Below are 70,349 nucleotides of genomic sequence, written 5' to 3' on the forward strand. Positions count from 1 at the left end.
CAAAAACAAGCAGAGTTTGTCGGACAAGATGGTACAGTAAAGCTTCAGAATCCACACCAAGCCTCGGTGGACCAGGAAATGGATGATAAGCCCTCTCGGGACCCCAAAATTGACGTGGACGTTAAAGAAACGTCAGCTTTGGTAAACTGGAGAGGCCTTGCAGTCCCACCAAAGAAGAGGAAATCATTCCTCTCCACTTGTCCTGAATGGTTCCACTCGGGCTGCGAAAATGAAAAAAGTAAAGCTAGGGCTGTTAAAAAATGGAAATAATCAACAGCCAGTCAAACTTGGCAAAGGACAACACTGTCATGAACATCAGTGCCTTTGATGCCTTCTGTCTCAGTATTTGCTGCACTTTGTGTGACTGTCTCTCTGCTCAAAACACGTTGAATAGATCAGAGGAGAATAAATTATTCCAGCTGGTGAAATCCTTCGTTTCAAAGTGGAAAAGTTCAAGGGGGCCGAATACTTTTGCAAGCCACTGTATGTAACCATAGCATCTGAAAACACCAGCATATAAGCTGTGCTCTACACAAAGGAATGATGGCAAGAATTCACGAAAGAAAGTCCTTTTTTATTTTGTGAGCTAGATGATGGAAATAGTTGTTATTTTTTCAGTTATTGTATTAAACTTAGGAGGCTCAGACAGTTCTATGCATTTATCTTTTCTAACAGGAAACATGCCGACATTGTTCTGATAGTTTGCATTTTGTTACCAGCAAATGAACATTTTTCTCCAACAGGAAGTATGCTTTATCTCAACTGCTATATAGTTTTATTTTTACTTTGTGAATCATGAAAAATTATTAAAATTATTAATAATTTTAAAATGATAGCGGCACAAAGGAAAAATGTTTGCAGCACAAATGTTTGACATTATTTTGTTTGACTCGTGTAATGTGGCTTGTTGACCTTTTGATCTTTACATTTTCATTAATATCTTCAAAACAGAAGCAGCACAAATGAAAGTTTTTGCAGCACAAACGTTTGACGCCACTTTTGTTGGATTTGAAGAAGGTGGAAATGCAGCTAAACAAGTCACTCCTGGACTGATTGGAGAGAGGACCAGAGAAAACTACAGAGTCCGACATGGCTTTTCCCCCCGACATGTTGTCATATCATTTTTGATTGGTCAAAAAACAACGACAGCATTCTGGAAAAAACATTGCGGATCATTTTTTTATAACTCTGGTTTTTCTTGGCCTGTCAAGACCATTTAAAAAACTGATTTATGGTTTGAAGTCGACACAACACTTTTAGCACAAAAACGGGGGAATTAGGGTTATCTTGGGTTGATATATCATCTTGTTGCTATGTCATCTTAAATTGGCCACGTGATTGGTTTACCATGACTACTTCATTCTGCCTGAGCCAATCAGCTGCACTTGTGCGATTGTTTTGCTCCTCCCAGCTCCCAGAAAGCTAAAGCGTCAAGTGTCTGCCTGTTGAAAAAACGTATAGCGTCAGCACCACATTGTATTCTTAATAAGTGTAACACCGTTGTAACGATAGAAATAGTACTTAGATTACAAGTTACTGAAAAAAGTACTGGGGTTAGTATCACAATGTATTGATATTTTCTTACATCCCTAGTTATGAGGAATGTATCTGTAACTTGTTAAATCTGTGCCTTGAAGAATTAAGACGTTCCTGACAATGGCAATTTTATTTATATCACACATTTTATTACATGTAAACTAAATATTCTTAACACGGAAGATAAAGACATAAAAACCTGTTTAGGTTTACAACAGCTTAAGGCAGTGAAATCAGCAAACAGAACTAAACTAAACTAAACCTAACAACACCACCAATGAAAAAAAGGTCTGGAGTCTGTTTTTAATGTATACAAAGATGTAACTGATCTCAAGTCAGCAGGTGACAGGACCACAGTAACAGAAAGCATCTTTGGACTGCAATTAAAATAGAGGCCCAAAAACTGACCCATTCTACTTTTAAATACTCTAGGAACAACAAGTAGGCCTGCAGAGCGAGAGCGAAGTGCTCTAATAGGGTGATATGGTACTACAAGGTCATTAAGATAAGATGGGGCCTGATTATTTAAGACCTTGTATGTGAGGAGCAGGATTTTGAATTCTGGATTTAACAGGAAGCCAAAACAGGAGAAATATGCTCTCTCTTTCTAGTACCTGTCAGGACTCTTGCTGCAGCATTTTGGATTAGCTGAAGGCTTTTCAGGGAGTTTTTAGTTTTCAAGCTGAGTCCTGGGATGACTTTTTAAGTAATGGTTTAACTATTTACAGCTTGAATGGCTGTGATACATAGACAATTAAGAGATCAGTGAGACATTTCTTTGATTATAGTACTATTATTACTACTACTACTACTAAATACTACTGTTTCCAAGTGGAGGAAAAATGATCATGTAATAAGGATAACATTTTTAGAATTAAAATTCAAATAAACATTAAAGGAAAAAAGGAAAAATTAAGAGAAACCTGATGTATAACAGATGAGGGTTTCCAGCAGAAATTACAGCAGCTTTCACATCAAACTTCTCAAACGTAACAGCACTGTCTGTCATGGGATTATAAGGGGCTCTGTCGACTTTCAGAAAAATCAAAGGATTGATTTTAAGTGCGCCGTATTTTCCAAACAACACGGTAATAACGACGGCCCGCTAGCATGCTCTACCAAAAATAGTGCTTTGTTGTGTATCTGACAGACGAAAGCTAAACCAGTTCCACTGAAGCTGCAGCATTTTTACAAACCAGTTCTGGTTCATCCGTTTCATTCACCAATCCGCTTTCGCTCTTCTCATTCTCCGTCGCTGCCACATGCGTACGAAAACAAATGCGTTTTAAAAGCATGCGTGTTTTACCCATATTCTATCACGATATTTCATTTTCCAATCGTTGCCCAACATTATACCGGTATCACCGAGAACGGTATGATATGGCCCAGCCCTAGTTGTGTCATTGCTCTATTATGTGTTTTATCTATTGTACAGTATCCTTGGGTGTCTTGAAAAGCACTTTATAAATAAAATATATTATCATTGTTATTATTATTATATAGCACCAAGACCATTCCTCACCCCTGCTGCACGCAGCCACGAGGAAAACACCATCCAAGAGCCACCAGACCCCCTAACCAGGTCATGACCACAACCCCCAGGTTAAGCCCTCCAGGGAAAACGTCTCTAGGGACTCTCCAGAGGCCCTACCCCCATATCAACCACAGTAGCGAAGCCAGGACCTCGGGACGGGACGACCCCCCACCCCCACTAGGTGATGGATCAAAGTAGCCCAGAGGGATTGGTGGTAGAGGCTGTATCAAGACTAATGTGATCTATTAGATGGTTTCTACATTGGTTGGAGTTAAGATTATTTATATTTTTCCAGTTCATGAGGACTGTTTTCTTGGCAACGCATAGGGCAGTAAAAACTGATGTATTTTAGAAAGTGTTCTGTATATTTTAGACAATAATTTGGGGGTTTTAAGAGTAAGAAATTGTACCACACTGATTGAGTCCGTTATTACCCTCTTAAATCCTACTACTTATTCGTGCGTCTTTCAGGATCTTACAAAGCTTCAAACAACGTGTCGACATTATCGTGACTAATTGAGGCAGCCCTAGATAGTTCAGAAGTAAACCATGTATTATCTCAACCTTTACTTCCTTTACACGTTCATGAAGGGACACAACAAAATAAAGAAGAATTCATCAACATCTAATGGAAAATTGAATACATGCACAGTATAGCAGGTTCTCTCTCAGTGCAGCCGGCTGGATGAGGTTTACTGGTCAAACCATGACAGAGAGATTCTATATTCAGGTAAGACAATCTTTAAGAAATGACAGAAAAATACAAACTGTAGGAACTACTTGTCAGTGTGGTCACATTCATCAGCAAGCAGCAGACAAGTTCAGGTTCAGTTGAGTTTACTTGTACCTGTAGGTACGTAAGCAGCTCATCCATCCTAAAATGAAAGCCCTTCAAATCAACAGACAACAGAAACAGAATGAAACACAGTGAAGGGAAAAAAGAAGAAAAATATGGAGAAAGGGCCATATATGTTTTGCTTTTTTGTTTCCCTTAATAGATAAAAGCATTCTGTTTGAAAAGTCTATTTAATGATCTGAAGCAAGTGTGGCAAACATAAAATCAGGAAGGGGGAAAATACTTTGCAGATTCCTAAATTTAACATCCAGGATTATTCACTGCAGCTCCAGAAATCAGAGCTAGCTCATCAGATCCAAGTGTGACATCAGCTGACACTCTTTACAGGAGACTCCAGCTGAACTCTGTGGAGCCTGATCTCAAGTTTTTTAAGTCTGACCCTGAAACCAGAAGAGCGTCTTTCTGTCTTTGCAGATTCATTACGATCCAGAGATTTCAGTTCTGCATGATGACGCTGATGTTTGCGCAGAGCAGATAATGAAGTGAATGCTTTTGCACATTGGTAACAGTGAAACAGTTTATTTACAGCGTGGGCTCGTTTGTGTTTGGAGTATGAAGTGAAATTCTTGAAGCTCTTGTCACACTGGTCACAGCTGAAGTTCTCTTCAATGTGTGTACGTTCATGTCTGTTACAACCAGATGAACGTGAGAAAGTTTTCTCACAGTGTCTGCACTTGTATGGTTTCTCTCCTGTGTGGACTCTTTTATGCTCTTTAAGATGATCTGCAGTGAAGAAAGATGACCCACACTGGTCACAGAGGTGGTCTTTAATCCCACTGTGACAGAGTTCATGTTTATTTAATCCACTTGGTGTGGGGAAGCCGCTCCCACATTCTTTGCAGTAGTTCATTTTGTCTCCAGTGTGTTTACGTTGATGCACTTTTAGGCTCCTTCGGTAACTGAAAGTTTTTCCACAAAGGTCACAGCGAAACTCTTTCCCACCACCACAGTGACGACACGGTTGAGAACTGGATCCATCTGTGCCGCTCTGCTTCTAAACAAAGACACAAAGACAGTGTAAGTCAGGGAATTCCTTCAACATTTTGATCCTGAACGTCGCCTGAAATAAAGAGCAGCTCTACCAGTATTTACATTTTACTGTTTACATTATAACACTCAGCTTACTGGGCAACATTAAGTCTTCATTTGTAGGTAATCTACTTAATGGGAAGATTGGTGGTTAAACCCCTGGATGCTCTACTCAGCATGCCACAAAATACTAACCCCAAGCTGCTCTCCGATGCATCTATTGGAGTGTGAATGTTAGAAATGAGAGAAGCTTTTAAAACTTTACCTTTTTCCAATATCGGGAAAGTTTCAGGAGATTTGTGTCAGATTTGACTGAATATTCTGTACATGAACTTTTCATGTCTCAAATAAGCTTTGAAATTAAACTTCATTCACATAATACTTCAAAATAACTGCAACTGTAAAAAGAAAAATACATACCTCACAGTAACTGCACTTGTAGAGTCTCTTTCTGGCGTGGATCTGTTGGTGTGATTTGAGGGAATTTGGATGTTTAAAAACTTTATCACACAGGTCACATTTATAAGGTCTCTCCTCAGTGTGGGAAAGCATGTGGCTTTGTAACTGTGCATCTGTTGTAAACAGTTTGCCACACTGATTACAGCAGTAAACATTATGTCCAGTGTGAATGCGTAGGTGAATATTTCGGTACCCTAACTGGCTGAAAGTTTTTCCACAAATGTCACAGCTGTATGCTTTAATTCCACTGTGGAGGAGTTGGTGTGTTTTTAAGCTTGAAGACTGGGTAAAAGATTTTCCACAAATGTCACAGCTGAATGCTTTAACTCCACTGTGGATGATTTTGTGTTTTTTTAAGTTTGAAGCCTGGGCAAAAGACTTTCCACACTCGTCACAGCTGTACGCTTTAACTCCACTGTGGATGAGTTGATGTTTTTTTAAGTTTCCAGATAGAGTAAAATCCTTCCCACACTCCTCACAACTGTATGTTTTCTCTTTCTTTCTTCTGTGAGGTTTGTCGTCCTCCTGAGAGCGCTGACTTCTCTCTCCATGTTGGTCCTGCAGTGACAGAGATACAAACAGAGTGTGAGCAATCTGATGCGACTTAATTTCTCAATGGTGCAACAAAAAACAAAAATCCTAGGCCGCACCGGTGACACCAGGCGTTCGATTCCTGTAATCCTACGTGTGTAAATTTGAAATTGTCGGTTAGTAGCTTGAATAAAGTGACAGATTCATTAAATCCTGAATTGTCTGTGAAGGTTCTCAGTCATCCAGGTCATCGTAGTCTAAGGAGCTTGCAAAGAAAAGCGTCTGGACTTCTTTAAGTTACTTGAAGACGTTTCACCTTCATCCGAGAAGCTTCTTCAGTTCTAAGGTCAAATGGTGGAGAGTCCCAGATATAAACCTAGTGGGAGTGTCCCCCCACAGAGGGACAAAAGGACCCCCTGATGATCCTCTAATCGCCTGAGTCAAGGTGTGAAACTGGGTGTGGGTCCCAATCAGCCAGAGTTTCGGGTAAGTTCATTGTGAAACCTGGCCCCACCTTATCATGCGAATTCCTGAGGTCAGATGGCCCAGGATGTGAGTGGACGTTAAGGCGTCTGGGGAGGGATCTCAAAACTGGATTATAGATGGCAGACAGTTGGTGTCATAAACCACCGCCTCTGTTCAAAGATGGTCGCTCACAGTGGACATAGATGCTTCTTTCACTCCTCTTTCAAACCATCTGTCCTCTCTGTCCAAAATGTGAACATTGGCATCCTCGAAAGAGTGACCTTTGACCTTTAGATGCAGATGGATGCTGAGTCTTGTCCTGTGGAGGTGGCTCTTCTGTGTTGTGCCATGCGCTTGTGAAGTGGCTGTTTGGTCTCTCCGATGTAGAGGTCTGGGCATTCCTCGCTGCACTGTACAGCAAACACCACATTGTTAAGTCTGTGTTTTGGAGTTTTGTCTTTCGGGTGAACCAGTTTCTGTCTGAGTGTGTTGCTGGGTCTGAAATGCACCGGGATGTCATGCTTGGAGAAAACCCTCCTGAGTTTTTCTGATACACCGGCTACATAGGGGATGACAATAAGCCCCAAGAAAACAACCTAAATTTTATCACCAAAAAAAGTACAGTGTGCAATGGCAACAACACTCATGGTTTAGTGTTATTAACCATGATAATAGCACTTTGTACAAAAGACAATCTATGTCGACCTGATGAGAGCAGTTGAAAATCATGAAAGAGACGATGATCTGAACACAACAGGACAGAAGTTTCCTTCCTCAGCACCTGCCTGTTATAGACGTCCACAAGCTGGAGCTGAGACCTCCCTGAAATCTGACCAGCCACTTTAACCAGGTTGCTTAGTCTGGTCTTGTTATTACCATAGATGTCAGCAAACACATTGTAGGTGTGTTATCACCACCTTCTGGTGATAGAAATATTGATCACAGGAGAAAAACTGTTTACTGTGTGATCAATTCTGAGTCCAACTGATGATGTTGTTGTTTCAATGTGTGCTGATAAAATATGATCTTTGTTTTTTTTTGTGAACGTAGCTTCTGCATGTATTGAGGAGCCCAGGATGGAAAAGATAAAGCTGCTGTTAACAACCAGCTGTGCACACAGTTTCAATAACAGTGTAACTGAGATATTTTTCTCACCTTCTGTGTTGAAGTCATGGTTTCCTCTGTAGTGGCTGAGCTGAGTCCAAATGGCTGAAACTGTTCCTCTGCTGCTCCACCAGACTCTTCTCCTCCTGTTACTCAGCTGGGACACAAAAAGTATAGATATGTATTTTATCCCTGACAAGAAGAAGCAGAGCAAATAAACATTACTACACTCAGTGACAACAATACCTATGAAGCTTCAAGGTGAAACCCCAGAAGCAACCAGGGCAACATGGCCAAAAATATTTATCACTATATATATTTGAAAATTTGCAGCAACGATATAACTGATGCGAGACAAAATACTTTACCACTCCACAACTTTATTAGTGCAAAAAATCCCATCAATTTACTTTCACCTAAACAAGCAGCTGCTTTTAATGTGCATTACAGGTGTATAAACAGTTAACAGTGCAAATGCAAATTCCTTGCTGACAGTTTAACCAACAGGCATTTCCAGAGGGCTGACGAATCCTGAGCATAACCATGTATAATATCCACAACACTTCAATAGAGTTGCAACATAAAACTGAATGGTGCCGCTGGATCATTCTCTGCTTTGAACCCCAACGAGGCAGGAGACGGTCAGGAAACCACTACATCAAGACAGCTCCTTACAAACCAGAACCAGCTTCATCCTGATCAGGTCTGCACACTGTTAGACCTCTGCCTTACCACCACATATTTTAAATACAACGAGGGTTTCTACAGACACAAACATGGATGTGCTGTGAGCTCCCCAGTGTGTCCCATTGTAGCCAAACTTTACATGGAGGAAGTGGAAAGAAAGGCTCTTGGTTCTTTAACAGAGACAGCACCGACCCACATGATAGAGTCAAACAGGGTCTCACAATGGTTTCACTCAGGATCTGCTGACACACACATTTTTCCACACATTGGCTCTTTTGATGAGATCAATGGTCAACAGTCAGTCGACAACCCTTTCAAGGTACAACCCCCACAAGGGTTTAAATGCCTGGGACTCTGCACCATTTAGTTTCAGAACTGAAAAAGGCATTTTTGGATGAGAGGTGAAACGTTTAAAAAAGCTTACAGAAGTCCAGTCACTTTCTTTCTAAGATCTTAGACTCAGAACAAAAGCTGTCCAGCTTTGTGTGTCTGTCAAAATGCTTTTTACAAATCCTGCTGGAATCAGTTACAGCTGCAGTCAAAGCAAGATGGAAATAATGAAGAAGGAAAGTTCAAATCTACTCAGACTAAATGTCTTCAGTCAGTGTGTCAGCCTCCAGTTAACAACAGTGGTGAGAAACTGCACTACTGAACCTCCACTGACTGAGTAACTGCAGTTTGGTGCTTCATTATAACTTCATGGCAGTTTCTTGATGCATTCTCAGTCATCCAGGAAAATAAATCTCCAAAAGTTGATTCTGTTCATCTGGACGTAGCGTTTTCTGGGAGAAACGTGGACAGGGAGGAACGCTGGTTTGAGCGTGGAGTCAAGGAGGCCATTTACCTGAAAAGGGAAAGACCATCTCTGAATCGAGGAGGGGGCCTAAGGGTACATCTTTCGCCATCATACAATGCTGTGATTGCAGCCATTCCCCAACTCTCTGTGAATGGTACTCATGGCCATTGATCAATGGTCATGAGAATTTGCATAATTATGATTAAGGAACTGACCTCCCAGCCCATTGTTCCTTCAGTGGGCTGGTTTCAGTCATTATGCAAATGTACTGTTTGTTTAACCTGCAGTCAGCTGAGACTGAAGACGTCACCTGATGATGACGAAACGTTTCTCCCAGAAAACGCTACGTCCAGATGAACAGAATCAACTTTTGAAGATTCATTCATGGCAGTTTGTACACAAACTGGGGAAAAGATCTGAAAAACTGAAGATGAGGGTCAGATTTGGACAGCAGCTCACCATGTTCATAAAGAACCCATTTCTCATCTCAAAGGAAGTCACACAGCACTTCAAGGAGGCAAATACCGGGCCTCTCCAGATGCAACGGGTTGATCTCCAAGCAGATGTGGCCCTGAGAGAGCAGTTTGGAAGAACAACCTGCCACTTTCTGGCTCCAAATGGTCTCTGAGACAGCTTTCCCAAATCTGAGGAAAGTAGCCCTGCACATGTTGACCACGTTTGGCTCCACATACAGCTGTGAGGCAGCTTTCTCCACAATGAACATAATAAACACTAAATATTGTCCACGGCTCACCAATGAGCACCTACACATGTGTATGGCGCTGACAGCATTCCAGCCCACATTTAAAATCCTGGTAGGACAAAAGCTCAAGTCTCTCACTGAACAACAGAAAGTGGGAAGTGAAATATAAGGGGAAAGAAAGAGAAACTGTACAATTGTTAAGAATTTTAATGTCATTTGTTGAAAAATTTATTGAGACTCTTAAAAGATGTGAAAGGTAAAGAAAAAGGGAAACTCAAACTGCTGCTACTTTTTCTGAAATTAAGCATTTTAAGATTTTTTATTTTCTCCAATTCATTTTAAACTGAAATCCTATATCTAATGTAGGTCTACTGTGTGTTTCAGTGTTCACAATCATTTAAAAAAATGTTTTTAACTTGTATTTTCATTTATTTGACAGTCTATTGTTCAGATATCGAGATATTGATTAAAAAAAATAGGCTGCTTCTGTATCACAATCATAACGCAAGTTAGACATTATGATGTCCCGGACCTCTGCTTGGGAAGATTTTCTCTAACAGGACATCCTCAAAATTTAGCTGAATGCCTCTGCTGTAGAGGTTTGGTGCATGCAGAAAAACAGCTGCAGGGACAATGAAAAGACTTTTCTGCTCCAACTTCTCCCAGCATGCTGAGCTAATGATTAGTTGGTGTTTTTCTCCAAACACTCTCTCACTCTTCTCTCAACGTGTTCACAATAAACTGTGAACAGACACCGAGGAGAGCAGCAGAAGACCTCATTCAGGAGCTAAACTCAACATGAACTGAACTCACAGTAAAGTTAGCTCGGTGCTTACCTTTAGATGAGCCCACAAACCGAGAGAAACTCCGTGATGAAGCCGGAACTCTTTCCAAACACCGGAAACAGATCAGGGAGCAGAGACCCACGTGGTTCACGCTGATCGCAGCTACGATCCAGGAGACAAGGGTGGGCAGATCGATGCAGATATCGATCAGGACGTTGGTAGTGGTTTATGATCGATGCTTTAGTTTGTTTCTCTCCTCTAAGTTCACTACTTTACTCCCGTTTCATGAAAAAGCAGCTCTCTCTGCTCGACTCCTCTCCTGCGCACACACTTTGCTCCGCCCCCTTCTTCCTGCTCTGCTGTGATTCGATGCTGTTTGGACACGTGACTCGAAAAAGAGGCCGAGCCTATGTTTTTTTTTTTTTTTAAATGAACTTTATTTGTCAACAACAATATAAACATATAAGGCACCATTATTTATCCATGCATCTAAATATATACGGTTGAGCATCACAACAAGAGAAAAAACAAAAGAAAGAAAGAAAAATGCAGAATGTGAGAACATAGACACAAACAGTGTGAACAGAAAGGGAAATCATGATCCACATCTCAGATAGAGAGGAGGCCTCCTTTTAACATAAATAGAACTTATTGAATAGAAATATAAGTTTAGGGGCTTTCTTGTCATTTACATGTTTCAGCGACTTACTCGAGAGTTTAAAATCATTCAGCCATCTGTTTACACATCGTTTAGCTTTGAAATGTCTGCATTTGTGATTAAAACATTTCCCAGTAACAAGACAGTCCCAATCACCAAGTCTAAATTTGGGTTCTCAGCAACCATCCCAAATGTAACTACAGTCAAATGTGGTAACTGAATTCCCCTGGACTGTAGCCAGCTCCACATGTCAGTCCAAAAGGAGTGCACTGATTCACAGTAGAAAAACAAGTGATCCAAACTTTCAATGTCATTTTCAGAGAATCCACAGGTGTTCGCATGTGGGTAAAATTTCAGTTAATTTGTTGGGTTAATCTCATTTATGACTTTAAAATTAACCTGTTTTGCTTTACTGGGAAGGGGAAGTAAAATACACTTTCTTCGTATCAGTTTAACTTCCATAGCCTCAAATTCTTTTAGAATATAATTTCCTTTAACCAGGTTACGGAAATGTTATCAAAAACATTTCTGATCTCTCGAAACCTGCTGTCACCAAAGTCAACACCAGCTGTGCAGAGCTGTCTCAGTCCAGGAGGAATTTTAGAGTGTACAATGTCTTCTTTAATCGTTGATTTCAGAGGGACTGGGATGGCTTTTGTTAGTGTTTTATAACTCTTAGCAGCACCTTACGTCAAACTTACGTCTCATGTTAATAAAACCCCATTTCAGGGCGTTATTTGCTGTCCATACACAAATGTCAAGTTAGGTAAGGGTTAAAAGATCAAGATTGGATATTAAAAAGAAATCTCCCACTCGCCCCTGCGGGCGATCAATCCTCCAAGCTCGGTCCTCTACCAGAGGCCTGGGAGCTTGAGGGTCCTGCAGTATCTTAGCTGTTCCTAGGACTGCGCTCTTCTGGACAGAGATCTCCGATGTTGTTCCCGGGATCTGCTGGAGCCACTCGCCTAGCTTGGGAGTCACCGCACCTAGTGCGCCGATTACCACGGGGACCACCGTCACCTTCACCCTCCACATCCTCTCGAGCTCTTCTCTGAGCCCTTGGTATTTCTCCAGCTTCTCGTGTTCCTTCTTCCTGATGTTGCTGTCATTCGGAACCGCTACATCGATCACTACGGCTGTCTTCTTCTGTTTGTCTACCACCACTATGTCCGGTTGGTTAGCCACCACCATTTTGTCCGTCTGTATCTGGAAGTCCCACAGGATCTTAGCTCGGTCATTCACCCTTGGGGTAATCTCCAATTTTGACCTCGGGACTTCCAGGTTATACTCTGCACAGATGTTCCTGTACACCAGGGGTTCTCAAATGTTTGGCGCAGAGCCATTGCAGGGAGGGCGCGGCATGAAAAGAAAAAAGAAAGAACTGTTGGACACTGCTAGCATCATTGACAGGTTTTTGATGGGGCTCCCACACAAACGCAAAGCAGGAGATGAAGCATCGCTGAATATGTTTCCAGACTAGAAAATATGGTGAAGCAAATCTTCCCTTTGGCTTCACCTGCACAAGTGCTGAGGTAGGTCTCCCTGCAGGATTAGTTTTCCCTGCATTGGGAGCAGCGCTGGGCTGTTCAAATCACAGACAAACAGGATCCCACAGCTGTTTATGTTGTTGAACCCATTTTGCACAGAGAGACATTTTTTGAAAAATGAATTGATAGCAATGTTGAATATTATTACACAGGAAAAAAACAGCTACACGTAAAATAATCACAGCGTGATGCCTCTGCCTTTGTAAATAGCGGGACAGTAACTGTGTGTATGTAAGCTTCTAAAACCTGAAGATAGTCAGAACATTTTTCTTGTAAAACAAAGGAGCAAAAAACGTTTGGGAACCACTGGAGTAAGGTGAATGTCTGTGAGCACACTGATGTAACATCACTTAAAAAAGATTTGGACACAAGACAGATACAGGGACACAAACATGAGGACACTAATCACATCACACAGAGACAGATTGGAGGAGAAAAGAAACAAACAAACCAGAAAACAAGAATTAGAAGAATCGCAGTGGCACAGGAAAATAACAGGACATACATCTCTTGTACTTTCAAAGAAATAACAAACAAGTCCAGAACAAAACTGAAAATACTGAGTGAAAGATCAGGACAAACATACAGTAACAGACAACAGAGCGTCAATCATTCAATAAAAGTGAACTACGAGGCTAAAGAAAACAAACTTAAGTTTACAGGAGCAAAACTGGAGCTTTAAAAGCATTTTAACAAACTAAAAACTTTTATTATGATGGTCCAGCCATGAGTGACACCCTGATGAAAGCCTGTATGAAGCTGATGTTAAACATGAACCTCCTCATATATCTTGGTCCCCCCCCCCCACCCCCGTTGTCAGACCTAAATCCTCCTTAAATAGACACAGACCATACTACCAATTCAATTTAAGAGATCCCCCCTAAATAGTTCGCCTACAAATCAACATACAGTGAAATACTGCACACATTTTAACACACTCCACATACATCTGACTACAAAACTAACGCCAATCAAATAACATACAAGAAAATTTAATCAAATCAAACTTTTTTTGTTTGTTTTTGCTTTTCAATTTATTATTTTTTATTGACATTTAACCTTTTGTATTACCTGTATTGTTTATTTTAACCACTGTGTACACAACCATTCATACACACATTCACACACTGGTGATGGCAGCTACATTGTAGCCACAGCCACCCTGAGGCGCACTGACAGAGGCGAGGCTGCTGGACACTGGCGCCACCGGGCCCTCTGACCACCACCAGCAGTAGGCAACGGGTGAAGTATCTTGCTCAAGGACACAACGACCAAGACTGTCCAAGCCGGGGCTCGAACCGGCAACCTTCCAATTATAAGGCGAACTCCCAACTCTTGAGCCACGATCGCCGAAATAAACGTTACTTTCTTACTAAAGCTTCAGCCCGCTCACACCCTCGGCTCTCATCTAATGGTTTACCCCACAGCAGGGATATTTATAATTGAGCTAATTGTTATATTATAGCTGTTTGTCATATTTTGCGACTTTGTACTATATTGTATTATTTAATCCATTTTAGTCAATTATTGTTCTTACTGTGTTGCAGCAAAAGGGATGAATAAAGTAGTCTGAGAATACAAGAAGCGAAATCGTGGCTCAAACCTTTTATTTTCACACCAAACTGTTTTCATAAGATAAACTTCATACACGGTTTAACATTTGCAGGATTTTCACAAAATTATCGTTGAGCATTTGTATTTATATAGCACATTTAATCATAACAGCAACGTTGACCAAAGTGCTGTACAGACATAAAAAGTAACTCGTGCCAAATAACTTATAAAGTTGTGAAATAGATTCAGTAAACAGAAACAGGAAAGGAAAAATCAACATGCCGCAGCTGAAGATCTAAAAATCTTTTTTCATGGTCTTGAAAATCAAACAGTTACAACAACGACATCTTCATCACCATCAGTTTTAAGAAGAAGAGCACCGGTTAACCTTTCAGTTTTTGTCTTCAGCTGGAGAATCCAGTTTTTAAAAACAGCGGCGTGTACAGAGCATCGACCAGCGGTCGCTGATGAGTAACAGGCCGGCACCTCCACAAAGCTCCTTCCAATCTCATTTGCAGACACAAACAATATTCCAAGCAGCGCCTTTTACAGTGTTTTTTGAACCGTGAAGCCATGTTGTCAGATGCTGATATGGATAGTTTAAGAAATGCACACAAATCTTTATACACTAAAAAAGGGGGAAAAGTTTGAGGGAACAATTTACAAGTTTCTACACAAACGATTCAGTGCTTCTTTCTGGGCTGCTTGTGTCCCACTAACTAAACTGACTTTTATAGCACTGGTTTAACTGCAGAAAAGATTCATTATTATTTAACAAAGTCACCAAGTACTGAGCCATGGCTGACTAACAACATCCATCCATCTTCTGCTTATCCGGGGCCGGGTCGCGGGGGCAGCAGCCTAAGCAAAGAGGCCCAGACCTCCCTCTCCCCAGCCACCTCCTCCAGCTTATCCGGGGGAACACCAAGGCGTTCCCAGGCCAGCCGAGAGATATAATTTCTCCAGCGTGTCCTGGGTCTGCCTCGGGTCCTCCTCCTGGTGGGACATGCCTGGAAAACCTTGCCTAGGAGGCGCCCAGGGGGCATCCTTGTCAGATGCCCGAACCACCTCAGCTGGCTCCTTTCGATGTGGAGCAGCAGCAGCTCTACTCTGAGCCCCTCCCGAATGGCCGAATTTCTCACCCTATCTCTAAGGGAGAGGCCAGCCACCCTTCGGAGGAAGCTCATTTCCGCCGCTTGTATCCGCGATCTCGTCCTTTCGGTCACTACCCACAGCTCGTGGCCATAGGTGAGAGTAGGGACGTAGATCAACCGGTAAATTGAGAGCTTCGCTTTTACGCTCAGCTCCCTCTTCACCACGACGGACCGGCGCAGCGTCCGCATCACTGCAGCCGCAGCACCAATCCGTCTGTCGATCTCGCGCTCCCTTCTCCCATCACTCGCGAACAAGACCCCGAGATACATGTCCACACTTTATAATGACCTGTGACTGCTGCTGTCGTTCACGTCAACGTGTTTACATTCGTGACGGTAACGATTAATCGAGTGCGTGAAGCTTTTCTCACAATGTCTGCACTTGTATGGTTTCTCTCCTGTGTGGATTCGTTCATGCTTCTTCAGGTCACTTGCAGTGATGAAGGATGACCCGCACTGGTCACAGAGGTGCTTCCTAACCCCACTGTGGATCAGTTCATGGCGCTTTAATGCACTTGGCATGGGGAAGCTTTTCCCACACTCTCTGCAGTAGCTCAGTTTGAGTCCAGTGTGTCTGCGCTGATGCAGTTTCAGGCCCGATTTCTTCTTGAAAGTATTTCCACAAACGTCACATCGAAACGCTTTCCCAGCTCCGCAGTGATGACAGGGTTCAGGACCGGATCCACTGGGTTCACTCTGCAAAAGACACAGTGACAGCGTACGTCACACCTCTGGAAATAAAGAATATAAACCACTGTAATACTCATTCAGAGAAAGCAAAGTTTGAAATGCATCTGTGTTTGAGGACAGGAAAAATCCTTCACTGCTCCCAACTCTCTGTAAATGAAATCTGAGCTACAGAACAATACAACAATACTCGAACTGTTGTCTCAGTCACACCTCACAGATCAGTGTTGGTTAAATGGCAATATGCATTTCTCTATAAATATATAGTTTAAATAAGCTCATTCATCATTTTTTTCTTAAATGTAATGCAGCATACATTCAGTCAACATTACAAAATGGCAAACTGGCTTTACAGCGAATGACTTTGAGAGCAGCAGTGTCAGTGAAGGTGTCAAAACCCTGCAGATAAATACGGAGATATCCAAGTGACATTTTCAGGTCTGAAAAAATAGATTGACTAAAATCAGTTCTTCTTCAGCATGATTTTTTTCTATAGCCAAATTTGTGCATCAGTATGAAGGGATACAAGATACAGTTACAGCGAAGTTGCACCAACTTAATTTCTATGACGCAAAAGAACAGAAACCAGCATTGGATGATTGATCTGTTTCATCAGGAAAAACTTTGGAACTAAAGTTTGTGCTCATGGATTGTATGCAATTCAGAGACCTGTGACCGGTCAGTGCAATATTAAACTGTTGAACAGATTTTCAGAAGATCTCAGTTCAGTTTCCAGCTATTGTAAAATCAAGTTGAGAGCACAAAATTACTTTTTAAACATTTATTTTTGCTAAAGCGATTTGATGTTTTTCAGCTATAAATTAAACCAACCCATGTCCTTTACTGCTATATTGAAAAATTTGTTTAGTTCAGCTCAAGTCAAGATCTAAAAACAGCGCAGTGTTTCATAACGTAGGACACTGGATGCACAGGCAAAATCAGAGGTAAGACCAGTTTAAATGAATGGGATTTTTCTGGCTTTATTCTATAGGGTAAAGTGAAGAGTTGAACCCAGGCCGGCTGCTCTCAGCCATGCGGTCGCCTCCTCATCCCAAACAAACAGAAATTATTTATTTGACTAAAATTCAACTTGAACACTTTTTTTGTTGGTTAAAGATGTAGAGTGTGAACTAGGGCAAAAAATATTTAAGACCCAACTTAAGTCAAGGTTGTGAAAAGTTTCACGAACCTGTGGAAGGATCATTAATGGTTTCAGCTGCATGCTGGGAGAGACGGACAATCAAAAACACCCAGCAGTCGAGGCCCAATTCCAACCACATGACATTATGTCACCGACCACGGCCACCAAACATTTGCAAACATGCTAACAAAATTTAACGAGCATAGAAATGTGAAAATATAAATACATACCTCACAGTAAGTGCACTTTCTGGTGTGGATCTGTTGGTGCACTTTCAGGTAATCTGGATCTTTATAAGCCTTATCACACAGGTCACATTTATAAGGTCTCTCCTCAGTGTGGGTAAATTTGTGAATGTGTAAGTTGTAGTATGTGACAAAGCGTTTCCCACACTGGTCACAGCAGTACACATTATGTCCGGTGTGAATGCGTTGGTGTTTATTTAAGGTCCCCATCTGCCTGAAGGTCTTTCCACACATGTCACAGCTGTACGCCTTAACCGCAGAGTGGGTGAGTTGATGACTCTTTAACGTATACCTGCGAGCAAAGGTTCTTCCACACTGATCGCAGCTGTACGGTTTCACTCCGCTGTGGAGGAGCTTATGATTTTCCAAGCTCTGTTTCTTTGTAAAACACTTCCCGCACCGATCACAGCTGTATGCTTTAAGTCCGCTGTGGATGAGTTGATGATTTTTTAGGTCACTCTTCTGAGTAAAAGACTTTCCACACAAGTTGCATCTGAACGCTTTCACTCCGCTGTGGATGAGTCGGTGTCTTGTCAAATTTCCAGCCTTGGAAAAATACTTCCCACAAAACTCACACCTGAACGGACTCTCCCCGGTGTGGATGATTTGATGTCTTTTTAGGAAAATCTTCGCAGTAAAAGGCTTCCCGCACTCATCGCATCTGTATATTTTGTCGTCCTGTTTTCTGTGAGCTTCATCACCCTCCTGAGGGCTTCTTGGTGCCTGTTGGTCCTGCAGAGACAGAGATACAAACAGAGGCAGTGAAAGGACAAACATAGAGAGACTGTGTTGTTGTTTATTGTACACTGTACTACTTTTATTCTTTATAATGCTGCCATAACACAAAAGTTTGCCTTAGTGGGATCAATAAAGTTTCTATTTATTTATATATCTACTGTATTGACAACATCACAGCTTGGACAACCTTGAATGACGAGTTTGGTTAAAAAGTTTTTGCCTGAAGGAGGCAAAAGCCTGCTGTGCCCACACTCTCACTCTGCAGGAACAGGCAATCTTGTGCCGACCAGCTTCCTGGTCACAACTGACCATTGTAGTCTGTTTAAAGTCTAAATCATCATCAGCCAAAGCAGCCAGCCCCTGACCAGTCGCTCTGAGGCCAAACTGGTTCTTCAGCACATTAAAGTGGCCTCCTTCGATCCACATCAACATGCATCCTGGGGTAAGAGACCCACTAAGGATGCTGTTGCTACAGCACACACTACACTGAGTCATCTGGTGCAAAGCGAGAACTACACGTGGGTCTTCTTCATCTTCAACACCACCCTCCAGACATCCTTACAAACAAGCAGCACCACCAAGGCTTCTCCACCCCATCTGCATCTGGATAAAAGACTTTCTTAAAAACTGTTCGACTCAGCACCGGTGTTGAGGTTAAGTTCTTTCTTTGGTGTATCTGGTAGCTGGTTTATTGTCACCTTAATGCTCAGTGTTGCCAGTAGTCTGTAGTAACAAATAAGCTGCCATTAGAGCAAACATATTACAGCAGCAGTGGTTCAACTTATGTAAACTCAAAAATATCTAAGATAGACCGACACATCCATCTGTGCGTGTACATGTCCATAATATATATTAATTTAAATTACGTAAGTATCACCTTGGTTCAAACACACAGAGAACTCATAATAAACACAGTGGTAGTGTAGTACTACAAGCAGACATTCCCCGGCTCGAACCATCATTAAAAGGACTTTGGCGCCATCGTGTGGCTGAATAAAATTACTACACTATGGCGGTAGCAGCACATGCCTTCAATCACTATGTGAAAATGTGCAGCTACAACTCACTAGAAAGTAATTCAAGCTGCGGCAAACAAACAGATTTAAGGTCATTTACTCAGCACTCAAAACAGGAATGCACCTTACACGATGAGGTGATAACAAGCTGACCTGGAAGTCCTATCTTTCCCTCTGGAGTAGCAGCGCAAACTCATGCCTACATCATTTCCCTTAACCTCATTGGGGCTGCCACAAACGATTATTTTGATAGTAGACTAGTCACCGATTATTTTTGCGATTAGTCGACTAATCAGATCATCATCCACTGGACGTAAAAGTACAGCTTATTGCACCAGCAGCATCTGCTCTTATATAACTATCATTAGCTTACAGCTTTAAGTGTTTAAGGTCTGTGCTAACTAAAAATAAAGACAAGATGATAGTTTATTAAATTTTAATGAAATTTGCAGATTGTTTCGGTGAAGTTTAATAAACTCCTTGCTATCTAAAATATAACAGGACACCGGAGTAAATTCTCAGCATCTCACACTTCTGATAATCAGCTGTCTGCTTGACGTTTATTCAGCTGTGTAAAAACTATAACTTTAATCTCAGCCAAACCGATTTACTCAGGAACAAATAAAATACTAAAAAAAAGCCAAACAATAACATTTTTAAGTTCTCTAGGTGACTTATATATCATGTTTAACCTGAGTAGCGAAAGACGGCGGTGGGTTTGAAAACGGTTTGGCAATTAATTTTACCTGTCAGAGTATGTTTGTAGCTTATATTCACAAAGGTAGGACGGTTCGCCACAGAATTTCGTGTTGTGCGCATGCGTAGAAACAACGGGTTTGTCAGGTACGATGGATTGCCAGAACACCGGGAGTCCGGTGCCCCCGGCTAGCTATCGAGCTAGTGGCTAACAGACGTCTCCGAAAACGTCGGAGCGCTTTTGAAAATATGTGGTGTCTTGATAAACTGAGCAGATATTTGAGGTTTACACAGCTACATTCTCGCCTGAAAATATGTTAAACGTTTATTTTGTGACCCAGAAAGAATAATAAGAGTAATATTAAAACTAACTAGCTGCCGCCATTGTTGTAAACTGAGCTGGGCTGCGCTATGAATTCTGGGACACAGCTTCTTCTTCTTCTTCGGGGTTTAACGGCAGCTGGCATCCTTGTACATGCAGTGCTGCCATCTTCTGTTCCAGTCCGTTATTACACTCTTAAATCCTACTACTTATTCCTGCGTCTTTTGTGATCTTACAAAGCTTCAAACGACGCATCAACGATTTTGATAGTCGACGTAATCGTGACTAGTCGACTAATCGTGGCAGCCCTAAACACTAAGCTAACACACTGAGAACGGTAATGAAAGTTTATCAGGTCTGTACATTTTTATGTTTTCTAATGTAGTTTTCCATACATTGTTTTTTTTAAATCCTAAATTTAGGTGTTTAGTCAGAAATCTGTAATATTCTAATTCTGTTGGAAAATAACAGGTTAAGTAGGAAGTCTGGGGTCAGTAAATCCTGGTGGACTGACAGTCTCAGCTGTACTAACAAATATTACCAAACTAACATGTTTAAAGTGTTAGTTATACATTAGTTTTTTTTTTAAACTTGAGAATGAACTTATACAAAATGCAGCAAGATATTTAAAAAACAGTTTAATTGGTTATAAAATACACTTTAAATACACGACGTCAGACCCAATGACACATTCATGCTTTTAAGCGTCTCTTTATTCAGTACGGTTGCTGGATACACAGAGCTGCAGGACCTAGCACCATGTTTAAGTTGGCAGGGCATGAAACTGCAGGCCCCGCCCCCGCACTATATTGGATTCATATCGGTATCGGCAGATATCCAAATTTATGATGTTGGTATTGGACATGAAAAAGTGGTATCGTGCCGTTTCTAGTTTCAATTTAAAGATCACAAATAGTTCTTTCAAACTCTATTATGATTTATACATTTACATTTTGATCATCTGGCTCTCCTGCCCTCCCACTGTTCACTCCTCACTCACCCCAAGTCTCGTGTCCTGAGCTGAAGTCAGGGCCCTCACACAGGAAAAGATCAGTCATGTGATTCATTCCTGTCTCTGGACAACGAGCCAGCTAACGTCACACGTTTGCTCTGAGAAACACTTTGATTCTCACATCGTATGAGAGTCTGATGTTAGATCCACTAACACAAATGTTTTATTCCCCATTTGTTACCAGGTGCTGATAGTGTTCAGATATAGGACAACATGTAATGAGGTCGACTTAAAATCCTCTCAAAGTACCATTTTTACAACTTGATAATAAGAAATGACAACAACACACAGACTCATCAGTCAGTGACAGGTTTGCACCGATGGGGGGAAAAAAGCACTCGCAGAGATTTGTTTCATGTGAAGGTAAAAATTCACATTGTGTCCAAAACGATTCCATCCAGCGTAACAGAGATGAGACAGTTCTGGGAAATTCACATGCAGAATAAACAGATGGAGCATCTAACAGTAAACAGCTGCATATAACAGAACACTACAGGGTAGCTTCTGTGCTGTGACCATAATAAGACCAGCAGCAGCTGATGAAGCACAAACTCTGTAACGGGGACGTTTTCCTCACCGTCTGTGCCGAGCTCATCGTTTCCTCTGTAGCGGCTGAGCCGAGTCCAAACTGTTCCTCCGCTGCTCCGTCAGACTCTTCTCCTCCTGCTGATCAGCTGGGGCACAAAAACAGAACAACAAATAAACATAATTCGTTTCTTCAGTTGTTCCTGTGACTTTAAAGCCACAATAATCCAAAGACTGAGCTTCAAAGCCTTAAATTCTCCTCCTTCAGCAGAAGACCTGACAATGAGTCGTGTTTTTAATATTTTATGCAGCACTGATTTATCTGCCTACAATCAGTGAACATACGCAGGTCTGCTGTTGAGTTTCTCCTGCTGTAACGTTAAAGGACAGTGTAGCTGACTGTGCAGGTGCCTGTAAAAAATGTCAAAACAACCTTTTGCCATCTGCACAGATGGAGCAGAGTCCATACAGATGAACCTGAGGCAGCTCCACACATCAGACACGACCTCCGTGTTTGCTTTACTTACAAAAACACTGTGAAATAAATCAAACGTCATTACAGCGTTTTTTCCTTTTTTTGTCCAGGATGATTTTAGTTTTGAGTTGTATTCAAGTGCTAAAGCATGAAGTGCCAGGAGCTGATAATCGAACAGCTGTTCCTGTTTCCACCTGTCGGCACAGGTGGAAACAGTGCGCACAATCTTCATTCAAGCAGAAGTACAGATGTTACTGCAGCACTCGAGTCAAAAAGTCTCTGAAATGCCTAAAAGTAAAAAAGCAGCTCGTTGAAGATGTTTCTGTGCAAACATAACTCAGATTAACTTAATTATACTTCATTTTTTTGTAACATCTGTTATGTAAAACACAAGCAGCTGTTTAAGTTCGTCTACAGTGGAGATGCTGACTCTCCACATCTAAACAGAAAATTAAATAAATGTTTGTCTGTTTCATCTGCGTCGTTTACATCAGTCCTGAGTGAAAAATGCTTCCACGCCACGTTTGTCTTTTATTCTTTTAGTGTGGTCGCTCCCTCTGTGAGGTCGGCGAGGCACAGTGAGGTGAGACGGTACCACAGAGGATTAATCACAGATCACGGCTCACTCCACTGCAGTTAATCTGATACGTCATTACATTTGTTTTCATGATCAACACATTTGGAGAACTGCAGGCATGCTGCATATACGTGTAATATATCCAAAGAAATACTCACAGGATAACACGTATGTACTAAATGTATATGCAGCAGGCTCGTCCTCTTTAACATTAAAAACGTGTCACAGCAGAGTTTTTAAGAATGTGTTCAGAGTAAGTTTACGTTTATATTTGTGGTCATTCACGACGTTCCTGCGCCTTCCCATGAAACGTCACCGTTCAATACATTCAGACTAAAGAAAGTTATTATTAGCCATCAATAAACAGCTTAAAAACCTCACATGCAACGATGCACTGCTCATTTACCACCAGACAGCAGAAGCAGCTGTGCTGTGTTATTAACGCTGAAATCCTGAATAAAGACAGCACTGAATGCATCGCTGATTTTTTCAGCGGTTAAATAATTATTTTTTAACCAGGCGGATTTTTTTCTCCATCCTTTCATCCGACCGTTGTCCATTTTATCCCATTAGGGTCCTACTAAAACCATTTGGCCGACGAGGGGCTTTGTTGTCCCGTATAAAGAACTCAGGTATGTCCGGAGCAGTTATAAGTCTAGCTGGACAGCTGGGGCTTTGTTTTTGTTTAGCCCTCACATTCACGCTGATGGGCCTCAAATCAGATTCTGAACAGGCATCTGCGCGGACACCCATACTGCAGTGGCAGCTTCGTTAATGTCACCAGTTAAACTCTCATTTTTCCTTCTCATGAACGACACTGCTGCAGGCTGTCGGGTGAAATAAAGAAATCTGCATTTAAAGATGGAAAGTTCCCCGAGTTTTGTTTTCCGGTTTCCTTATTTTCCGGTTTGTCGGGACCTCCGACACATCAGTTTGACATCATCAGCAGTCAACAGCGGAAGCACCGCGGAGAGCAGCAGAAGACCTCCTCAGGAGCTAAACCCAAGATTAACTGAGCTCCGATTAAAGTTAGCTCGGTGCTTACCTTTAGATGAAACCGAGAGAAACTCCTAGCCGATGCAGCCGGACGTCTCCTTTCCCCTCATCTTCCGGTTTTCTGGCGGGTGTCAAACAGTAAAAGGTGCTTTACCGCCACCTGCTGGTGTGGAGAAACTGACCTCTGTGAGGTTTTCAGTCAGCTTCCTTCCTCCAGCCTCATATTTCTGACAGTGTAACAGAACTGGTTTCATTCACTCCACGATGATCTCATTTTTAACATCTCTGTTCTGAACTATGTTTTTTTAAAACCAGTGTGTCATCATGTGACAGTCTCCTCTCTTCTCAATTCTCCAGTTTTCCTTTAAATCGTATAAAACCATCCTTTTTTCAGGTTCTGCATTATTAAGCTCTGGATTTCTGTTCCCCTTCAGTGGACACGTTTTGGTGATTTCTCTGGATTTTTTTTTCTTTTACTCTAAAATGATATTTTAACAGGGTCAAAGTCAGGGTAATAGACATACAGCAACATGAATTAGCAATTTTGGTGACTTAGAAAGTTGTCAGTGAACTGAACTTCATAGCATGGCCTCCTAACTTCTTGTGAGTGATTATGAGCAACCACAGCTGCTGACTTCTCTGAGGCCAGTTAAATAGGGCTCATTAGACACAAACGCTACAATGGGAAAGTCAAAGTAGCTCAGCATAGATCTGATAAAGCGAATTATTGATTTGAACAAGTCAGGAAAGTCACTTGGGGCCATTTCAAAGCAGCTGCATGTCCCAAGAGCAACAGTGCAAACAATTGTTTGTAAGTATAAAGTGCATGGCACTGTTTTGTCACTGGCACAATCAGGAAGAAAACGCAAGCTATCACCTGCTGCTGAGAGAAAATTGGTCAGGAGTGTGAAGAGTCAACCGAGAATCACCAAAAAGCAGATCTGCCAAGAACTAGAAGCTGCTGGAACACAGGTGTTATTGTCCACAGTCAAACGTGTTTTGCATCTCCATGGACTGAGAGCCTGCCGTGCAAGAAGGAAGCCCTCGCTCCAAAAGCGGCACCTTAAGGCTCGACTGAAGTTTGCTGCTGATCACATGGACAAAGATAAGACCTTCTGGAGGAAAGTTCTGTGGTCAGACGAAACAAAAATTGAGCTTTTTGACCACAATGCCGAGCAATATGTTTGGAGGAGAAAAGGTGAGGCCTTTAACCCCAAGAACACCATGCCTACAATCAAGCATGGTGGTGGGAGTATTATGCTGTGGGGCTGTTTTGCTGCCAATGGAACTGGTGCTTTACAGAGAGTAAATGGGATAATGAAGAAGGAGGATTACCTTCAAATTCTTCAACATAACCTAAAATCATCAGGTTGGGTCTTGGGCACAGTTGGGTGCTCCAACAGGACAATGATCCCAAACACACATCAAAAGTGGTAAAGGAATGGCTAAGTCAGGCTAGAATAAGGGTTTTCGAATGGCCTTCCCAAAGTCCTGACTTAAACCCCAACATGGACAATGCTGAAGAAACAAGTCCATGGTAATGGTAAAATGGTAAATGGCCTGTATTTGTATAGCACTTTATTTAGTCCCCAAGGACCCCAAAGCGCTTTACACTACATTCAGTCATCCACCCATTCACACACTGGTGATGGTAAGCTGCATTGTAGCCACAGCTGCCCTGGGGCGCACTGACAGAGGTGCCCCAGGGCAGTTAAATTTGATGTCAGAAAGCCATCAAATTTAACTGAACTGCACCAATTCTGTCAAGAGGAGTGGTCAAAGATTCAACCAGAAGCTTGTGGATGGCTACCAAAAGCGCCTAATTGAAGTGAAAATGGCTAAGGGACATGTAACTAAATATTAACACTGCTGTTGCATATTTTTGACCCAGCAGATGTGATTACTTTTTTATGTCAACCCAAAATAAAGTCATGCTGCTGCACTGAAAAGAGCTCCTTGGTGTTCTTCCAGCAGGAGTTGGGCCTGGGCATCCCTGCAGAGACTGCATCCCCCATGACCTTGATAAGTGCTAGAAGATAAATGGGTGGCTAGATGTGGAAAAAAAGAAAGATTAAATTAAATATTCTAATACATAAAACTATAAATCTACTGCTTATTTGTTTGTGTGGCTTTATTTTGAACATGTTGAAATAATACAAGAACATCAAAGAAAAGAAAAAACACAACTAATCACAACAGAAAATAAGCAAAACAGAATAATCCTAATAAATAATGTGGAGAAGCATGAGCCTATGTAACCCCCCATCTTTTTTGTTTTTGTACCAATAATCATCACCCTTTTCTTCTGTTTATATCGTATCCAATCATAAATCCTTTCTTTACATGTTTACATCGTGCGCCAGGAGGTAAACATATTTATGGATCTCTGTAACCAGTATTATCCTTATGGCCCTTTTTATTTGTTATATGGATAATGATGATAGTGAGCATTTATAAGTATTGGCCCAAACCTCTGCACAATAATTCATATAAAGTGAAAGCAGAATGTGTTTTGCTTTACTCAATATTGAAATGTTTCTTGGAACTGTGTTATGTATGTTTTATATGAGATTTCCATCTTATTTTATCATCTATTTTTCGTTATCATCTATTATATCCGTCTATACCAAGGAACCTATGCTGAACTCTTTCAATTTCCACAGCATCTATGTGAGTCTGCACTTTAGTTGGACAATTCCCAAACAAGATGATTTTAATTTTTAAGTAAAATTAAAATCATTCGCCCAGAAAAAACAAATATTTGTGTCATAAAAACAAACAAATAAAACAAATAACTAAATAAATACTGAATCCTTATGGATCAAGTACAGAACCTCCAGGAAAACCACAAGCAATGTCCAAGCATGATGAGGAATATTCTCCCAACTTTCAAATTGTTTCCTGTCCCTTAAATAAATTTACAATCAGATGTAAAATTATTTACATCTGATTGTAAAATTAGATGTAAATAATCCATCCCATATCGTTTAATAGTGGTTATTAATTACGATTTCATGGCTGATTTTTTCTTAAATGCTTTTTGAAGATTTAGGAATAATCCAGCCACAAGCTGTTTCTGATCTACAGCATTTGTAACCTCCTTGATTAATACCAGTGTTTAATGGCTCAATCTGAATCGATACTGACCGTTATCCTACTGTTGACGGTCAGTATTACTTTCCCCCGCCTGTCCCGTTTGGTTCTTTTGCCATCAGAATTATTGTTTAAAGGCCAAGAAAGATGCCCAACGGATTTACTTTACCAAATGGACCATCCCGGCCTTGCCGCATTGGTCCATTTGATTGACATTTGTTTTTATCGTTTATTTCATTTTATTTTCACTTGCTACAGGACAGACATGACTGAGGGAAAGAAAAGGGAGAAAGAAAGAGAGGTAGGGAAAGAAAAACAGCGGGTAAGAGGAACGGTGATAATAACAGTATACTAATACTACTAATACTGAATCGATACTACGGTCACTGACTGACTTATGACAGGTTGAATATTAATATTAACTACTTCAATAAATGACAAGCAAAACACTAATGGTGATATCAGAGATTGCACATAAAGACAGGAAATGAATCTGTGTCAGAGATCTCCTTCAGATTCAGAGGGAGGGGGGCGAGTGAGACGGAAACTCAGATGTTAAGAACCTTTTTATTTGAAGTGTTTACCACATTAACATCTAACAGACACCGTTTAATATTTAGATCAACAAAAAAGTTGAATACAGTGCTCTTTTCTAATAAAAAGCTAGTTTAACCTTCAACAATCAAGCAGCTGACTTGAGACGAACACTTCCCAATGAACTTTAGGAATTTCTTAGTTACTAATGCAAGAAAATAATAACTACTCAGAAAAAGCTGGCAAATAATAATTAAGTGGAATTTTCACAACTTGACAAACCAGTATTTTTTCATTCAAAACTTTATTCAAATGGTCAGTAAATTTCCTCAACAACCTTACGAGATGACAAAGCACACTTATTGAACCAAAAATCTTGAGAGAAAAAGTCAGAGAAGTAAAATAATAATACTTTTCATTTTTTTCAGTCCCCTACAAAAGGTTAAGTCTTATCTTCTTTACAAATTCTGAGTAGCAAAACAAGAAAGGTTCACAAATAATACAATTTCTGACAGCTAAACCACAATGCTGTTGTCTGAGGCAATAATTATTATGGAGACTCACGCTTGCCCTTAGCAATGTTCAAATGTTGCTAAAATCCAAAGGAAGTGTTGACAAAGAACATAAAGGTAAACTAAAACTAAGTTAAAAGTATGCAACTAAAACTTTTATAACCACTCAGAGGAAGTGTATTAAGCATATGCAAATACCCCATTTCCACTGACTGGCAGTTGCTGGTTTGAAAAATTCTAGCACTGGTAAATTTTTTCAGACTGTTTCCAGTTTGAACAGTTTTATCTAATAAGAACTTGTGTGGACTAATTTTGAATCTAACCAAACCAAAACATTCTGTCTAAACTTTGACTGAGCTAATGGAACATGCAACATTAAAAAAGGCCCAAGTGTTTCCTTCATTTAGGCTTAAGTCCCCTTACAGTCCTGGAGGTAATTTAATTTGCTTATTTAACAATTTATCATTTCAATGTCTAAACCACTTTTTCACTCTACATTTTACTGGTTTTCTCAGGGCCTATAGAGAAACAAGCACCACTGCACAACAGACCAATAAGGTCATTAAACAATGGATAATCTAATGTACCATTTTGTTGTACTGCTACCGAACTTTAAAGGTACTGAAAGTTAAGTAAATGGTAAATGGCCTGTATTTGTATAGTGCTTTCACTAGTCCCGCCTAGGGACCCCAAAGCGCTTTACACACCCAGTCATCCACCCATTCACACACTGGTGGAGGCAAACTACAGTTATAGCCACAGCTGCCCTGGGGCAGACAGTACACAAGATGTGACATTAACTGAAATCTCAGGAATCTATATCTATTCTGTGCAGCCTGATCTCGAGAGTTTTAAGTCTGAGACCATAAGTCTGGCTAGATGCTTCGAGGCACTTCCTTTTATCCAGTGAAGGAAATGATTTCTGCTCAGCATGTTTGATCTGATGTTTCCACAGACCTCACGATGAAGCAAATATTTTTGGGCACTGGTAACAATAAAACTGCTTATTTGCAATGTGGCTACGCTTGTGACTGGTGTAGGAATTGTGAGTCCTGAAACTCTTGTCGCACTGGTCACAGTCATACTGTTGCTCTTTGTCGTGAACATGTGCATGTCGTGCGCGCATAGATGCTGAAATAAAGGATTTGTCACAGTGTTTGCACTTAAAAGGTTTCTCCCCAGTGTGGGTACGTTCGTGGTACTCAAATGAAGACAGGGAGTTGAATATCTTTCCACAAACTTCACAAGGAATTATTATTTCTTTGGTGTGGATGAGGTGATGTAAGCGGTAAGATCTTGAATGTCTGAAGCTTTTCCCACACTCATCACAGGAGTATGGTTTTTCTCCAGTGTGTCCACGTTCATGAAGCATGCGATGACCTGAGGATGTGAAACTTTTCTCACAATGTCGACACTTGAATGGTTTCTCCCCTGTGTGAATTCGTTTGTGTCTTCGGAGACTACCTGCGTTGGTGAATGATGACCCACAGACATCACAGACATGACCTTTAACCCCACTGTGGACAATGTTGTGGCATTTTAATAGACCCAGTGTTGGGAAGCCTTTCCCACATTCTTTGCAATAGTTCAGTTTGTGTCCAGTGTGCATGTTCTGGTGTCTTCTTAAGGTTAACAGCTGGCTGAAAGTGTTTCCACACTGGACGCAGCGGTATGGTTTATTGCCACAGTGCTGACAGCGGCGAGGATTTGAGCCATATGTGCTGCTCCATTTCTGAAACAATTACCAAAGGTTATAAGGAAAACAATCTTGGGATTATAAATTACAGTGAATAATGAGCTAACAAAAAGCTGCATAATCAGTTACAGTCTGAGATCTTAGGTATTTACTTCTCACATCTGACACACAGACTCCGCACTTACTGTCTAATGTCTAAAATACTTAAAACAATATGATATGAAAAAAAAATTTCAGAAAACATTTCTTGAAATATATTTCAAATACCTGACAGTGATGGCACTTGATTGGTTTCTTTCCTTTGTGAATCTGTCGATGGTGCCACAGAGAGCTGGAACTTTTAAAACGCATACCACACTGGTCACATTTGACTGGTCTCTCCCCAGTGTGGTCTCGTTTGTGGATTATTAGGCTGCGATAGTGGCTGTAAGCTTTCCCACACTGTTCACAGCGATGTGGTTTCTCCCCTGTGTGTGTAACTTTGTGGGCTTCTAATCCTGAATACAAAGGAAAACATCTACCACATACTTCACAGCAGTACAGATCCTCTCCCGTGTGCATTCGTCGGTGTCTTTTCAGGGTCACTTTCTGGCTGAAGTTTTTTCCACAAAGGTCGCAGCGATATGGCTTGAGTCCAGAGTGGGTATGCTGATGGAGAGTTAAGACTTGCTTGGAGGAAAAAGCTTTTCCACACTTATCACACTTGTATGGTTTCACTCCAGTATGCCTGTGTTGATGGTTTTTTAAGTTACTCTTGCTGACAAAAGCCTTTCCACACAGCTCACAGCTGTGTGCCTTCACTCCACTGTGAACGAGCTCATGCCTCTTCAGGTATGCCAAATGAGCAAACTCCTTCCCACATTCATCACAGGAGTGTAGTTTCACTCCAGAGTGGGCAACTAGGTGCACTGCTAAGCTACGTTTTTTGGCATAAGCTCTTTCACACTGGGTACACTTGTATGGTTTTTCTCCAGTGTGAGTGCGTAGATGAATTTTGAGGTTGCCGGACTGTGTGAATCCTTTCTCACACTTATCACAGCGGTATACTTTATCACCAAAGTGGACTCGCTGGTGCCTTCTGAGCTCAGCTGATGAAGTGAAAGCTTCCTCGCACTGGTCACAAGAGTAACGCTTCTCCCTTGTATGAAGTTTACTGTGTTTCTTTAGATTTCCTTTCAAGAGGAAAGCTTTTCCACATATCTCACACAGGTACTGTTTCACATTTTCATGTATTTTCTTATGTGCTTTGAGGCTGGCTGTCCAACAGAAAGCTTTTCCACACTGGTCACAGGAATGTTGTTTTTTCCCAGCATGGCTGTTCTGGTGTTCTCTGAGACTATTTTGTTTTGTGAATCCTTTCCCACACTCATCACACCAGAACCTTTTTTCTCCAGTGTGAGCTCTCTTATGTACCTTCAGGTAGTTGAGTAAACTGAAGGACTTGCCACACTCCTCACAGGTGTACGGCTTCTCTCCAGTGTGGATGCGCAGGTGTCTTTTCAAGGCTGCTATATGATTAAATGACTTTCCACACTGGCCACAGGAGTACGGTCTCCTTCCAGTGTGGGTGTTCTGGTGTTCTTTTAAAGCACATAAAACTGGGAAAGCTTTCTCACATTGATCACAGGGATATGGTTTTTCTCCAGTGTGGGTGCGCTTGTGTACCGTGAGGGCAGATGTGTGACGAAAGGTCTTTTGACACTGGTCACAGCTGAAGGGTTTTTCTCCAGTGTGAATACGTGTGTGAATTCTTAGAGCTGCTGCTGTGATAAAAGCCTTTTCACAGTGCTCACAGCTGAAGGGTTTCACTCCAGAGTGGATGCGTTGGTGGTTTCTGAGCTGTTTTGCAGTGGGAAAAGTCTTTCCACATTCTTTGCAGGGGTGTGATTTGTCTTTGTTTGTTGCTGGGGAAGCCTTATCATCCTGGGATCGCTGAGTTCTCACTTTGCTTTGTCTTTTACATTTCTGCAACAACAAACAGATACAGGAGTAGAGACAGTGAGTGCAAAGTATTCATAGTCAACCTTAAACCACATTGTTCTCTCATGACAAAAGGTGAGACCCACCTTTGTGACATTTTGTGTGATTAGGGCTGGGCCACATCATACAGTTCACGATAATACCATTATAATGTTAGGCAATGATAAGAAAATGAAATATCGCAATAGAATATGGGTAAAACGCGGATGTGCAGTGCCTTTGTTTTCATACACACATTGCGGAAAAAGCATGGCGGCAATGGAGAATGAGAAGGCGGAAACTGGATCGTTAAATGAAACAGATGAACCACAATTGGTTTGTAAAAATGATGCAACTTCAGTGGTGTCTAACTGGTTTGGCTTTCATCCGTCAGATACACACCAAAGCACAATTTTTGGTAGAGCATGCAAGCGGGCCGTCATTATTACCGAACCGATTTTATGTACACGGCGCTCAAAAATCTGTCAAAAAATGTTTTAGTACGACTTTGCTAAGCTACGAAGCCGCACCGCTTGATGGATTGTTGGAGCATTACGGCTATCATAGGCGGAGCCTCGCGGAGTGATACGTACTGTGCTTCAACATAATGTTACCGTATTGTGTGTGTATAACCTCTTTTTAAGTTTTGTGGATATTATACATGGTTATGCTGAGGATATGTCGGCCAGTTTCCACTTTGCCTTTTGGTTAAACTGTCAGCAAAGAATTTGCACTGTTACATTTGTATATAACTTTAATTCACATAAAACAGCTGCTTGTTTAAGTGAAAATACATTGATGGGTTTGTTTGTTTTTTTGCACTAATAAAGTTGTGGAGTTGTAAAGTATTTTGTCTCGTGTCAATTATATCGTCAGTTATATCATTATCGCAAATTTTCAAATGTATATCGTGATAAATATCTTTGGTCATATCGCCCTGCTCTACTTGTAAATCAAATGTGTAGTTGTGAACTGAGTTTTGTAACCTTGTAAACCAAAATATCTGAACATTTTATGTTTGTGCATCTGCAGATGAGAATTTGTGTGTGAGTAAAAAACATTTACACGAGTTACAATTTTTTTTTGTTAAGGCCCGGTTACAGCAAAATACTACGTGTAAAACTCTGCGCTCAGGTTTCCTGGCTGTGTGTGAGTTTCAACTTACAAGTAGGGGTGGGCGATATAAACGATATACGATAGAAACTATATAAATTTGGCCAACGATAGAGATTTTGACTATATTGCTCTATCGCGATAGCGCATGTTGATGATGTCATCAAGCTGCACCTGTTTTGCTCTAAAGCATCGCAGCGGCTGCTGTCATATGTCACTGTATGATAATACAACCATTATCATCTGCAAATTATGCCGGGCGACAGTCATAGCAAAGAGATGAAGCACTTTTATCGAGTGGAAGAAAAGTTGGCGTTCATCCTCCAGCTTCACTGTGCTAATGTTATGCTAACATAGCTGTGTGGCTAGCAATCACGTAGCACAACATTATATACCAGGTAGTCCAACTTCAGTAACCCTGCAAACGTCACTGCTGTTTAGTTTTCTGCACTCCATCTTTGGCTTCAACTACTAAAACACTTAAACTACAAATTTTTTCAAAATCCGCTATCATCAACAGTTTTGTGTCATATCACTGACACTGAGGTGCACTCCTCACCTTCTTTGAAGAGCTCATTGTTCCTCTGCAGTGGCTGAAGGAGGACCAAGCTCCTCTTCCTCAGATCGTCTTCATCCCACCAAACATCACATCAGCCTCCGTCTGTGTTTTCAGATTTCGACTCCACCCTTTATCTCGTAGATTCAGGATTCAATCCTAAACGTAAACATGACATGAAAGTCTTTAGATGTGAGAATGTGTTCGTCACTGCAGAGACTCGAGTGAGTAAAAACGCGCTCCTTCATCTCAGGATCATGATTTTATTTCATTGTATTTTAAAGACCTACAGAATCTCAGATTATGATAACAGCTAATGTTGGGTGTGAGTAAACAGCGTATGCAGTATATAAACACACCCAAGAAAACGACCTGGACTGTGGCTCGGTCCAGGTTCAGATGGAAATAAATTCAGCATTTATGAATAACGATCCCAGAGTCTGGAGGGAGAGGGGAGGTGTGACGCACACGGTGAAGTTTCTGTGGTCTGTGATGATTTGAGGCACCATGCTAGCTGCTGCTGTTGGTGGCGGTTGGTCCAAAGTCAACTCTGTTGCTGTGTCCCAAAACGTCGGCTGCATCCTTCAGAGGACCCGGCCTTCGCGGTCTGTGTGGGCCGCGTCCTTCTAAGACCGAGAAGGCCGGAAGTGCAACGCTGTGAAATGGGACGGTCTCGCCTTCAGATTTGCGTCACCGCGGTGTCGGTGGAGTTTAATAAACTTGCCCGTCTGCTCCTTGCTATCTAAAATATAACAGGAGACTGGAGTAAACTCTCGACCGTCTCACACTTCTGTTTAACCCTCCTCTCAAGATATTCTTCCTTCTCGCCTCTTTAAAGAAGCTCTTCATGTTATTGGGCCGAGTATTTTATTTGTATTAAAAACTTCATTGTCATCAGGTTGTGTACCAGCTGTGTTCAAACATGCTGTTGTGCAACTTGTGCTTCCAAACTTCAGGCTAATGTCTAAACGTTTTAGACCCTCAGAGGATTTGTGAAGAGTTCCAGTCTGGTTTTAAATCTCATCACAGTACTGAGCAGTGTTGGGCAAGTTACTTTGAAAAAGTAATTAGTTATAGTTACTAGTTACTTCTTCAAAAAAGTAACTGAGTTAGTAACTGAGTTACAAGATTCTAAAAGTAATTAATTACTTGAAAAGTAACTATTGCATTACTTAAAAACTATGTTTAACCCTCTGGGCTCCAGGGTATAATCGGCCATTTTAACCACTTTGATGTTTCCTCTACATTTACCTTTAAAAACTATTTACTTTGCTTTGTTTGGTATCATTGTTTTCAGCACAACCTCACGTGTCTGAATCTACAGTCATGTTTTCATTTTGACAAACTGTATTAACACAACTGATATAAAATCAGACAGAAAACATAAAATCAGAGTAGAAAGTTATATTTTTACTGTAACAACCACAAACATGTTTAATTAATCAGATTTCATAACTTTAAATGCAAATATAAATTGTCAATTTTAATTTATATGCACAAGTTTTGCAAACAACAAAGTTATTTGCGGCCATTTACCTTTTACCCTTTTTAAAATAACCATTTCAAACTATTTACAGAACAATCAGCTGTTCTTCAATAAGATGCCACAAATTATTTGTGCCAAATATTTCTGTCCACTATAAAGGAAACATCACAGCTGATACCTGCAGGTCTGACAGCAGCAGGTGTGTCACTGCTGTTTCTACCTGGAGACAGCAGTCGCCTCATTGACACACAACACAAAACTGTCCACAACACTACACACTAACTACACAAGACAACACATTAACTACACACTCCAAACACACTGAACGTCACAAATCTCTCTCTTCCTAAACAACCAAATGTCATGTTGCCATATCATTTTTGGTCCACATGGTGCATTTTTCCACCAACACGACAACACTGTTTTTTGTTTTTGTTTATGTTTTGCTCATAAGCAGAGAGGTCTCGCTGCTGTCCTCAGACAGTCAACATGAAACTATTGAGGAACAAACGCGTTTATATTGTTTATCATGACTGGTTTTACTGGCCATCAACACAGTTTATAAACTGGTATATGTCACCTTGTTGCTTTGTCTGTAAGTGGTCATGTGATTGACCACGACTCCTTTACTCTTCCTCAGTCAAACAGCAGCACTCATGCGATTGTTTTGCCCCCTGAGCTCCAGCTGTTGTGCTAGAAAGTCAACGCCGTTAGTAACGCCATTATTCCCATCACTGGTACGGTGACTGCGCTTTTACGAGATTTTAATGGTCTTCTTTTAACCGTCGACTCGGGTTGCTCTGTGTCCTTTTAGATTTGACTCCTGACTTTGGGATCTAATTTTAGGAAATACAACATTCCCTTTCATTGTTATGCTGACGAAATCAAATTTTACTTCCCCTTGAAACTGGACGTCTCTGTCCCAGTGCAGCCTTTAACTGTTTACATGATGTCAAAGACTGGTCAACACACAGTTTTCTTACACTAAATGAAAATAAAACTGAAGTTTCGGTTTTTCACGCCCCTTTGAACAAGTTAGCCGATACCCTCGGTCCTCTTGCTTCTCATCTTTCTTTCACTGTAACGAGTGTTTTTAGATATCTCCTTTAAATTAGAGAAGCAAGTGTCCACAGATGTGACAACAAGCCAAAGCTCAGCCTTATCTTCCCCCTGAGACCTGCAAACACTTATTCATGCCTTCATCACCTCTTGACCAGCTACTGCAGTTCCCTCTGTTTGGGTCTCCAACACTCATCTCTCCATCGCTTGCAGTTATGCTGCTGCACGTCTTTTAACAGCTCTTAGAATATATGAACACATCACTCCAGTTTTAGCAAACTTACACTGGCTCCCTGTAAAGTATCGTATTGATTTTAAGATTCTTTTACTTAATTTTAAAGTTTTAAATAATATGGCGCCCAGTTATTTAAACAAACTCAACATGTACGACCCCAAAAGAGCACCGAGATCGTGCAGCCAGAGTCAGTCTTTTAAATCACGTCTTAAAACTCACTTTTTACTTTTAATTCGAGTTCAGTTTGAGCACCATCAGGCCTGTTTTATGTTTTTAATGTTAATTTATTGTCATTTCTCTGTATTTGTTTCTCTATTGTTTTTTCTTGTTTCTAACCAGTTGTGAAGCACTTTGGTTAACTCTGTTCCTTTTAAATGTGCTTTACAAATACATTTTGAATTGAATTAACCTGAAGATGTGAGCTGCTTTAAAAAATCACCTGAAGAAGAATCTGCTGAGCACACATGAGGAAGTTTCTCCATAAAAGCAGGTAAAACCGTCTCTTTGCAGGTGAAATTTGATGCTGCAGCAGAGGGGATTCATTCAAACCATCTGCAGCTGCAACATTAAAACGAATAATATTATTATCGCAGATAAACGTGTTTAATGAGTACTTCACGTCGACACTTAAACTTTGACTGCGAGTCTAAATTCGTGTTTTCAGGCTGTGGTGGAGACACTTTCATGTGGAGCAGTGGGCTCGCGCTGTCTCACACGTGTCAGCTTCAGGTATCACTTCAGCTGCCTCCGCACGCGCCTAATGAGCGTGCGGGACATCGCGGGCTAACCTCAGGCTGGCGCAGACGCGGTGGTTTCCTCCGGACGAGCTCAGGCCACAAACCCGGGCTGGAAGTCTTGGGTAAGGCCGGACGGTTGTGCTGAAGCGGATCTTCAACTTTTATCCTTCTTTTTCTGCAGCTGCTTCTTCTTCTTGTCTGACTTCCGTTGTTCCACCACCTCAGATCCGCATCATCGCCACCTGCTGGTCTGGAGTGCAAAGCAATAAACGCGCCTCCGTGAGCTATGGAGGGCCTCAACTGCATTATTACATCATTTAACAATGAATTAAACACATGTCATTAACTAATTCAAAATGGAAGTAATTAAGTAGCTAATTAATTAAAGTATAATTAATTAATTAAATTATTTTTCTTTGAAGTTTGTAAAATATTTTGTTTGCAATTTCAGAATCAGAATCAGCATACTTTAAGAAAAATTATGTGAGTTACAGTTGCTCCAGTACAGTAACAGTAAGAAAAACATATCTAACCATATGATATGTTACAGATTTAAGAAATAGCACAATATATACACAAATCACTCCATAATAGGATTGACAGAGGTGATTATAAATAAATATCAAGAATATTGGCAGCAATATTACTGAGTAGAAAAGAGTGTGTGCAAAAAGGGTGCAGCTATTGCAGTGTTTACAGTGTGTTAGATGGAGGAGTTGTACAGGGAGACGGCCACAGACAGGAATGGTGCTTTTTGGTCATCTCAGTCTCCCACTGAACGCGCTCCTGTGGCTACCCAGTACGTCATGGAATGGGTGGGAGGTATTCCCCAGTATTGTCTTAATCTTGGACAGCATCCACCTCTCAGACACCACCCTAACGGAGTCCAGCTCCATCGCCACAACATTATTTATTTTTTCCCCACTGCAGGACAGAAATCATTCATTCTTGGGGAGCATGGCCAGACTTTAGGCTGGAATTGATGCACTGTAGAGCTGCACCTGTTTATGATAGGCAGAACTATTAGTGTACCATTAAAAGTTAATTAAAGGTTCTCTTTAGCTGCAGCGATAGGGCTCAGTGTTCCTCTGTGTTTGTCTCCATCTAGTGGACAATCACATTTACTACATGCCAGCTTGCTCCCCCACCTTCAGTAAAACAATTGTTGTATTATTAACTGGGTCTGTTTATATTTTGCAATAAGAGGTGAACTAAGAGTTTCCAGCGACTGACTGTGAGACGTTTTAGCATCACAAACAGGAGAAACGTTATTGTGCCATCTCAGCAGAGGTGGTGGGTTTCTGGGAGTTTTGTGGAGATTTCTGGTGAATTTGTTTTTTAATTTCTGCTCCCTCAGCGTAGTTTGTCTGCACCACTTGTTTCATTTATAACCCTAAAACAATAATAGACTATTACTTCAGCTCTGAGTGGGCTCAGACCATAATATATAGACCATAAAATAATTAATCAAACAACAAGAAATACAGTTTCCTAAAAGTTAATGAAAGTATTTTATTTACTTCATCGCGTTTCCGTTCTTATGATCTAATTTAAAACCTGCTTTATTCAGTGTTAACTTTAAACCGTATCAACGCTATCAATAAAGGTTATTAAAACCCCCATTAGTTGTGTCCCTCCGCCCCCGATGTTTAAAACTCCTCTCCCTCTTCTGCCACGTTTTTGCTCCTCTCCAGAGGGAGGAACGACACTGGGAAGCAGCGCAGGAATCTGATTGGTGAGAAAACACAAGAAACCGCCTGTTGCCCCGCCCACACACTCATTAGGCAGCTCTGATTTGTCAACTACTAAGCCAATCACGGTTACCATGGACTTTGGCTTTGCTGGTATCCAAGTGAGGACGTGATTTTTGGTGAACGCGTCGCTCCATCGCACAGAGCGGAGAGCAGAAAGCGAACAGGAGCTTTCACCGCGACAACCACGGCCAGGTTAGAGAGTCACCTCATCGCTGCTTGACTGAAACAAACATCGGATACTTTACGAAGCAATGGCGCAGAGAAAGAATCCCAGAAACCACTCAAAAAAAGGTACGTACCCTTTATCTGACTGGGTTCTCCCGCCTGTGTCTCTAATTCAGACTTCCGTTTAACATTCTGCAGTTTATAGCTATTTCCAATCTTTGGAAAGGATCGCGTGTAGTACATCAAAAGCGAGAATATATTTTTAATCCATAAGATTAGTTCTTCGATTCGGCTAATACACTGATACAAAATATAACGTAGACTCCTACTTTCGGAGGTAGATCTCCCGTGGTTCCAACAGCGCAAAGTGCGCACTGCCTGCGTCCTGAAGCGTCATTAACACGCTGTTAAATATCTAATTATAATAAACGAATCACAATTATTGTATTTTACTGAAGCCGAGTGGAGAAGTGGTTTTTAAATATTCCCGCAGATGTCGTATTTTATGTTTATAACTTATAGCGCCGTCTCTAAACAAATGCATATTCGACTGGAAGAATTTTCAATGGAGTCTGGTTGGATGTTCTCGCGATACAAGAGAGCGGGACTGGTTTCGCCCCTTTCTCCGCTAGCTCTGCTAAATGAACACAATAAAGCAGACTCCCAGTTTAACCTCCCTGATAAATCCCGGCATGCTCTGTGTGATTGTAGCTTCATTGCCCATCGGTAACATGAAAGTGGCCGTGGAAACGACGCTAAGCTAAGCTAGCCCCCATCAATAACAGCCTGCTAACGGCAGCTAACTTTCTCCCAGGCAGCAGTGAGGCTTCATGTTATCTCTGTTATCTGTGCGGGAGTTTACTGGCCCCGCTCATTATTTACACATTTATAAGCCCGATATAATCCGGGTTATTCCTCACTGCAGTCTGTAATTAATTTAAAGGGCAAAAACACATGAATCATGCTTTCACTGACATTCCTGAGACAGTCTGAGGTCTTTACACAGGGTCCCCAAAAACCCGAAATACAAACACATATGATTTCACATCAAAGCTAAATGTTGGTGTTTCTGTCATTGTTGGGTGTTACAAAGTGCTCACTGCTGCTGCTGTAAGAGTTTAGCTTTTAAACATTTAACAGTGTCACCTCCACGTTTCTCTCACACATGCTTTCCATTTGTAACAACACATGCAAACATCTGTTAGATCAGGTGAGAGCAAGAATAACACCCGTGTGACATCCGTGACTGTGTGCACACACAACTCTGACACACACACACACACACACATATATATATTATTTTCTTCTAGCAGAGAAGAGGGGCGGGGATAAAGGGTACAAAACAAAAACCAACAAAATAAGCAGACAAAAAATCCATCTATCAATCACCTGGATCACGTGTTGAGAAAGAAAAAAGAAAACAAACAGAAGAAAATGATGATCTATGTGAATATGACAGTAAATACTAAATATTAAACATTATTGTGCAGCATGTAAGATCGACAGCGCACAGTGTGCTTTGAGGTAGGAGCCAAAAAGGGTGTAGTTTGTGTTTGTGATCACCCGTGTGTACACCTGTGAGCATGGACGCACTTGTTTTTAAAAGGTTCCTTCATGTAATGATCTGCTAGAGGGTGTGGGGGGGCCACAGCCCCGTCCTCCAGGGCATGAAGCAGGTATGGAGGAGATCAAGACTCCAGACATCCAGAGGCCCTCAGAACACAAGAGACCAAGGAAGACCAACAGAGGGGCAGCCGAGCCACTGTCCCAGAAAGAGCTGAGGAGAGTCCCAGATGAGGGGTCACTCAGCAGCCGCGGAGCAGAAGCCAGGGGGGGTTGCAGTGACGTGCCCGGGAGCTCCGCCAGCTGTGACCGAGCCCCAGGCCGAGAGGCCGAGAGCACCCCACCCCCGAAGTGGCCCGAGCAAGCCCCACGCTCCAGGCCCCGATAAGCAGCCACCAAGGAGTGAGCCGGTGTGTACCTGTGCGCCCATCCCCGGACACAAAGAACCACCAACGCACTGATGTCTGAGGGAAGTGGTGGGGGGAGATAGGCCTCCATACCTTGGAGGGCCTGAGATGCACACACACACACACACACAGTGACGAGTGATGGATCGTAAGGTTCTTATCACATAAAAGCAGAGCTGGCTGTAATGAGGTTCTCTAAGACCAGAGCAGCCGTTTCATGGTTGTTAATACAAACAGGAAGTTTGCTTTTTTTTCACAAACCATGAAGAGTGTCCCCATCCCCCACACGCATGCACACACACACACACACACACACACACACACACACACACACACACACACACACACACACACACACACGTTACTAGAGCCTCTTTATTTTTCATGTGTCCAGATGCCCAAACATCATGTGTAACCCTCCACGCTGGTGCGAGCTTGGAAACCTGTGATCTGAGGACTGGGAATAGTTTTCCGACCACTATGAGGGAATCTTGGCTGAATATAAAACCACCCGGAGCAGCTGGCTTTTGATGTACTTGCTCAGCTGCAGTTTAAAAAGAGACCACAAACAAAATTGTTGTGATTTCCAATCAGCTTCCAGTGTTGTTGTTAAGGAGATGGACCACTCACAGTCAGCTGCTGTCCTCAGAGTCGAGGTAGAGATCAAAGGCTGAGTCGCTCTGCATCAGTTCATTAGAATCACGTTGGCAATTCCAGAAGTTGCTTCACAAATAGTGATCTAGTTGCTGAAGGGCAGCAATTTTACTGTAAACTGACACAGGTTGGTTTTTACACAGGCAGCCGATAAGCTGTGCTCATCAGTGCACCACTATCACCACTTAGTCTGCAACATTACACTGTTATGCTGTTTCCATTTCCATTTCCACTTCGAGTCACGAGCACCAAACGCAGTGATCTGATTGGTCAGATCTGTTTATTAAATATGAAAAATCGAGCATGATCCAAAAAAATTAAGTGCCTCAAATCCGTCCTATTAAATGACGCTGCTGTCGATGCATTAAGAGGAAAACATCTTTAACACATGAAATTATTTGACCCATTTTATGCGTTTGGTGCATAAAGACCTCGAGAGTAAACGTTGTCAGTGTGAGTCGGACCGTACATTGACCTCTGACCTCTGGAACTGCCACACTTATGGGGGTGTTCTCCACCATTAACACCCACTTCACTCAGAGCCCAACAGCTGTGTGGAGCGCTCTCTCAGGGCTGTTTTCATTGGTTCCCTGCTGTGGTTCAGGACCAGTAAGCACCTTGGTTTTCCCGGCGTGGCCGTACTACCTGCTGATTATTTCTGAAACGCTTTATTTCAGGTGACGCGGCCGACAGCTGAGCGTCCAGAAATGCGAGTGTCAAGGTTACGCGGGGGCTATTCTGTCCTCTCTGGCATCTCTCGGCCAGCGTCGCGGGGTTTGTCAGCTCTAATAATAGTGTGGATCAGGTTCAGCAGCCCGTCACAATCCCTGTGCTGCTGGGAGGAAGAGGAGGAGGAGCTGCTTCACTCTTTGTCTTTGCTCGGAGACGCTGAGAGTCGCTGAAGCTTTTTGATGATCGTTCGTTTAGAGTCTTTGTTCTTTCGGATTGTTTTTATCTCGTCTGTCGCTTTGTTGACTTCCTCCTTGAACTTTTAAAGCTGCTTTTTTGCCTCGTTTTCTTCAAGCACGCCGTCACCTTCTTGAGAAGACTCCGATAGTTGTGGTGCGTTAATCTTCGGCCTCTTCAGGTTTCATCTTGTGCGTGAAGGAGCTTCACTTTCTGTTTTTAATGTTTTTGATGCTGGTTTAGGGTGGTGCCTCCGCCCATGGAGCGATACCGCCACTACGCCACCTCCTACACCTCCTCTCCTGGTGCAGCTCATGTAGAGGAGATCCACGCCGAGGAAGAGGAGGAGGTGGAGGAGGTGATGTACACTGAAGACGAGGTGGAGCCGCTGTTAGAGGATGAAACGCAGCCTCTGCTGCACGAGACAGGTAGGACTGAGGCATGCATGAGGTTTGGCTCAGTTGAGGTTTGGCTCTCACACGGTCGGGTTTGGCTCGTTTAGGAGGCGTGGAGGGGGAGGAGGAAGTGACACGTGCACAGAAGGAAGTGCAGCCTGTTGTCCAGGAGACAGGTAGGACAGGCACGGACTGGCCCGGTTTGGAACACTTCTTCTTTCACCTTGTATGGTGTGCAGCATGCTTTTAACACAAACTCGGCTACATCCTGTGGCAGCTTTTCACAATAAAAGCTGCCAAGATGAAACCTGGTGATGCTGTGAAGGCTTGTGGTGATTTTGGTGTGAAGTGAATGTGTCAGTTTGTTGGGGTCAGTATTCAGATTACACGTCTTTGTCTTTGTAACATCAGGTTTAAGTGTAAGCAGACTTCACAGGAGCAAAGCTGTTTCTCTGTGGGCTTCCAGCAGGTACAGCGATAATGTTTTTATAGGACTCGAACAATCGCAGTTGTTGCATCGCCCTGATTCTCAGTTACACTTTGATGAAGGTTACGGTGCAGGGTTGGAGGTCGCTGCGTAGCTGTAAGTGTAAATTCCCAGTAACTCAGACAAAGTACTTGAAACCCAAAGTGACCTCAGTTTGCTGGAGTTTCTCGGGTTTGTGGGACGTCAGGTCAGCAGTGATGAAGATGATTTACTGGGCTGTAAAGTCCACGTTCCCACCCTGAGAGAGGCGTGTGAGGGTCATGAGTAAACGTCCATCCCTTACTTGGATACAGGAAGCTGCTATTTGCTGTGCTGTAGCAGCGCTTGGTTACACAAAGGGGATTTGTGTCTCCGGCTGGAATTGAACCAGCAATCATTTATTTAAACCCGCAGCAGGGCGTCCCACTGAGGGCGCCGTGGCTGATGACTTTGGCTCCGTCCACACTCGCCCGGATAAGTTTGAAAACGCTCTGCGTCCACACTGGCGCTTTCAGTCGTTTTCACAGAGTTGTGCGTCCACATTGAAACAACTGAAGTGCTCACGGTCCAGTCCTGCACATGCGTGAAACACAGAAGATTCGACCTGCTTCATTTCTGTCTGCTGTTTATTAGTTTATCGGCTCTTTGTAACGTCACGGCAGAATGTCGAGGGAAAGCACCGAGTTTGTTAAATGGACTCACAATGTAACACAAAAGTCCAAAGTTGCAAAAGCGAGTGAGAGTTAAAGAATTTGAGGAAAAGCTACAGACTGATATTAATCTATAACAGGCTGTCAAACAACTGCTGTATGATGCCCTCCGCTATCTTAGTTTCATTGGTCACATGACTGCATCACATGACTAAAATGTGTCATTGTTTTTGAAAAGGCTCTGGGTTCGCTGTCCACACCGCAATGCGAAAACGGCGTTTTCAAATGTGTCCGCTTTGGAGAGCGTTTCCAAAAGGTTTCTGCAAACGCCGTCTCAGTGTGGACGTAGCCTCAGTGTGGACGCAGCCTCAGTGTGGACGCAGCCTCAGTGTGGACGTAGCCTCAGTGTGGACGTAGCCTCAGTGTGGACGTAGCCTCAGTGTGGACGCAGCTTAACCTTAACCTTTGCTCTTTAAACTCTAAAGCTTGAACAGTTCTTCGTCCTGAAGCAGGTGATGTTGACACTCAGCTGTGACCCACAAACACTGCCGGTGTTAAAAAGCCGGTTTATCAGGGCTGAGGTGCTTTTTCCATCCCTGCTGTCACTAAGTGCTGCTGTCTTAGTCTTTAGTGCTTTTAGAGACACTTGAGGTGTTTTGACCGCACACAGCCTCGAGCTATTTCAGGAGTCTCACTGACATTTTCACGCAGCACAAAAGCAGACAGCTGTTCTTTATCTGCAGCCTGTTCAGTCCTGAATCAGCTGTTGTCATCTCTCTCTCTCTGTTGGGGTCATATTGACTCGGTGTCTCTCGCTCTATTCCTGGGTCGGGTTGTCCTTTGGAGCCATGTTGCCCCTCTCTCTGTTCCCTCTTTGTTTTTCCCGGACGTTCAGACTTTCACCAGAAGTTTTCCTTCAGCCGACACTCCGACCTACAGTTTAATCACGTCATAGCGCTCTCCGCCTGTACTTCCTGTCTCGCTCTCCCACTCCTCGTTTTCCCAAAGCACTTAAAATAATACGACAATGTGCCAAATCTGTCCTGAGGTAAACCAGCTGGAAACACGACGCCTCAGTCCGCTGAGTCTGAACCTCAGTCACTAAAGAGCTTAAATCTGATCGGCCAGCTTCAGCCTGCTGCTGCTTACTGATTTTATAACACATTAATATGATGGATTACCTGTGCAGGTGCGCAGATACTGGTGCACAGATGCTGGTGCACATGTGTGTGCATGTTCCTTATTTTCTGATCGTTTTGTAAATAAACAAATATTTTTCTCTGTTTGCTGTTTAAGTTTCATGTTTTGTTTTTGCTTTTTTGTTAATTTCATAAATAAATGTTTTCAGTGTTTTTGAGCCTCGTAACTTCAGGATTACAGGACGTGTCCACACGACAAATTCTGATAAAGCTGCCGTCAGGCTTCACGTCTGCTCCAGTCACTGGATTTTGTTTGGCGATCAATCAGCACCAGCGTTGTTCTTGTGAAATACACAAAACTTATTGCACGAGAACATTTTTATTTCCAGCGGTGCAGATTTAAACCTGCGTGCTGTCGTCCTCTCTGCGACCCCGACGCCTCAGATTTCACTTTATTCTTCAACAACAAAGCTCCGTGCTGTGTGATCTCGTCTGTCTGTGGGTGACACCAAGTGCAGCGCGACACACGAGTATGTCGATCTAAATCTGGCAGCAGGCGCGATCGTGCCTCAGTTTACACGTTCAAAGAAGAAATAAATGTTTTGGTGTTAACATCAGCTTTTCACACCTGCAGAGGGGAAGACGGTGCCGGTGGAGAGCAAGAATGGAAAGAGGACAGAGGGAGGAGGCGGAGGAGATGCAGGTGGAGGCCCGAAGTACTCCGTGTTCACCTGGTTTGTGGTCCTGGGTCTGCTGGGCGTCTGGAGCTCTGTGGCCGTGGTCTACTTCGACATCGTGGACTACGACGCCGTGATCGGTGAGTTGGAGGGCGGGCGTGATAGCGTGGTGTAATTTAATGGAAGCAGACGCATTTTCCTGAATTTCCTGAAGCTTTTATTTTGAAGGGGTGCAGACTTTGAACAGCTAAAACCAGTGTGGGGTTGTTTTCTGGCAGAAGAGAGAAGTGGTTAACATGCATGACTTGTGGTTGTTTTGCAGAAGTAAAGACGTTCAGCATTTCATAAACCTCGTCTTAATCTTCCTCCTGAATGAAGATGACGTGCAGATTATCCTGTGATTATAAAAGCGAGCTCGGGTGCTCAGCGTGTGGGCCCCACACAAAACATCTCACCCAGCAGCAGGCCGTGTTTAGTAACAGCACTGCTGGTCTTTAGTTACGGTCACATGCAGTGAGAGTGGGGTTGTGATAATCTGCCTGTTCAAACGTCGACCTGAGGCAGCGCCCGGAGGTTCAAACGGTCCAACTAAAGCGTGGCCGTTCTCCCGGCTGTTACGGTTTAATATCCACAAAGAAGAAGAAGAAGAAGTTCACATAAAACGAGATCGTCTTTGTTTACACACCGTTTCTGATAAAACGACACAAAATTCCAAAATGTTTTGTCGAGTCGACGATGATGTCGTGATGTTTCTAAAGATGAGGAAACAGATTCTGTGCTCATGAGAAAGCTGGCAGAGGCAGTGAATGACCCAGGGCGGTCACCTGATCACTCCAGAGCGCTGAAGCTCTCAGATCAGTTTTCTGTGCGTGAAAGACGGCCTCCTGTTTATCTCGATCAGATGCTTTGATAACAGACTTATGAAAGTCTGGATGTCAGATTGATAAACACCTTATCTTTTATCTTTCACTCTCCGCCTCTCTGCTGTGAGCTGCAGCACCACCTCGTCACTGTTGCTTCATAAGTTTTCACAAATTTGCTCCCAAACTATAAAAGATTATTTATGAGTTACATAATTTAACTGCGGTCGGTACAGACGGACTCTGGACCATCATTTATCCTGACGCAGAGTTACCTGACCAATCACAGTGATCAGGTTTATTCTCAGCTGTGGGCTCACCACAGTGGATCATGTCATGGTTACAGCTAAATGTTACAAGACGACGCTCCTCAGCAGTTTTTCTCTTCCTTCGGGTTCGTCTCCGACGTGAGAGCAGCGTGAGAACGTTTGTGGAGTCCCGCCGTGTGCAGAGAAGACGTGCATCTGTTGGCCTATTTGGTTTGGTTCTCAGCAGCGTTTGTGTCTGGATCTCGAGCGTTCACACACACCGAAACACAACATCAGAGTAGTGGTTTTTGTACAGGAACCCGGTGACTTCTTCATGTGGTCACGGCGCCTTCCTCTCAGTCAGACGTGAACAAACACAGCGTTTCAAAAGTACAGTAACGTTTTGGTCCGCGTGCACAAATGTATCCCACACATGCGCGCTGTGATTGAACGATTTAAATGTGCCGTTAGCCGATTGTGGCGAGCTCTGAATGTCTGCAACAGTGATGCTTTTTGGCGTGCATACCAAAGAGCGAGACAAGCGGGAGGAAGTGATCTTGTGGCCTGGAAATACACATATATGTTTGCTGTGGTCTGTGGTTGGTTGGGTTATTAACAGCTTCCATCCTGGTTACTATGTTACTGTCAGAAACGTATCGAGGTACAAAAAGCTGCCGTCCGAGGCCCGTGGAGCCTCAAGACAAGCCAAGACAAACGTCAACGAGCCAGAGGAAGTTTGCTCGCTAGACCTTTGGTCACATTTTACAATCACTACAGTTTCAAGATGACTGAATATGAAATACAGCCACCGTTTCCTCTTCTGTTTCTGAGCGACTGACTTCAGTCAGGGTCAGTAAAGTCGTTTTTGGTTTTGTTTCTTGGGCTCTGACTGTTTTTTAGTCACGCCAACTTTGCTGTTTGATCACGCTGATCAGTTCATTGTTGAGTCACAATTTCTGCAAAGCAGTCCTGAGATATCAGTCGCACAATAAGACTGGAGGGTTAAGCTTCCAGGTTAAAGAGCGCCGTCCATAAAATCTGCAGAGGAAACGCTGAAACCAGGAGACGGCTGCCACCTGTCGTAACTCGCACACCTGAAAGCAACAAGGATGCGTGACAACGCCACAGCGGACTGATCTCAAAGAAGTCAAACTGATCTGTTCGACTTCTTTGTGGGAAAATGCTTTTTTTTTCAGTGAAAGGTAACAACAGAAAACGGCGACTCTGCTGTCACATTACAAACTGATCCTCATCTCAAACTTCCCTCCGTCAGACTGATAAACGACGCTGTATCTGTAAACATCGTGACTCCACTGTGCACACACATCGGCCACAGCTGTGAGCAACTTCCTGTTCAGCTCTCAGTTACGAGGTTTCCTTGTATGGAAATGATAACCACAGTGAGACAGGCTAACGGAGACGTGAGCGCCGTTGGTTGACTCTGCTTCAGCAGTTTGGATCACGTCACGCCGTCAGCTGCAGAGATGCAGCAAAGTCCTGTCAATGTTTCTGCTTTTTAGTTTCTTCAGACAGATGCAGAGAAGATTCACAGGAAAGCAGAGAAGGAGCTGCAGGTCGGACTCAAACCCGGGACGGCTGTATGGTCGCCCGCTCACCCACTGCGCTGAACCGATGGCTGATTCAGTGTTTCTGATACTAGAAATTAATATTAAATAAATTCTAACAACAGCTGATCAAGCTTAAACGTGCTGCTGTTTATAAACACGAGAGAAAAGCCGATCAGCTGATCATTGATCAGTTTCATGATTGAAGTAGCAACAGGAGAGAGAGGATGAGAGGAGAAGAAACAGCTGCAGCGTAACGACAGAATAAATCAGCTTTGTGTCTTTTTCATTGTAGCTGAAGTTCAGGACAAACTGTTCCTTTTCACCTCAACACGAAACGTGTGATATTAACTCTAAATACGAGACGATTCAGTTTTAACCTTATGAACAAAATAAAGTTCAACATCAGTAACTTCATAGCACCACCCAGCTGTATAGAAACTCCGTCATGCTAGCTAGTAGCAGTACGAAAAAGTCAGCATAACGAAAATAAACTCCACCTAAACTTGGTTTATATCTGACCCAGATAGACTGCAGGTCATAACTTACCTGAAGTTCAGTTCACTCGGGTCTCTGCTCCTCCTGCCTCCTCTTTCCCTCCTCCACCTGCTGCCTCCACCACTTGCTAATGTTATTGAATCTGTGGAAACTGCGCGATGCCACCACACGAAGTAACGAGTAACGAGCCTAAATCTAAATCCCAGTAACGGTTAATGCGTTCCTGACTTTGGCATAATAACTACCGTGCTCGTTACCACAATAATAACGTAGTTACTGTAACGTTAGTCCCAACACTGCTGATGAGGGTGCATTAAATACATTAGAGGGTTAACGAGGCAACTGAGTTTGGGATTTTATGCTAGTGACCAACAGCCAGCTACAAAAAAATATATGTTTATAAATGAACTGAACGCTAGCACTTCGCTCGCCACCTCACCGCTCTGCCACGTTTTCCTTTGTCCCCAGATTGGATTCAGGTTGATGGGCACAGAGCAAAGACTCATAAATCAGTCAGGTGTGCTGACGTGGTGGGAAAGTGCACAAACAACTTTATTGGGGACAGCTGCTGTTTTTTTGCTTTTTGTGGGCAGAGTCGCAGAATTTGTGGTTGTACTTGTTTTTGCAGCTAGCACGCAACGTGTGTGTGCGTGTGTGTGTGTGTGTGTGTGTGTGTGTGTGTGTGTGTGTGTGTGTGTGTGTGTGTGTGTGTGTGTGTGTGTGTGCGTGCGTGCGTGCGTGTGTGTGTCCTGGAAGGTTTGTTTTTTCTAATGCTGATAAGCATCGTTCAGTAACGTGACTCGCTGGGCAAACCGGTTTAAAACACGGTCGGGGACGAAAACAAGTCTGCTGCTGACTAAATGAACCAAACTGCATTTTGTAAATAAGAGAAGAATGTAGCAGAAAAGGTCTGTGAGTCTCTGACTTCACAATCTGCTCGGACAAGAAGCAAACTGAAAGCAAACTGAGTGGTGAAGCATTACAGGCTGATATCTGCTCTGCAGCAGGATCTGTATTTGCTGTGCAGCTGTGTGCATATGTGATATGTTTACATCCCGGCCCTTCACAATAAAAGCCTCTCACTTTGCTGGAGGTGTTTCACTGTAAAGCCATAAACTCTTTGTAATGACTGTGCTGATCTGAACAGTGACTCTGCAATGCTTTAACCTCCTGTGGCCTCTCTGTCTTCCTCCCTCCTCTTCCTCTTCTCTCTGTGTTATCTCTGCACGCAGCCAGAGCTAAGGAGTTTCGTATGAACTTTTCTGAAGTTTTACAAGGTACAGTCTCAAAATTTAACCCGTCATAACTACACATCCCCATCCATCGTATCACACCCTGATTTCATCAGAGCCCGCTGTTGTGTCCACGATGATGAAGAGAGTTTGATTAGAGGCAGAGCAGTGAGTTAATGTCAGGGAGGTTACATTGGTAACTACGGTTCTGTGAATCCCCGGGTGACTTTCAGTGGTGGTAACGAGGTGGTTACCTTGTGTCTCCTTGTGCTGGGTGTAGGCCGCCTGCGCGTGTACACTGTCGGTTACCACGTGCAGCCAGCGTCCAGTCTCCAAACCAAACACTCCAGGTGAGCAGCACGGCTGTTATCCAGGAAGTGGCAGAGCCGTAGTTACCTGCATGACTCTGTTTCGTTCACTCCTGAGCTTCTCTCATAGATCTGAGTGTCTCTGCTCTTATCTTGTCCTTGAGGAGACATGTCTACCTCGTTTACTGTCACGGGCGTCAGGAGGGAGTGGAAACAGAACCTTTATTAACGGAGTATGGACAGGTTTTTATGAACAGAAATAAACAAAGTTAAAAGGTTAAGAGGTCGGCTTCTGCCTGTGGCCTCTGCTGTCAGCTGTAGAGATGTCTGCCTTCTCTTTAATATGATGGAACTAAAGCTGCTTGTTTTATATTTGACTGTTTTATACGTTGTGGTGGTCGGGCTAACTGAGGTCCACAAACAGCAGCATTTGAAATGCTTTCGACTTGTGGTTTGAGTCGGGGTCTGATCAGCTGCTGCTCCTCATCACCACATCCTTCCTCTTTTAACAGAGACGCTTCCTCTGTGCACTTTAACACACTGATGCATGCTTTTATTTTTGTGACTATTTTTGCCTTTATTTGATCAGCAGTGAAGCATAGGGGGGGGAGAGAGAGCAGAGGCCCGCGGGTCGGGCTCGAACCCAAACTCAGGCCGCCACATTTCATTGCCACCTGCACCCGGAGAGGATGCTTTTATTCTGTTAGAATAAATATATATAATAAATATATAATAAACATAGAAAATATGAGACAAAGACAACTTTAAAGTTGACTCTGGTAGCTGCATGCACAAACATTTTAGTGTTTTTCAGAATTTGTTGGTCTAACTTCATCTGCTCGTCCTCCTCCAGGTAAACTGACGGCCTACGACACAGACGGAGACGGAGACTTTGACGTGGAGGACGCCAAAGTTCTGCTTGGCAAGTCTGCTTTAATTTTGCTGTTTGCTGCCTGCTTTTCTGCCCGATGTGGTTTACAGACGTGTGACAGTGCCTCGGATTCAGAAATTAACCCGTCAAACATAAACTGAGCTGAAAACCAGCTGAAGCATCACAGGAAGCCACAAAGCTCAGGTTTAACACAGAGTCAGCAGCGTGACTGCAAACACAGACGAGATGCTCAGAGGTGAAAGTGTGTGGGCCACGAGTCCATTGCTAATGGAGGAAAAACCCTGAGATCAGATGATGCTGTAGAACAGGGGAAGCATGCAAATATAAAGACGACCGCAGAACTGCAATAAAAATAAATGAAAATGAGCTGCAGCTCAGGGCCTCATCTACTGTGTCCCTGCAGGTCGTTGCTAAAATCTATCAAGTATGAATTTATAAATCAAGAGAAGAAGGTCTTAAACGGTCGTGTCCCATGAGGCACAGCAGGCGTGTTGTCATGTTTCAGGGTGTAGTTACGCGGCGCAAAGTTTTGATTGTCGGCTGGTTGGTTGGGAAAAATGAGACCCTCAGTAGGGGCTGGATCTCCAGCATGAAGAGAAAGTGAGGTAGGCTTCTCCCACACGAGAGGAGGACGTCATGGTCAAGCTTCTTCAAGTTATTAGTAAATAGACACCAGCTGAACATCTGGATGTTATAAGAATTGGCCTTTTTGTACGTTGTCATAGTTCTACTTCCTCTTTCATGGTTAAGTTATACATTACATATGCATATTATTACGAATCCCTAAGCCACAGAAAGCTGGCACCGCAGCCTTTCTCTGAGACGTGGGGTCGTTCGGTAGACGCTCTGGCTCGAGCTGCTCCTGCTGGACACTTCTAAGATTGGGTGGTTCGCTCAAGTCTTACTGGGTGGAGACCACGGGGCGCACTGGAGAGATTATGTGTCTCAGAGGGCTTGGGAACGCTGAAGGGTGTGTCTGAGGAGAGGTCAAGGAAAGGGAGGCTCAGCTCGCTACCAGCATGACCTCGAACAACATACGGAGAAAATGGATGGAAGGATAAACGTTCTGTAAAGCCGAAGAGTTTCACAAATCCTGCACAATAAACAATCAATGATCAGAGTGCTGAAGGGATCAATACACTGTTGAATATTTCTATACCTAAGTAGAACTAGGAGACCATGTTCCCTCATTTCTACTTAAATTTAGTGTATTGAGGTCTCAGAAGGGCCTTAAACCCTTTAAAACCGGTCAGAGCAGCACGCTCTGTTTTGCGTAACTATTTTTAAATCCCGGTAGCTCTGCAACCACGTAAGCTAGCGCAATAATTTTTTTTGCATATGAAACCGGAGGAGTTGTACTTCCATCTTATGCCATCAGCTTGTCCTCGGTCACAGTTTCCTTCCACATATAACTTTGCAAAAACTGCATAAAAAGCACTTGCAGCAACACAAACATAATATTCCAGAAACACGCTTTGCCGATCCGATCAGCTGTTCATAACACTTCCTATGTTGGAATAGACGTCAGCGCGAACTATCGCATGTCCGCCATGACCTGGCCGAAACCGGAAGTGATGTCATTTTCGCGGAAATGTAGTTTTTTTACCATCAGGGCCTCATGAGCCTATACTGGTGTTTTTAAAAGTTATCTTTGACTTTCTGACTTTCTGTGTGGTTTCTGGGATGCTTAGGACTCATATTGCACTGCTGGAAATAGTTTATTTTGATGCATATGCTGCTTTTTTGCAAATTTGCATCATAATATTTATTTTCGTTTTTCCTGCAGTGTATAAAAATTGGTGTATTTCAAAAATAAAACTATGAAGACACTCAAAATAAATTTCCTGTGGTGGGAAACTATTTTGTGCAACTTTTTTGTATTTACAGTTTTGAGGGATAAGCCTCTTAAATTTCTCTAACTAGAAATATATGTTAAAAAACAAAAACGATTTTCAATTTTTTTGTAGTTTATTGCACTTTTTTGCAATTTATGTCATTTCTATGCACTTAATGCAGACATATTATTAAAATCTGGGCTGTAATGGTTGTATTGATGTATAGCAACTTGAAATGCTCCCAAAAATGGCTCCACAGCATGTAAACATATAATATAAGCTGACTTGGTTCTATGGTCGGTCTTAAAGGGTTAAACACCGTTCATTATTTCACTGGTTCAGATTTAGCACTTAGTGTTACGTTGCTTTTACAAAACCTTGACTTGGCTCACTTTGTTGTGAACATTTGTGACTACTAGAGCGGCTTCATTACGCAGCTGTCTCCAGTTTGAAAACTAGTGTTTAAACCAACCACAGCACAGCCTCTGATCTTCAGGTAGAAATGGATCTGCTGCAGGGGTCGTTTTCTGTTTCCATGATTTGTAGCTTTTTCTTTGGACACTTTTCTTTGAGTTTCTCAACAACTGTCATTGCTTACCTTCAACAAAAACTTTTCATTTGAAACCTGTTTATGTATCTCAAAGATCAGTTTTCTGCTCTTTCACTTCAAAGATGATCTTATTATTATGAAACCGAGAGCTTTTACTTTTTTAGGTTTTGTTGTCAGTAAACTGAAGACAGTGACCGAGCAAACAGGAGGTGGTGTTTTCAGACTCTACCACGGCAGCTTTGCGTGATTCCCAGTTTAGAATAATCCTTCTTTGTAACCCCATCAGTTCATCTTATGTCTGATCTGAGCCATAGTATCTGCTTCCTTTAAGCAATGTGGGCGGGGCTTGTGTGACATGACCATATCAGGTGAAACCCTCCTTGACTGCTTGAAACTGAGTGTTTAGATTAATCAGCCAACCGGAAATAAGAAATGTATTTAGTCTTTATTTTGATTGGGCCAGGAAAGTATTGTAACCTGAGTGTTGACAGCATCCGCTGGCAGTATGAAGTCTTAATGGGAAGCTGTGTTATAGATGTCGTGTTTGAAGTAGTCTTAGCAGGAACGTTATTGAGTGGATGTCGTGTCAGAGGTCATCTGACGTGGTTGAGACAGGAAGTAAAATCTTTATTAAATGTCTATAATTCATCTTTAACTCACTATCTTTCTCTTGTCTCATCACCCTGTGTTTATTTATTTCACCATACTTTTTTGTTCCAGTTTACTCCCCCGTCCATCCTCCCTCCGTCGCATCATTTCCACTTCTTTTCCTTTATAATTTCCTCCTCTGCACTTCCACCCTTCCCTTTTCTTCTCTTCCTCTCTCTTCCGTCAGGCCTGACCAAAGATGGCAGCGGTAGTGCGAATGCCGAGTCGCTCGAGGAGGTTCTTAATATTTTAGCTGAGGAGGGCTCTGATTGGATCTATGGCTTCTTCACCTTCCTTTATGACGTAGTGTCCTCGCCCTTAGAGCCAGGTGAGGAGGAGGAAGCGGCGGCCTCTGAGATGATGGAGGAGGAGGAGGAGGAGGGCGGGACAGCCTCCTCGGATGACGGGGAGGTTAAAGGGGTCATACTGGACCTCCAGAACCAATAGGAAGCAGAGACGCAGGCGGTAGGGAGGCTGCCGGGTCCCGACCAGACTGGGATGTGCTGTAGCCCAGTATGATTGGAGGAGGCCAAACAGGGCAGACTGGTTTTAATTTAATAAATCCGAAACACCACAAGCAGGAAGAACTGAAGGCTGAAGTGATTCCAGATAACGATCGACGGGATTCGTTTGTTTGACATTAACAGATTTTCTCCATCAGATAAAAATGTCCTGCGAGGTCAGAGGTCAAACGGTAAAGCAGGTGCTAGTGGCGACTGGAGGAAAACTGAAAGAAATTCATTTTTAGGGACGTTAACGAGTTTGAATTTAACCCAGCTGTTACCTCCGCTCTCATTCATGATACATTTTTAAACAGGCAGAAGACGTAACGACCGACCGTGAACAAAACGAGAGCTTTGGTGCTGTAGCTGTATGTACGGAGGGTCAAAAGTGCCAGGGTAACAAAGTAAACAAGCCAGTAAATAATTCACAATATAGAAATAAAATACTACAAGAAACCACTGACAACCAGTCAAAGGGAAGCAAATAAAAAATAATTCAATAGAAAAATTCAGACTAAATTTATTCAAAATGGAAAGTAATTATTGTCACGTTTACTTAAACTATAAACACCTTTATTAATTTCTGTATAATTTATGATGCATTTAACAGTGAAATATCCAATATATTAGTCATTTAATTTAATTAATGTTTACATGTTTGGTCCTCCGTATAAGCTTCATGTAATATAAAATCAGTTATCCTAAAATATCTGTGGTCACAGGTCACGATCTTTGATGTCACAGAGGGCATTTATCCTCTTTATTCACCTTTATTTTCTCATTTTTGTACGCAGCATAAATGTGTTTGTGACTTATTTTATTGTAAGTGCTGGACTTGGTGCACAAACACATTTGTGCGTAATGTATTTGAGCCCATAAGCTGTTGTGATTATTTTCTCTGCACACTGTGTGTCTGCGTTGATGTGAGCGTCCATCACGCGGTTTCATTCAGGTCAGTTTTAAAATCTTTACGGCGATGTTGCTAAAACTGATCAGAAATCTGTCGTTTGAGTAGTTTGGAGCTTATTTGTGGTGCGTGCTTCTGCGTTGTTACGTATCGATCAGTTTGCAGTCGTTTCATACCAGTGGCGCAGAAACATAACTCAGACTTTTGTGAGGTCACTCGGGAGTTTCCGGGGTTATAAAGAAGCTTTGCTGTTTGTGGTAACTTGTGCTGCTGGTCTAACCTGCTGCACAGCTGATTGTTGCTGAGATAAGAGATCAGCTAGTATGAAATCACCACCTCAAGTCCTGCCATGATCCCTCAGAGCTCAGAGTGTGGAGCGTAAGAGGACCAAAGATTGTTGGGTGTAAAAACATGGTCACTGTTCTATAAGCTCAGCATGAAATCCTAAAATAGAGCACTTACCGCTCGTATGTGTCGACTTGTTCCTCATTTATCATCAGCACGATTGCAGCTGAAGGTCTGCTTTCTAAACTCTGCACAGGTTTAAATTAAATTAATGTAATTTTAGCTGTAGCTGTGTCATCATGAGAGCTGTGATAGTAATGAGTCTGTTAGCTTACAGCCCTTCCTGGCTTTAAATAAACTTTATTAATATACATGATGCACACACGCTGCTTCTGCCTTTGTTTGGAGAGTCGTCGCTCTGCAGACACGTCCATGTTTCTGATTGGTCAGCTGCTGTTCCCTGATGCCTGCACCTCACAGCAGGCTCAGCATAGCCCGACATCGTCACCTTATCTGGCTTCAGTTAACCTAACATCAGCTATCAGGTGGTTATCAGCTGCTCGTGTGCTTTTCTTATTAACACTTTGTGCATTTTAACAACATTTATATTTTTCTGCCTGTAAAACACTAATGTGCACATCTCATGTTTGACCTCTCACCTCTGACCTTTGGATCACTTTTTGGGCTTTTTTGTGTTCAAAGCTGCAGACGATTAGAGCAGTGTTTCCCAACTTTTTGGAGCCACGGCACATATTTCACATTAGAAAAATCACACTGAGCAAAAATGTCACAAACAGCATATTGATCGTTTTCCCAACGGATCAGGCGCCGCAGAATTGGCTCAGTTTGTCCCCAGTGTACCTTTTCTGCTTTCTTCTGACCACTACCCAAGCTAGGGCCTTCATCTGGGTCAGTAGTTGTACTGCCCTCTAGTGGAAGAGAATGTAATTGTTCTGCCTGTCACTCACGCTGGTCGCTGAGAGTACCGATCACTAACTAATCATTTCTCACGGCACTCCTATGTGCCACGGCACAGTGGTTGGGAAACACTGACCTAGAGGATGCACCTGTGATGAGAAATGTAATAAAGTGCAGATCAAAGACGCATTAATTATTTTCTCTACGGTGGCCTCGTACATCTATGCTTCGCCAATTATCAACAAAAACTGTGGACGGTGAACAGATTAAACAGTTAATATATGAATTTTTCTAAAATATAAACTTGTAAGTGTTTGAACTTCAAACCTTCGTATTATATGGTGTTGTAAAGAAAGCATAAGAGCATCTTCACCTGATGATGTCCTGAATGGATTTTTATTATCTCATTTAACAGCAGTGTCTTTAAATCGTTCTGTTATTTATGGAAACTTTAATTGTAAATGTCTTTTATGCATGACTGAAAGTCTGATTAACAACCTGTTCAGACAGTCTAAGGAGCTTGGGAAGAAAAGCGTCTGGACTTCTTTAGGGCTTAAATCCTGCGACTCTCCACCAGAGCTGAAGAAGCTTCTCGCATGAAACGCAAGTCCAGACGCTTTTCTTTCCGAGCTCCATAGACTACGATGACCTGGATGACTGAGAACCTTCGCAGACGACCTGTTAAGATCTCGGTCTGAATCCTCCGAAGGTCCAACAAACTTTGTCTGTGCAGGAAAAACCTGCACGAGCACAATTTGTTTATTTATTTTTGTCACAGCTGATTGTGTTTACCTTCCTTTTATTCTGTGCATCGGTTCAGATGATGAGAAGTTAAAAGGCCATGCTCTGAGGAGAGACAGGCTGAGGAAAGGTAGTGTACAGAGACTCTGTTTGTGTGAGGTCACAGCCTGCCGTGCGCTCACCTGACAGGTGTGTCTGCTTCTTAAACCCTGCAGAGGAGCAGAAAGAGGTGAAGAAGAGAGGGAGAAGGAAAGGTATCTGCACGACTCCGTTTGATGCTGAGTGACTGAGCCCATAACAGCCGTAACTCTCTAACTGTCTGCCTTTTTGTTACAGAGTGAGGTCGACTTTGTTTAGTGGCTCTGTTTGTGCTTCTTTGTCTATCACAGATATTCTGAAATGCACTAATACCATTAAATACAGTAATGTTTTTACTTGTTTGAGAGTGTTTATCTCGAGTAAAAGTTGTGGATACATCCTCAGCTTTGACTGAAGTGTTACAAGATCACTGAAGTTATTTCAGACCAGTGATGCCAAAGCATGAAGCTCAGAAATGTTAGTTTCAGTCAGAATAACCAGAGTCAAAAGAGAGAAGTCACTCTGAGACGCCTGAAATCGCCACTGTTTTCTTTTATTGTCAAGTTTTTGTTGTTTGCACCGCTTGCTGTGCTAGTTTGGCTTCCTGTTTTCAGCAAGTAGACCTTCACTATCAAACTCTCTGATTTGTTTGTCCTCATAGAAGATGAGGTGTTAAAGGCCACTGATGCTGAGGTTAAACTCCCAGAAGGTAGTGATCCCTCTGTGTGGGTTTGTTCCTGAATTTTTGGTACTGCTGTGTGTCATGGGCTGTTTTTCCTTCTGTGTATTATTAGTAGAGGTTACAGGAGAGGCTACTGAGAAGAAGAACATGACTCGAGGTACTGAAACCTGCCGACTGCATGTCCAGAGTGTCCTGTAATGTGTATAATTTTATAATTAAAGAATGCAGAAAGTGTGATTTTTGGGGCGTCCACAACTTTGAAGTAAGTGATTGAAGCAACTGCCAGTACCATTAGTTGGTAAATGGTCTGTATTTGTAAAGCGCTTTTCTAGTCCCTAAGGACCCCAAAGCGCTTTACACAACCAGTCATCCACCATCCACCCATTCACACACTGGTGATGGCAGCTACATTGTAGCCACAGCCACCCTGGGGCACTCTGACAGAGGCGAGGCTGCCGGACACTGGCGCCACCGGGCCTTCTGACCACCACACAGTAGGCAACGGGTGAAGTGTCTTGCCCAAGGACACAACGACCGAGACTGTCGGAGCCGGGGCTCAAACCGGCAACCTTCCAATTACAAGGCGAACTCCCAACTCTTGAGCCACGATCGACCAAGAGTTGGCCTAGCATAATTAACCCATGCTAGGATAGTAAACACCGGAGCCTCGAATATCCGCTGTGACCCACAGTCAATTATACCTATCGTGGTCGCCCCTTTAGTCATTTAAAATTTGGCTGATATCAGCTTCAAGGTTATCTTCCCTTGCACCCCTGGACTGTTTCCATCACTGGACATCCCTGCAAGTGGCTACTTGCACTGTCCTGTCTGTGATTTCACCACAGTCCTCTAACTCTGACCCAAATTTCATGTCGTAGAGCAAAGATGGTGATGACTGCTGGGTCTCTGGCTACAACCAAGAGACTAAAAGAGCTATTCTGACTCAAAGAGTCTGTTGTGTCCGAGCCCAAAGCTAGTCCGTCACGAGCAACTTTTTATTTCATTTTTCAACTTGCGCGCCATGAAATTAAACTCCCAGTGAAAGACTATTCAGACAGTCTTTACTGTAAAGTCCCGACTCTTTAAACTGAACAACATTCAGAGGAAAACGCCTGAACTAGGATGTTACCCACCTACACTCTCTGGAGCTGTAGCCTGACCACACCTCGCCAGAATTGTGTCCCTATTAATTTGTTCTCTTCCACAAGATGAAGTTGAAGATTTTGCTGTTTTGAGACAGTGGAGAAAGTACAAGTGGTCAGAACAGGAAATACCAGCAGTGGAAGCTGCCCAGAGGTAGGGAAAGCAACGACCATGAAGGTGAAATCAGCCAAATTTAAATCGGATAAAGTTTGATTTTAATGAGTCTCACGTCGTACACAATGACGTGTTCTTCACAGGGATAATTTAATCCTTGATTCTAATAAATTGAACTCTGTGGATGTTTTGTAAAAGCTACATAATCCTAAGTCTTAAACAGTCGAGGACCCCATTTTTGTGGCTTTTAAATTGACCCTAACATCGGACTTGCATCTCTTCCCCTGCATCTCTAACATTTCCTTGGTTGCTGTGTGCCAGCACACTAATGAGTCGTAGTGGTGAGCATGTGGACAGTAATCTTAAGACTTTTCACCTCAAGCCTCAGACCACGTCGTGCGAGGCGCCATGCTGCGTTCGACTCTGAAGAACGAGTTGAGGATGATCCATGAGAAGATGGAGGCCAAGAGGATCGCTCGCATCGCAGTGGCTGAGATTAGGGCTTTTCTCACCCAAGAGGAGGAAGCAAGGGAGGCAGTCTGGGCGCTGAAGAAGAAGGAGCTGGAGGTGGCTGAGGAGCAGCTCAGACAGGAGAGGGAAAGTGAAGAGAGGAGAAAGGAGGCAGAGAGGTTGGAGAAGGAGAGATTGGAGAAGGAAAAGGTTGAGAAGGACAAGCTGGAAAAGGAAGCCAAGGAGAAAGCTGAGAGAGAAAGGTTAGCTCAAGAGAAGGCAGAAAAAGAGAGAAAGGAGTTGGAGAGGCTTGCTAAAGAAAAGGCAGCTAGAGAAGAAAAGGAAAGAATGGAGAAAGAGAGGGTGGAGAGGGAAAAGGCAGAGAGGGAGAAACAGGAGAAAGAAAGAGTGGAAAGGGAGAGGGCTGAAAAGGAAAGGCTTGAGAGGGAACGCATTGCAAAAGAAAGAGAGAGAACAGAGCGGGAGAAGGCAGAGAGGGAAAGATTAGAAAGGGAGAGACTTGAAAAGGAAAGGGTCGCCAAGGAGAAGGAACGATTAGAGAGGGAACGGATCGCCAAAGAAAAGGAAAGATTGGAGAGAGAAAGGATCGCCAAGGAAAAGGAAAGACTAGAGAGAGAAAGGATCACCAAGGAGAAGGAAAGACTAGAGAAAGAAAGGATCGCCAAGGAGAAGGAAAGATTGGAGAGGGAACGGATCGCCAAAGAAAAGGAAAGATTGGAGAGAGAAAGGATCGCCAAGGAAAAGGAAAGACTAGAGAGAGAAAGGATCACCAAGGAGAAGGAAAGACTAGAGAAAGAAAGGATCGCCAAGGAGAAGGCAGCAAGGGAAAGATTGGAGAGGGAACGGATCGCCAAGGAGAAGGAAAGATTGGAGAGGGAACGGATCGCCAAGGAGAAGGAAAGACTGGAGAGGGAACGGATCGCCAAAGAAAAGGAAAGACTGGAGAGAGAAAGGATCGCCAAAGAAAAGGAAAGATTGGAGAGAGAACGGATCGCCAAAGAAAAGGAAAGACTGGAGAGGGAACGGATCGCCAAGGAGAAGGAAAGACTGGAGAGAGAAAGGATCGCCAAAGAAAAGGAAAGATTGGAGAGGGAACGGATCGCCAAAGAAAAGGAAAGATTGGAGAGGGAACGTATCGCCAAAGAAAAGGAAAGACTGGAGAGGGAACGGATCGCCAAAGAAAAGGAAAGATTGGAGAGGGAACGGATCGCCAAGGAGAAGGAAAGACTGGAGAGGGAACGGATCGCCAAAGAAAAGGAAAGACTGGAGAGGGAACGGATCGCCAAGGAGAAGGAAAGATTGGAAAAAGAAAGGATTGCGAAGGAGAAGGCGGAGAAGGAAAGATTGGAGAGACAAAGGATCGCCAAAGAAAAGGAACGACTTGAGAAAGAGAAGATCGCCAAGGAGAAAGCAGAAAAAGAAAGACTGGAAAGGGAACGGCTTGTTAAGGAAAGAGACAGACTCGCCAGAGAAAGGATAGAGAAGGAAAGGATAGAGAAGGAAAGGATAGAGAAGGAGCGCTTAGCCAAAGAAAGGGCAAGAGTCGCACAGGATAAGGAGAAATTAGAGCGAGAAAGAGTAGAAAAAGAAACGACAGAGAGAAAAGAGAGGGAGAGGATGGAACGGGAAAGACTGGAGAGGGCAGCGAAGATGAAGCTAGAGCGGGAGAAAACTCAAAAGGAGAAGATGGAGGTGGAGCGGCTGGCGAAAGAGGGCGTGGTGAGACAAGCAAACGGCTTAAAGAGACGAATGCTACCGGAGAGGAAGCTGAACAGTTCGCAGCTGAAAGGTGAGATAACCGAGAGAGTGACCATGACGGCGGTCAGGAGAGAGAAGAGCGTCTTAGAAGAGAAGAAGAAAATGCCTCATGGGACAAAGTGATGACCTCACAAATGGTCATGGCTCTGATTTGCCGGCCTCACCTCCCATATTCGGGAAACGGATAAAAAGCTACTCGGTGGGGTTTGAAGGTCTTGTAACCACCCAGCAAAGATGATGCTGAACACAAGTCTGAACACACTTTGCAATCCAGGCAGTTATCTTGAGTCTCCTTTGTAAATTAAATAAATACAAACGCTCTTCAAGTTTTATCCCCAACGAGGTTTAAAATGTTTTCCCTCCAGCGTGTTCTGCTTCTGTTGCTCATTCACAAAGTTACAGGACATTACACCTTCATGAAGGGCTCGAACCAGAGTCCCGTTGCTTCAGTCTTAACTGTGATACAGACACCACACAGCTGGAACTGTGGTGAACTAGAAATTAGTATTTCAAGCCAAAAGTTGACCATCTTCTATCCCAAACCACTCATACATGACTGCATTTGAGTTTTTGGAGGGGCAACACAATAAATTCACGATTAATCTACAGATGCGGCCCACGGATTGTTTCCCTTGTGTTGCTGCTGCTCTTTCAATGCTGCAGACCTCTTGAAACAGGCTGATTTTCAAAAGATTTATGTTGTCTTTGTTTTTCTCATGTTTATGAGACTTTGGTTGATGATGTGATGGTGACATTTATGGTTTTTCTTATCATGTTTTTTGCTCAAAGTATGAGAGCCAGTATAAGGCGTCTGAATTGTAAGTTTTGAGCTTTAGTTCAAAGTCATGTAGTGGTGGTGTTTGTGAAGGATGTTCGAGGACTTTTAAAATAACCTGTAATAACTGTTGTGTAGTAACGAAGCATCAGGAAGTCACGTCTCGTGAGCTGAATAAAGAAACTTTCACAGCCTCTGAAATTTATTAATCCTTTATTTATCCAGGTAAAAAAAATCTCATTGAGATTAAAAATCTCATTTCCAAGAGAGACCTGGCATCATGGCAACAAAAGTCAGATACCACACAGGTATATAACATTTAAAACAAATACAATATCCCATACCAACATGTGTAAAATATACAATAACAGATCAAATTAAGAGAACATTAAAAACAATCACACTGAGTAAAAAAGCTGTTCTCTCGTTCCTTTAAGACAGACTTAAACTCTCCCAAGGTAACCAATTCTGATCATTTCAGTTCCTTCTGCAGCGTATTTAAAAGCCTTTTTCCCCAATTCTGTTCTGATTTTTGGGACGAACCAATTGTATGATTTTGTTCGAACGAAGGCTGTATTGGTTGTGGTTTTTACACATATAAACACATAAACACACGCCCTGGATGAATACGACGGCTCTGCGGAACAACTTTAAATAATTTTACGTGCAATTTTTTTTTCAAATTATTTAGCTTTTCCTCCAAAATGTGAGCAAATGTTTGCTGAATAAATCCATCACATTAAGATTGGTTTCTTTCTCGTGGTTTAATAAAAATGAAAAAGCTACAAGAATATGAGTTCATTTTTGGAGAATACAAAGACTCATGTAATTTTTTAAACCCTGTTTGTTTCATTACCTCTCTCTATTTAATGGCAGTAGAAAGCAAGCTGTTTGACTTATTTTCACTTGCTTGATTATCAATAACGAAACAAACAAATGTCACATGGGTGGCCGGTTAGCTCAGCTGGTTAGAGCGTGGTGCTAATAACGCCAAGGTCACGGGGTCGACCCCCGTACAGGCCAAAGTTTCATGTTTTTTATGCCGACTAGGTTTGTGTTGTTACGGATGAACATGTTAGCATCTTGCTAACCAACCTACTGATGCTTCTATGAAGCTGTGTCTCCTTTCAGCACCAAAAAACCAACATGGAGGTTGGAGACAAATAGGTCTGACTCTGACAAGGTCACAGGTTTGACTCCCATATAGGCAAAGTGGAGAGCTTTTGTTCTCCGTGCTTCCTTTCCTGTTGGTTAAAGCCTCTTTCTTGTAAGCTATTCAGCACGATGGCCTGTTAGCTCTGTGGGATAGAGCGTGGTGCTAGTGATGTCAATGTTATGGGTTCAGTCCTTATACAGAGCAGGTGTATGTGCTATTTAAAGGCAGTGGAGGTGGTCTCAGGGTTTGGAAGGGACAAAGTTGGGCTGGAGTCGGGTTATCAAATGCATCCAGAGAATTTGTGGGAGCGTCACACTTATTTCTTTCATCAAAGCTGGAGCTCAGACTTCTTGGATGGTCTGTTAGTACAATAACCTCACTGCAGCATGTTATTGGTCAGGTAACGTCATTAAAAGGCTCCAAGAGCATAAACGTGGTCCAAAAGTCCACTTCAGGGTCTTCAGTTAGCTGAGGTGAAGCCTAGCAGACCCTGCAGGTCTCTGCTTAGTGCAGAGAGGTTTTTTCTCCATAACCAAAATACATGCAAACGTCCCCAACCGTCCAACAGCAAAGCCTGTTGAGCATTAATACGAGGGCAGAATCCCTCTTCCTCTGCTCAGTGCTATCTCGAGCCACCACTGCTTCCTTCTGTGCTCACCGTGAGCTTGCTGCTTCGATCCTATCAGCTCAGATTTCCTTCCACAGGAAGATTATCGGGGTGCTGGCGCTCCCGAGCTCCCTGCTGCTGTCGGTTAAACGTCTTGAAAACGAAACCCTGCTTTTTGTTTTTAAAGGCACTGTCACACTTGGCTGTAAACCAAATCAGGTTTATATAAAGTTCACACAATTCAGAGTTTCCTCCTTCTGCTGTTTCCATCTTCTTCTCTGAGTGCTGCAGTCTGGTTTTATGTATGCTACTTTCAAAGGGACGAGAACCATTTTTCCTTAAGTTTCCCATGTGTACTTTTTCACACCAGTCGTCCCTTAAATCATAAATACAGAGATTTTTAAAAGCTTATTATGGTCTAAACGAGTCTTTAAAGCTGATTTGTAAACAGTTATTTAACATTTCATCAGCGATAAATGTGATCTGGAAGGAAAGGCGCTGTTTTACGAGAGCTCGCTTTAATTGTCAAATAAAAAGCTGTAAATAACTTTGCGCGGTCTTTAAAACATTTATATCCTGAACACTGAACAGGACTGAAAGAAGCAAAGAGGCTGCATGTAGGAGACACACCTGAGAAGCAAACAGGTAAGTTTACACACACACACACACACACACACACACACACACACACACACACACACACTGAGGAAACCACCTGGGAGCTGACCTCGTTCCCACCTGTGGTTATTGGACCCGCGAGCGTCTCCGTGTCCTGCCAACAAAGCCTGACCGGCTTCACACTGAAGTTCTATATCAGTTCCACCCTGGAGCTGCTCCACACTGGGAGCTGCCCAGTACAACCAGTCTGCTAGTGTCTGAGCTCTGCTGGAAACCTGATTCGTTCTCAGCGTACTTCCTGTCACCGCTCGTTTTCTTTGCTATTGTTTAAAATTGCTGAACTACTGACGTCTTTTTATTATGTTCACGTCTACATCAGTATTATAGAGAAATATACGTTTTATTTATCGAAAGAAATCTTTAATCTAACTTTTGCACTTAGATGCTCTCGTTTTGGTTTTTGGTTCCTTAAATGCAGAAATTTTGAAGGAAATATTGAATGAAAGCCACACTTTGTATAATTAGTTGGTATTTATCTTTAAACATCCACGCTGTATTATTTTATTACCCTATTTAATGAATAATTATGCCTTTTTTAACAGCCAGTGCAGTGTTTTTTGTATTTTTGTTCAGCGATCAGTTGTTTAATAGGTTTCTAGTATTCACAGCCATTATAGTCTGAGTGATTCGGTTTAAGTCATTTTGTCTTGTCAGCTCTACCCTGCTGTGGCCGGTTAGCTCAGCAGGTTAGAGCGTGGTGCTAATAACGCCAAGGTCACGGGTTCGACCCCCGTACGGGCCAAATTCATGACAAGCAATAATTATGTTTTTGAAGTCAAATGTTTGTCTCAGACGCCGTGGTAAACACTTTCCTAAAACATCTTATGTGGAGATAGAGGCTTTTATTGTGAAAGGCGCAAACAGGATGAAGCTGATTTCACGCTTGCATGGAACAAAAACGGTTTCCTGTGCAGACTGGACGACAGGACAAACAGGCACTTCTGCTAGTTCTTATTTTTTCTCCACTTCAAAGTCGGAAAAAACTTCAAACGTTACAATTTTTTTAATCTGTGAGAATTAAAAATTGTTCAGAGTTAAATTGTATCAAAACAGAAGTCAGAAAGCATCAACAAACTCTTGTTTTTCCTTTAAAAACACATTTGTTCAACTTAGTTTTCAACTTTTTTCACCTTTTGCGCCATCTTATGGTACAAACTGGTATTACATAGAAGTACAGCCTGGCACTAGTTCAACTTCAGTAGATATCTCTTTACTATAATACATGCAGGCTGTTTATGGTTTAGTTAAAGACTTTAAACATTAATTTACAAAAGTACCTCTAAAACCAGTAAATTTAATGGATAAATAAATCTGCTTCCGGTGTTTTTGGTGACGCTCAGTCCTGTGCTGTCCCGTCTCTGTGTGTTAGCCCTGCGACAGACTGGCGAGCTGTCCAGGATGTACCCCACCTCTCGCCCTATGACAGCTGCGATAGGCTCCAGCAACCCTGATAAGCGGAAGCGCGTTTATTTAATGCTTCACTAAATAGAACCTGACTTGAAATAAATGCTCTTAAACATCATAGTCCTGCCGTTTGTGATCTCACTTCCTGCTTTGATGCGGTGCTCAGCGGCTTCCTTACCTGGTTGGAGGAGGATGTTGGACTTCTGACGGGTGTTCAGAATATAATCAGTCTGCTTTTACCTGTCATAAATCACACATGATGTTTACACCGAGCATGAACTTGTTCCAGCACCAGCAATGTTTTAATCTTACTTCAGTCATTCCTCTTTTTATCCTGTAAACTGAAGAAACCATCAAGCCTGCAGCTGAAACAGCCAATCAGCAAGCTGCAGAGCCGCGAGACGTCGAGCCGACAGAGGCCGCGCCATCCGTGACTCCGCCCAGACAGAGCGAATCAGGTACGCGTGAGCAGGTCTGCAATTCAGTCCAGTTACCTGAAGGAGAGATAAGTTTGGGACCAGCAGATCAGTCACTACGAAGTGTTTGAGCCGTTGATGTAATAAAATAAGGTTTAAGGTCCAAGTCTGCAGGTGTCTGAAGAGTTTAAGGCACGCCTGAGTAACCTGACTGACTGAGAGCGACAAACACAAAATATAGAAGCATGTAGTCGACTCCACGTGGCTGAAAGTGAAGCTGCTCTGTGCGTGGCCTCGTCGTATCCACAGCACCCGTATGAGTCTGAATGCTCACACCTGCTGCCCCACACACCTGTGAGATCACTGATTGGCTCCCTGTTGATGTCATGATGGTAACATTATGGCTTCTTTCTGTGTGTGTGTGTGTGTGTGTGTGTGTGTGTGTGTGTGTGTGTGTGTGTGTGTGTGTGTGTGTGTGTGTGGTTGGTCCAGCTTCTGGATCTCAGGATGTGGAGTCTGAAATCCAAGGTTGGTGCTGCTGCTGTTGCTGCTGCTGCTGCTGCTGCTGCATGCCTCCACCTTCTCCACCTTCTCCTTCTGCCTCTGGATGATGAGATGTTCACGCCTGCATCTGTGTTTCTGTTTACATTTCACACGTTAATATTCAGAACAAACACACAGCAGTTATCACTGACTGACACCATCTTCTGTTGAATATTTGCTTTTTGTGTCCCTTTCGTGGATTGTAGTTTTTAAAAAGATGTAATCAAACAAAACTCTGAGAGCATCAGTGCAGCGGGGCTCCCTGTTCAGCTTTGAAGCAAACGCAGAAGGTTATTAGTGAGCTCTGTGACTTCAGTCCTTCAGAGGTTTTTAAATAATCTGTGTGCAAAAATGTGTTCAGCATTGAAGGAACAGCCCGGCTTAACAGAACCTAAAACCCGACTTTTAGATGGCAGTTATCGCAGTGATGGTTATCTTCTGTGTCTCTGCTTCAGCACTGAGCAGGCGTTTAGCCGATCATTAGACTTGAGCTGTGCTTAACTTTAGTCAGAGACATTATGAGAGTTCAGACTGTTCCTTTTATTTAGTCACCAAATCAAAGCTGAAAGCAGTTATTTCCTAATCCGTCCAGTATCAGGGTGAAACAGGCTGCAGCGCTGTGACTGTCGTTCATGTTAGGCTCTATGAAGCACACTCCTGGGCAGACTCTATCGAAGTTAAGGTGGACTGTAAATGAGAGATCGATGAAAATGTCACACTTTGTTGTTGTTAATGCCAAACTCTGGAGAGATAATCGGCTCCAGACCAGGAAGTCCATCCAGCAGGTTAAAAGAGCCGCCACACACCTGCCAGCCATTAATCTGGTTGTTCGTGACCTCGTAGCTGCTACAGTCCAGATGTGGCAGGTCGCCCTCTGCTGGAGGAGTGAAGAGACGCTGCATCGCTGCACACTGTGCTGAGCTGCTCTGCTTCTCTGCATTTATTCCTTCAGTGCAATGCATGATGGGACGCCGTGCTTGGGTAGTGAGCGTCTGTCCTGTTTGTTTCATCAGACATCATGAGGCTTGTTTCATATTTGGAGTTTATTAAAACTACAGTGGAGCGAGTGACTTCAGCCTCATCCTCATCCTCTTCCTCACCTTCCACATATTCCCACACATCTTTGTAACTGTGTGTGTGTGTGTGTGTGTGTGTGTGTGTGTGTGTGTGTGTGTGTGTGTGCGCTTTAACTCATTTTCCTGATTCTCCACCTCCAGCTGCTGTGCCCCTCCCTCCGCCAGCAGAGGACAGCTTTGTACCAGGTCAGTTAAACACAACCAGGCGGGTTTAAAAAAAGCGGGTGGAGGGTCAGGGTGGAGGTTTAAAGATGGAGGTGAAAGGGAGGATATGTGGGACAAATGGTGATGAAGATGATGGAGCTTGTGTATGGAGGTCCTTCAAAAATGCCCTGAAATGGAAAACTAACTAACAGCCTGTAGATGATTGATAAACTGAGAGGATCAATTAGTAAATCGTGTCCAGATTAAGGAACAAATGTTTTCTTTAAACTCGTGAACATGAAGCTGAAATATATCAAATCAAAGTTTACTTATTAAATTAATTCATAGTTAAAGTGTGATTGATCTAAACGAGGACATTTCATTCGGCCAGCTTACATCAATGTGACATTTCACACTGTACTTACTTTCCTGGATGTAATTAGATTACTTAAAGTATTTTGGGCGTGTGCTCCGTGTGTGATCACGTGATCACGAACAATCATAATCACGTCTGTGTCTTTGTTTGTCGTAGATGATCCTCGGGAGAGCGTCGGTCCTTACGGTGAGCGCCTCTGTCTCTCTGTGATGTCACTAAACGTTACAGCCTTCATGTTAATCGCTCGTTTTCTCGTCCTCTTCCTCAGGCGATGAAACCAACACGATCGACACCACTGGAGGTGAGACAGCAGCATGTGAGGGCAGAAACCACGATCAGATTATTATAAAAAAAATGATGATGATGATGATGATGGTTTTGTTTCCTGTTGCAGTTCTGCTGGCCGAGCGTCAGACTGAGGAGAGCTCAGGTGAGTCAGGCTCAGTTTAGTTACAGCTGTTACTCATATATGTTTTTAACGTTCAGCCTCTTCTCATGTGTGGATGATAGTTTCAGGGAGGCCCGATGGAGCCGTCCTGCTTTACTCTGATTGGTTGATTCCTCAAAGTGTCTCAAAGACGCAGATCTCAGAGATTCCCTGTATGAAAGAAACTCTGTGCGAGATCAAATTTGATGTCTTCTCTTTGATAGGAAGTATCGTCTGTAATAAGCGATCCATTATTTAATCAGTTCTACAGGTTATTTCTATAAAGTGTCATGAAATGAGATTAACGTGGTCGCAGCTCTGATACTGTGGAGAGTGTCATACATGAATCTGAATCACTGACTTTCTGTCCTTCAGTGGAGTCTGCAGAATACCTGACGAGCTCCAAGCTGACACAGGAAGCAGGTATCTGCAGTACACGCTTCAGCCTCAAACACTCACTGCAGGTTATTTTTACTTTGATAGACGATGTTGTGTTTTCACACACACCACTGAGTGTTTCGCTTGACTGTGACCCACATTTGGAGTATGTCTGGGGTAAAAACACCTACGTGCTTTTCTTTTTTGCGTCTGGCACAAACTCTACATCTCATGAGCAGCTTTTTCCTCTTTCTGGGCCAACACATTTGTCAGTGACATAGCGGAGCTGAAGTGGCCCAGATGAAGACTCGGTGTGTGTGCAGCCGCTTTCTGTATTTAATCAGCCAAATTAAACAAAGTGTTCTTCAAACAGACCCAGTGAAGGAGCTGGAAGTTACACATCATGACCAGCATGGGGCTTGAACCCATGACCGTGGCGTTATTAGCACCACGCTCTGACCAGCTGAGCTAACTGGCCACTGTTCTGTGTTTAACCTGATAACATGAAGCTGTTCACTGATCAGGGTCGTTTATCAGAATCAGGATACT

At 42.7% G+C, this 70,349-nt stretch overlaps 4 protein-coding genes, 1 long non-coding RNA gene and 3 other non-coding genes across 20 annotated transcripts in view; 4 read left to right on the forward strand and 4 right to left on the reverse strand.

Annotated features, from left to right (window-relative positions):
- Window positions 1-3,622: 3,622 nt before the first annotated feature.
- LOC146511921 (uncharacterized) lies at window positions 3,623-10,883 on the reverse strand. Of its 3 annotated transcripts, none has more exons than XM_085171783.1 (4): window positions 10,537-10,883; window positions 7,566-7,706; window positions 5,376-5,972; window positions 3,623-4,920 (listed from the first exon to the last, which is right to left on the reverse strand). In XM_085171783.1, exons 2-4 carry the CDS (start codon window positions 7,581-7,583, stop codon window positions 4,234-4,236), a joined length of 1,302 nt encoding a protein of 433 aa, XP_085027909.1. In that variant the 5' UTR covers window positions 7,584-7,706; window positions 10,537-10,883; the 3' UTR covers window positions 3,623-4,233. The 3 variants fall into 3 exon arrangements, with proteins under 3 accessions (XP_085027909.1, XP_085027910.1, XP_085027907.1); XM_085171784.1 differs by having other exon boundaries at window positions 5,376-5,957; window positions 7,566-7,671; window positions 10,537-10,882; XM_085171781.1 differs by having other exon boundaries at window positions 7,566-7,671; window positions 10,537-10,881.
- A 3,397-nt stretch (window positions 10,884-14,280) lies between these two features.
- On the reverse strand, window positions 14,281-23,977 carry LOC146511922 (uncharacterized). Of its 2 annotated transcripts, XM_085171793.1 has the most exons (4): window positions 23,878-23,977; window positions 21,833-21,929; window positions 17,457-18,203; window positions 14,281-16,094 (listed from the first exon to the last, which is right to left on the reverse strand). In XM_085171793.1, the coding sequence occupies exons 2-4, from the start codon at window positions 21,848-21,850 to the stop codon at window positions 15,678-15,680; spliced, it is 1,182 nt and encodes a 393-aa protein (XP_085027919.1). In that variant the 5' UTR covers window positions 21,851-21,929; window positions 23,878-23,977; the 3' UTR covers window positions 14,281-15,677. The 2 variants fall into 2 exon arrangements, with proteins under 2 accessions (XP_085027919.1, XP_085027918.1); XM_085171792.1 differs by lacking the exons at window positions 21,833-21,929; window positions 23,878-23,977 and having other exon boundaries at window positions 17,457-19,914.
- A 4,183-nt stretch (window positions 23,978-28,160) lies between these two features.
- On the reverse strand, window positions 28,161-37,120 carry LOC146511923 (uncharacterized). The gene is made up of 4 exons (XM_085171688.1): window positions 36,860-37,120; window positions 33,295-33,450; window positions 29,931-31,628; window positions 28,161-29,699 (listed from the first exon to the last, which is right to left on the reverse strand). The coding sequence occupies exons 2-4, from the start codon at window positions 33,310-33,312 to the stop codon at window positions 28,926-28,928; spliced, it is 2,490 nt and encodes an 829-aa protein (XP_085027814.1). The 5' UTR covers window positions 33,313-33,450; window positions 36,860-37,120; the 3' UTR covers window positions 28,161-28,925.
- Window positions 37,121-38,637: 1,517 nt separating this feature from the next.
- Window positions 38,638-70,349, forward strand: part of unm_hu7910 (un-named hu7910) — a 40,639-nt gene continuing 8,927 nt past the window's right edge. The window contains exons 1-14 of one of the 10 annotated variants that reach the window (XM_085171697.1): window positions 38,860-42,413; window positions 42,501-42,685; window positions 42,760-42,828; window positions 45,542-45,724; window positions 49,988-50,032; window positions 51,149-51,217; window positions 64,950-65,003; window positions 66,788-66,898; window positions 67,349-67,384; window positions 68,617-68,661; window positions 69,152-69,181; window positions 69,264-69,296; window positions 69,390-69,425; window positions 69,798-69,845. In XM_085171697.1, coding sequence (XP_085027823.1) covers window positions 42,517-42,685; window positions 42,760-42,828; window positions 45,542-45,724; window positions 49,988-50,032; window positions 51,149-51,217; window positions 64,950-65,003; window positions 66,788-66,898; window positions 67,349-67,384; window positions 68,617-68,661; window positions 69,152-69,181; window positions 69,264-69,296; window positions 69,390-69,425; window positions 69,798-69,845 — 928 coding nt within the window. In that variant the 5' untranslated portion in view covers window positions 38,860-42,413; window positions 42,501-42,516. The other 9 variants (XM_085171696.1, XM_085171700.1, XM_085171698.1 and 6 more) reach the window with 9 other exon arrangements.
- On the forward strand, window positions 45,731-49,484 carry LOC146511925 (uncharacterized). Its single transcript, XR_014875955.1, has 2 exons — window positions 45,731-46,359; window positions 46,444-49,484. It is a non-coding gene; the product is annotated as an uncharacterized LOC146511925 (long non-coding RNA).
- trnai-aau (transfer RNA isoleucine (anticodon AAU)) lies at window positions 63,545-63,618 on the forward strand. The gene has a single exon. It is a non-coding gene; the product is annotated as a tRNA-Ile (tRNA).
- Window positions 65,705-65,778, forward strand: trnai-aau (transfer RNA isoleucine (anticodon AAU)). Its single transcript has one exon. It is a non-coding gene; the product is annotated as a tRNA-Ile (tRNA).
- trnai-aau (transfer RNA isoleucine (anticodon AAU)) lies at window positions 70,205-70,278 on the reverse strand. The gene has a single exon. It is a non-coding gene; the product is annotated as a tRNA-Ile (tRNA).

Source organism: Neolamprologus multifasciatus, chromosome 9 (assembly GCF_963576455.1).
Source record: "Neolamprologus multifasciatus chromosome 9, fNeoMul1.2, whole genome shotgun sequence".
Taxonomy (NCBI): Eukaryota; Metazoa; Chordata; class Actinopteri; order Cichliformes; family Cichlidae; genus Neolamprologus; species Neolamprologus multifasciatus.

What these genes read in the sequence shown, in the direction of transcription:
- LOC146511923 (XM_085171688.1), bottom strand. An exon ending in TCAAGTGCCATCACTGTCAG is followed by an intron (nt 29,700 to 29,930) that starts GTATTTGAAATA and finishes TAATTGTTTCAG; the next exon opens with AAATGGAGCAGCACATATGG.
- LOC146511922 (XM_085171792.1), bottom strand. Translation starts at nt 18,248, where the DNA reads ATGTTTGTCCTTTCACTGCCTCTGTTTGTATCTCTGTCTCTGCAGGAC. An exon ending in GAAAGTGCACTTACTGTGAG is followed by an intron (nt 16,095 to 17,456) that starts GTATGTATTTAT and finishes TGTCTTTTGCAG; the next exon opens with AGTGAACCCAGTGGATCCGG.
- LOC146511921 (XM_085171783.1), bottom strand. An exon ending in ACAAGTGCAGTTACTGTGAG is followed by an intron (nt 4,921 to 5,375) that starts GTATGTATTTTT and finishes GTCTTTGTTTAG; the next exon opens with AAGCAGAGCGGCACAGATGG.